This window comes from Camellia sinensis, chromosome 13, assembly GCF_055761805.1.
Source record: "Camellia sinensis isolate YWXY chromosome 13, ASM5576180v1, whole genome shotgun sequence".
NCBI lineage: Eukaryota > Viridiplantae > Streptophyta > Magnoliopsida > Ericales > Theaceae > Camellia > Camellia sinensis.
The window spans coordinates 20,787,770-20,859,858 of record NC_138973.1 but is presented as its reverse complement, the minus strand read 5'-3'; the positions used below and the strand labels follow the sequence as shown (position 1 = coordinate 20,859,858).

Sequence of the window (72,089 nt, the reverse complement as noted above, 5' to 3'; positions counted from 1 at the left end):
AAAAAAAGGAGAAGAAGAAGCCTGTTTATATTTTTTATGGCTTTCATTAGATTAGATTTAGATTTAAATTAGATTTAAAAAAAAAAAAAAAAAAAAAAAGGAGAAGAAGAAGTCTGTTTATATTTTTATGGCTTTGATTAGATTAGATTTAGATTTAAATTAGATTTAAAAAAAATAAAAAATAAAAAAAAACAAAACAAAAAAAGAAAAAAAGAAGAAGAAGTCTGTGGCTTTGATTAGATTAGATTTAGATTTAAATTAGATTTAAAAAAAAAAAAACAAAAAAAGAGAAAAAAAAAAAAAACAAAGTGCCAGATTAGATTTAGATTAGATTAAAAATAAAAAATAAAAAATAAATAAAAAAATCTGTTTATATTTTTCTGGCTTTAATTAGATTAGATTTAGATTAGATTTAAAAAAAAAAAAAAAAAAAAAAAAAAAAAAAAAAAAGAAGGTCTGTTAATATATATATATTTTTTTTTAACAAAATCTGCTGCTATAAAAAGGGTAACAGGAAAAGTCTTTGGGCTCATGGCTAAAAAATAAAATAAAATAAAATAAAAAAATAAAAAAATCCAAGGACACAATCTTGACTCCAGCGGCTGATTAAAAGTTTGGTAACTCCAATGAGGCTTGCCCTATTTAGATAAAGAAAAGTCATCCAAATAGTCTACGAAAAGATGGTGAAGGAAGTTCAAAACTTTTGGGATAAAAAAATATTCTGAACTTATCATCATTGACCAGAATCTGCTCTCTCAATTTATGTCTGCTCTACAAATGGTAATGCCAATTAGGTAGCAATACGCAGTTTCAATCTTCGCCAGTCTTTGTATAAAAAAATATAAAACTTTCAATTTCAAAAAAAAAAAAAAAAAAAAAAAAAAAAAATTGCTAAATAAACAAATATATGCTGTTAAAAAAGAGAAGCAACAAATAGGGAATTATACCGGATTAAAAGGAATTTGAAGGATTTCTTTTGGTGCCTTCTTTAAAGTGCAAGAAGAACAGCTTTTGTTGAAAAAAAAAAAAAAAAAAAAAAAAAAGTTGCTGGAAATTTTCTGGATGCAAAAAAAAAAATCTGCTGAAAAAAAAAAAGGGCTGCAGGGAAAAAATATCTGAAAAGGTGAAATATAAAGGAAAAGTCTTGCTTAAGAAAAGAGGTAGTGGTCTCCTAAAATACTTCAAAGAAGCAAGAGTTTATGTAGGATTTGAAATACTAAGTAAGAGTTTGTATAGGATTAGAAATCTTACCAATGCCAATCCCAAACTCCTAAAATATATATATATATATATATATATATATATATATATATATATATATATATATGTTGTAAAAAAAATCCTAAAAAAAATAATAAGTGGCAAGTTGAAGGCCCACAAAAAAAAAAGAGAAAAAAAAAAGAAAAAGAAAAGGCCCAATTAAAAATAGTGGCCTAGAAAAGAAAAGGCCCAATTAAAATGAAAAGTCCATGATGGTCTAGAAAAATCCATGATGACCTAGGAAAAATCTGCTGTAAAAAATGGTGGCAAGTTGGAGGTCCACAAAAGAAAAGGCCCAATTTTTTAAAAAAATGGTGACCTAGAAAAAAAGTGTCCATGATGATTTAGAAAAATCCATGATGGCCTAGAAAACAATCTACTGCAAAAAAAAAAAAAAAAAAAAAAAAAAAAAAAAAAAAAAAAAAGTCCACAAAAAGGACCCATGCAACAAAAGTAAAAAGGGCTCATGAAAAAGCCGTAAAAAAAAAAAAAAAAAAAAAAAAAAAAAAAGGGGCTAGGGACGAAAGCAAAGAAATAATCCCACCCAAGACCTAAAGATCATCCACATAAAAGTGCCAAATTGTCGTGACTCGCACAGTTAAGAAAATTCACTTGTGCAAGTCACGAGGGGCATTTGTTGGCACATAAATTTTAAACCAAATTTATGTTTAAATTTCAAATACAGTCAATCACACACATAGAGCCTACGATAAGATTGTTGTAGGCAATCACTTCCCAAAATGATTAATTTGCTCCGTTGAGGTATATAAATAAAACAACGTCGTATCTTAACGACGTTATTCAAAATGCTCAAATGACACGTGGAGCCTACGAAAAAATGACACCTGTAGAGCCTACAGCAAAGACATCACACAGGATGAAACCCCAAAGATCAATTCGGTTAATCAGATATACGATTAATCAGATAGCGCTATTATTCAAAATTTAAATAGCGTTATCATTCAATTTGAAATTCAAATATCATTCAATTTGAAATTCAAAATGAAGATGAAGCGTTCCTATCACCTGATGGCCCTCCATAAATACGAGGACCATCACACAAGACGAGAGGATCAGAAAAATCATAAGTGGAAAAGAAGAGAGAGAGAAAGAATTTGAGAGCTAAACAAATCGTTATAAGAAAGAAGAAGAGAAGCTTAGAGAACTCAAGAGCCTACGCTAATGGCGATGAATAGGTAAAGGGTTCCAAACCCAAACTGTATTTTGTATTCGAGGGTTCAAAACCCATAACAATCTTAATAAAATATTTCTTTTTTTAAAATTGTCTTTTGTTGTTTATTTTGTTCTTCATTAATCGGAGGTTTCATTTGTATAAAATGTGTAATTAACGATCTGAAATACAGATCGGAAATAAGAACCTGCTATTCAAATAATCAACACTGTTTAGTCCAAAAACTAAACAGTGGACATTTGTAACAAAAATTTTGAAATGTGTTGAAACACTTCATGTTTTAAAATTTGTGTCTACAATGACAACCGCAATAAACAAGTATTGCACCTGTCATTCGGGTGATCATCCGAGAGGTCAACTGACAAGCACAAATTCGAGTATTCGAGCAAACTCAAATTTGAATTACCAATCATTTTTCTTTTCAATTATACTAACCTCTTTTGAGATTACAAAATCCTCCCATGAAATTTTTTAAAATGACAAAAATTAAGGGAAATAGTTTTTTATTACAAATTGCCTTTTCTATTATTTTATCGTAAAAAATACCGACATCACTAGATAATTATATTTTAAATTTTATCCTTTAAAATTATGTTCAATTACAAAGAAATAAATAAAATATAATTTTCTTTTCTTCTTTTTGCTATGCCTACAATTATTGATTGTATATATGCACCATCTTTATTCAAAACCCCTAGCATCGTAAAAGAAAAATAAATATATATATATATATATTAACATCATTAAATATTTTAATCATATTTCTAATTTTATCCTTTAAAATTGTGTCCAATTACAAAGAAATAAAAAAAAATACCATAAGAGCAGGATTCACAACCCAATCTCGTGGTATTCAGGTAAAAATATAATTTTATCTTCATTTTGTAAAAATAGCAAAATCACATTTTACATAATGAGAATTTTTACATAATTTCATGAATTTAATCCTAACTAACTAATACCACAACATTAGTAAAGAAACAAACACAATTTATCTTACATTTATAACCGCAAATAATAATTTTCTTCTTTCAAAATCCTATGTACAATGACACTTCTAAGCACTACCAGAAACCCACTCAAGAAGGGGGGAAAGAATTGCATTATGTCAATGAACTTCTGCCTCTTTATAAGATTTCCTTCTCAGATTTGAAATCTTTTCATGATCAAAACACAGTTGTCATCTGGGTCGTATTCGAAAAACTCGATTGTGCCATATTGAGTGAAGAATCATATGAAAGATATCATACTTCACAGGCCTGGTATGCCAAAGAAAATGTTGTTGTACCTTCTTAACACTCTGATGCATCTCAAGATACCTCTTCTCAGGGATTGAGAGGAGTATATTCTTCAAATTTGGGATATCCTTCTCTGGGACAAAAACAGCGAAGGATTCCCAGTTCAAAATCTCAAACAAAGGGGGTACAAAATTATCAGATATAATCACTGGAACACACTCATAGAAGATGGATTCCACCACTCGGGGACTGCTGACTTCATAACCTTTAGGACATATGCAGTACTTGCTACTCTTCATGTATTGGACATAGTTCATTTGACCCTTCACTCTGCGCATTCGACCAACAATTTTCATGTCAGGATCTTTGTTCCAATACTGCAACAAAATAGGACGGAGATAACCATGCATCCTTCCAGCAAAGAAAGCAAGGATTTGTCGTTGGGGAGGAGGATGGCCTCCAAGTTCTTTCAGGGGATTTTGAGATGAGCGCACGTTAGATGCTGGAAGAGACACATCCTTGCCAAATTTGAAGCCTTCTTTGACATTAGAATTGCAAAGAGCTCTTATGCAATGAGCCATATGTTGCTTGGTTTCATATGGAGCCTGGTGGGGAAACAATGTTTAATATTGGTAAATCTTCAAATCAACATCTAAACCAAGTATATTCCTACATTTTGAAATGAAGCTCTACCTGTAACGACAGACTTGCTCTAGTGGTATGAAGAACAAACTATTTCGAACAGTGCATAAATTAGAAGGGAATACTAAATAGTATGTTTGGAGATAGCTCCATAGCTACAATTAGAATCTTGGAAAGCACTAGGCAAAAGGAAAGGAAAGGAAAAAAATGCTTTAAAACAGCCTTTATTTTTAGTATTTTCAATAATTTTCCTTTATTTTTTCCAGGTGGAACGTATCATAAGTACCGTTATAGGATGTAAATCAAAAGGAAATGTACAGAGTAGTACCCAGTCATGGCAAGCAACAAGAAAATGATCAGCTCCATCAGTTCTGTTCCAGAAATTGTATCTTGCCACAATCACGTCGAGGTAGTTCTTCAGATACTGAACCAGGTTCTCGTAACTGTCAGAATTAGGTTCGTATAATGTCACCTCAAGCATTCGAGAACTGAAAGGTAGATAAAATAGGTGGGCTTTTGTTGGGTTTGTAGTAACAAATTGTTTGCTTGCTTGCAACTGCTTCATGAACCAACCCTCAGCACCGTATATTCCCTTGAGCACTGGCTCATGGAAAATGGGTCTCTCTCCCTCCTTGTAGACGTAAACCTTGAGCATCTGTTCCATTAACTCATAACTCCTGCAAATTTAATGATTTTGAAAAAACTTGAGTGCCTATTAAACATGAAAGATCCTCTTTTTATAATGAAAATGGACACAAGCAATTAAAACCTCAAAAATAGAAGTTCAATAATACAACCTCCGTAAGGAGCTGAACCTCAGCTCATCTATAAAGTTCCAAGTGCAGAAACCTTCTTAATAGAAGATTAAAGAACTTCCCCCCACCCTATGTTACCCTAGAGTTTATATTGACAATACTAAAATTAATTCTTATAAAGAAAATTCCCAAACTTGACAAAGCATCTCCAAAACCTAAACAAAGCCTTGTTGAAATTCTCACAACCATATATCGTTTTATTCCAAAAATAATTCAATTAAATCCTAAGCAGTATATGAATAGAGGATTGCAATATCAATGGCCAACATGACTAAATGCACTGTCCTCTTCTGACATATATGAGTCCAAATATGCAAAAGAGAGGGGATTATTGTTCCCGCCATTTTGACTGTGAAAATAGTTCATCCTTATATATTAAGATAGTAGTATCATAACCCTTGAGCTGTTTGCTTTTGTTATTTCTGTCCACCAATCAAAAAAGAGAAATTTTTTGCATTTCAAAGACACATGTTTATCATTTTTTCACAAATAAGCTTTCACCATCTTAAACTGGTCACACAAATTAAAAACTTGGATGTGGTGGTATTGGGTAAATGGGCATGTTTGCGTGAATGTAATGCATGTTAGAGGTCGTGAGCTTCTAAGATAGCCATCAATAACGCTTGGATCATACATGTCACAAAAGGAATAATCTTGCTCAACGTGCTTACTTTTTAAACATGGTAACATTCCGATAGAGGGGAGCATAAAGTGCAGTATCATTTTCGATGACATGTTCATTTTCAATCTGTAGTTTTGCATTCAGTAAATCCTGGTCAACTGCAGAAGACCATCGCGGTTTCTGCAAATGAATCAGGAAAAAAAATTAAGTTAAAAAAGCCTCCAATATAGTGAGCTCAATCTTCTCTAACCAATTTGAAATAGAAGAGATGCACATACCATTGACAAAGATGAAGCCCGACTCTGAAGCAACAAATCATTCATCTCAGATATTGATACCACTGTTGTTGTTGGTCTCTCGGACGTTTCATTCACAGCTGGAACAATAGTCTTGGAAGAACTATTATCAATTTGCAATTCCCCATATTTTTCATCCCTGGGAAGTGTATTGCCTATGTCTTTTTCCACTGAAGATGTGTTGGGATAAACAGACATCATGGGACTTTGTGAATTCGTATCCACATTTGTTTGAGTGTCTAAGTTGGGTAATGAAATTATTGGTGGTAAAGCAATTGAAGGGGTTGCTGGAGTGGCAATGCCTAACGAAGAATTATCTGTAATTGCTATGTCCACTGTTGAATTGTGGCTAAGCTCTATAGAATCATTCTTGGTCGTGTTAACAACACTAAGACAAGTATCTGTTTCAGTAGAGTTTGACCCATTAAAAGATTTCATATTACCAAATATTTTGGGGTTAGCAGATGAATTTCCGGTTGAGAAGGTTCCATTTCCCAATACTTGGGGCTTTCTGAAAGAATATATAGACACTAACACACTGTTATATGGAAATTCAAAGTGCTGCACTATTAGAACGACGGCGAACATCATCCCAATTAGCCACACAAGTCTCCTGGCTTCCACCGGGCATAAATGTCGTAATTCATGACCCATATCTAGATTAATTAGTGGGCAAAACTCTGTTGACCTCTACTACCCCTGCAGAGTTTCCAAATCCAAAAACCCAATCTCTAGTTTTCAGAATGTGTAAGGTTATTTCATCTGGTTCTCAAATACAGTGGAAAGAAACTAATAAATGGAAATTCATAAGACATGGATTATTAGTTCAGCTATCAGTGTCATGTGCAAATTCAAACTTCTAGGAACACTCTGTTCTCTCAACAGCCATAAAAATTAAATCATAAATTGATTGTCAATGGAAAACTCAAAATCAGGAATGGGTAAGAACAACTTACTTAGTCATGAATACTATTACTAAATACATATTTTCTAACAAAGCAAAAACAAAAAGACAGTTAGTTCTCAGACTACACAACAGGAATATGAATATTCAAATGCTACCGATTGATAACGAATTGAAATCAACTGAAAAACACAAATAAACTGCTAGTGACGACGATGATTCTTCAACTATGAGAGAGAGAGAGAGAGAGAGAGAGAGAGAGAGTGAAGGGGAAGCGTAAGGAAAACACAGAGATCTCAACTTCTTTGCTGTGAGGAGCTTCTTGAGATTTCCAAGCATTCTTTGCTGCCTTTCTTACAAGTCGAGGAACTCAGAACAACTTTACCAAATTACCAAAAATTGACGCAAACACCCTTCAGTTAATATATATATATATATATATATATATATATATATATATATATATGGGGGCAAATTACATATACCTCCCTCGAGATTTAGCTAAATTACAGATATTCCTGAGGTTTCAGAAATTATAGATACCCCTTGAGGTTTATATTTTCATAACAAATTGCCCCCTAAAGTTTATATTTTTATAACAATTTATCCTCTAATTTGTTATGCAAATAGTACCTTCAGGGATACCTATAATTTTTCAAATCTCAGAAAAGTATCCGTAATTTTACTAAATCTCGAAAGATATATGTAATTTTCCCTATATATAATAAATAAATAAACAAGTCGTATCAAAATCAATTTTAAATTTTTATGAATCTTAAGTTTTTTATTTATTTCAATTCAAACGATTTAACTATTTTACTCATTAAATTAATTAAATGGATACTTTAGACATCTTTGTTTAATAAATAAAATATTTATTTTTTGTCAATTTTACCCAACAAAATAGGTAAATAGTATAGACCGAAAACATATAAAAGATTAAGATCTAAATTGATAAAATTAAAAATTCATTTATTTTGTTACCAGGCTAAAACATTAGATTTTTTTTTTTTTATATATAGTTCTCTTGTTTTATGTATTTATTTTTATTTGTTTCTGATTTAGCAAATCTAAAGGTTTTTTCTTTTTTTTTCTTTTATCCCATCAGATAAAAAGGAAAGAAATCAGGGCATTTAATGGTTAAATACATATCTATATGTTTGTTTAGATAAATTATATTCACCTGTATTTGAAAAAATTACAGTTAATTTTATATTTTTGAAATAATTATAGTAGCCTCTCATTTAGAATGATTAAAACGATCAGAACTAATGTTAACAGTAGTTAGACACTAAAATAAATATATATTTTAATTAAAAAATATAATATTAATTTTTTTATTCATACAATTAATAAATTACTGATAAAAAAATACTTCAACGTTATATGAATTAAAATCTTAAAAAAAATAAGTATAATTATGTCAAAATTGTAAGACTAACTTTATATTCTTCAAAATTCAGAAAAAATAAGTGTAATATAGATCAGATATATGACAAACAATATATGAAATGATATTATATACAAATAGCAAGAAAAATAAAGAAAAGTTGACCTTTGATTAGAGGCACAATTTCGTTGTCATAAAACTTATAGTCTCTTCATACGAAGGCAGCTCCAACATTCAACCCAAATCACTGTCATGTTTTCCACCATTCGCGCATATGAAGAGGCGTCTATGATGAAAATTACCCAAAACAATACATCCAAGTAAGAAAATCAAAGATGGAAGAGAGAGATAAAATCTGTGCTATTTTCTGGTGTAGAAAAAGTGAGATCTCATGGCCTCTGTTCGTGAAAAGCCACATCTCTTGGTTGAGGGCTGATTCTCATCAAATAAAACTCTTGGCCAAAACAGATGCATTTGACTTATAACCATTAAGAATAAAATATTAGAAATAAATAAACAAAGAAAACATTTTTGAAAATAACACCGCTACGTCTATTAAATTTATTTAACTTGAATTCGCTTAAAGGTGTCTCTTTCCGGGACGTGTCTCTCGTGCATGAAGTAACAGAGTCGAGAAATTAAGTTAGAGGGACGTTTATTAATTATAATTTTTTATTTAAAAAAAAAAACTCATAATCAATATTAAGATAATAATAATTTATGAGTTAAATTTAAGTATAAAAAATTAAATATTCATTATTAATACTAGTAAATTAAAATTTTATAATAGTGTGAAATGACTCAATACAGAATACTGATGTAAGTTTGTAATTTTAATTCAAAAAATTATGGATCAAAATTCTTAATTTTAAAAAATAAAACACATCATTTTATGGCACAAATTACTATAAAATTTGTTTAATTTTTATTTGATAGAAAAATATTAGAGAGGTGATATTGCTTATAAATAATGTGTTTTTAATAAAAATTATTAAACAGTCTTAAAGCACTATACGACGTTGCTTACGGAATACTCATAACATGAGAAACCACAACTATCACTAAGTGATTTGTCATTGTCTCATAACTACCTGAAATAATGAGTTTATTATATCTGATTCATAAGATTTTTTGCTACAGTATTAGTTTAAATTATTATATAAATAATATCACGTAATATTTTCAAAGTATCAAATAATTACGTATTGTGAGCAATATAAAAAAATTCTTAGCCAAAAAGCATGTTAAGCCTCCGTTTGGGAAGTGGGTTGGCTTTTTGACTTTTTGACTTTTTTAGCCTGGGCTATTTTAGCCTGTTTTGGGAAGGACTTTTTGACTTTTTTAGCTTTTTTTGTGAGAGAGAATTCTAATGATTATGAGTTAGATTTGATGTTTTATTTTTTGTGGCTAAAATAGCCTATTTTATTTTTTGTGACTATTTTAACCAAAAAAGCCTGATTTTTTTCTCCCAAACGGAGCCTAAAAAAGAAAACACATTTTACAAATGACCAAAAACAAATCCAAAAAAACATAAAATCAAAATTGAGGGGACACGTGACCCGGCCTTCTTTGGCTCCGTCTCTGGCCAGCAAAGCATTATTTATGTTTTTTCTTTTTTTGTTTATTCTTTGCCTTTTTTATTTTTTAATTCAATAAATGTTGGTAAAAATATTAGAAAAAATTATATTTTATTGATAAATAATGTAAAAAAAAGATATACAAATAGATCAGGCTAAGACACAAATATCTCATTTTCTTTAAAGAGATCAAGTCCACTGCGGTAAGAAGAATCCAAATACCGATGCAGCAGTCACAAAATTATGACTTGTCTCCTCCAGGATACAATAGTCCGACCACTTGTCGTATGGTTCAGGCTAACTCTACACAAGATGGTGAACCCAAAACTCCACCAAGAAAAACACCATTCTTTGCTAGTAATCTCTCAAGGATAGAAAAATAATTGGTGTGTTGGTATGTAAAAAAATAGATGAGAGGAACTATTTTTAGGCCACTAAAACTTTACAAAATACACCAAAAATTAATAATGACCATGAACCTAGAGAAAATTGAGAGTCTTCAAAAAATTAACTCACCACTAAGTCCATGAACCTAATTAATCTCTATTCATGAACAAGACAAAAGGTCACCAAAACAATGAATCTCCATTCATGAACAAGATGAGATTCATGAGCAAGACAAAAGAAGATTCATGAACAAAATATATATATAAATAAATAAAAGATATTAAAATGGTCTAACAATCCCCCACTCATTTTAATATCAACAAGGACAAGAGAGATTACCAAACAAAGATAAACTAGTATGCATCATGAAGGTGTACTCTTCATTGAACCTTCATTAGTGAAACAGTAACCTCTACTCCAGAGTTAGTAGTGGTCTCAGACTTGAATTATGACTTCTTAGGGGAAATAAAATATTATTGCTTACACATAATAATTCAGGTGTTAACATGAACTTTTAATAGTCAGCACATTACGGCCTTGTGCTTATCCCAGTTTTTATGAGCATATTTGAGAATAAGCCTTGTCCTTATAGAAAGCGGCCCCACTTTCATGGTCACATAAGTGGAATCTGTCAAGGATGTTCCTGTAATTTACACACCCCACTCAACAAGAACTACAGAATTTCATTAAGAGTATAAAAACTCAACCGTCCAACATTACATGACAAATGCACTTACATCATAGGGATGGTCAACAAAATATTAAGGAGTACATTTTTTACAACCACCATATGATTCGTTCTTCGCATTGAACCTAGTTACAGGATCTCTGGTCCCCAAGTTGGGTATCCTCATACATGGTTTATGATTTTATAGACTTCAAACTCATCCCCCTCGATATATTCCAGACCCTATCTCTTGCCAAGGTCTTAGTTAATAGATCCGCAAGATTATCACAAGATCTTACATAATTCACAATTATAATGCCATTACTCAAATAGAATCTCACATTACTGTGTTTCCTTCGAATAAGTCTGGATTTACCATTATAAAAATGGTTGTTCACTTTACCAATAGCAGCAGTGCTATCATAACGAATTAACATGGGAGGAATTGGTTTTTCCCAAAAAGAGATTTCATGTAACAAATCTCTCAACCAATTCGCTTCCTCACATGCTGAAGCTAATACTATAAGCTCAGCTTCCATAGTAGAATTAGCAATTATAGTCTATTTTTTAGACTTCTAACATATAGCACCACCACCCAAGATAAAAATAAAAACTCCGAGGTAGAGAGAGAATCACCTAACAAAGTGTTCAAATCGGCATCACTATATCCCTCAAGTACCACAGGATACTTGTTATAAAACAAATCATAATTTTTGGTACCAGATAAATATCTCATAATTCTTCCCATGGCTAGCCAATGATCTCGACTTGGCTTGCTAGTAAACCTGCTAAGTACTCCAACAACATATGTAATGTCAGGTCTAGTACAGTCAGTAGTATATCTCAAACTACCAATCATGCTAGCATATTCCTTTTGATTAATCACTTTTTTTTCATTTGTTACAACAAATAAATATGTGCATGCATCAAAAGGAGTAGTAACATGTTTACAGTCTAGAAAGTTATATTTCTTTAAAATTTTCTCAACATAATGTGATTGATCAAGAAAAATGCCATCATTAGTCTTGGTAATTTTAATTCCCAAAATAAAATTGGCTTCACCAAGATCTTTTATATCAAAGTGGCTATTAAGCATATTTTTAATCTTATTTATAATATGCAAATTAGAGTCAAAGATAAGTAGATCATCCACATATAGGCTAATTATCACATGTGCATTCTCACAAGTTTTATAATATATGCACTTATCACATTCATTAGTCTTATAGCCATCCTCAAGCATGCAAGAATCAAATTTCTCATGCCACTATTTAGGAGCTTGTTTTAAACCATAAAGGGATTTAGTTAACTTACACACCTTGTTTTCTTGGCCAGGCTCCACAAAACCTTCGAATTGGTCCATGTAAATCTCCTCATCTAGATCTCTATTTAAAAATACTGTTTTTACATCCATTTGATGAATTTTTAAATCATAAATTGCAATCACTACTATCAATAGTCTAATGGATGTAACTCTAGTAACCAGAGAAAATGTATCAAAGAAATCAAGATTAACATGTTGTTTAAAACCTTTAGCGACAAGCCTTACTTTATATTTATCTATAATTCCATCCTGTTTAAGCTTTTTATGAAGGACCCATTTACACCCAATAGGTTTACAACCTGGAGGTAAATCCACTAGCTTCCATGTTTTATTTGAAAGTAGTGAATCTATCTCATCATTTACAGTCTCTCTCTAGAAAATAGCATCAGATGATGATAAAGCTTCTTACATCGTAAGAGAAATTTCTTCCACATTGTAAAAATAATAGTCGGGGCCAAAATCTTTTTCAACTCTAGCTCGTTTACTCCTCCTTGGTTGGATTTGAGAATTTTCTTATTCTTGAAAAACTTGAGATGGAATAGAACAGCTAAGCATGGATAAAATATTTTCATAAATTATTTGACCCCTACTATTTCTAGATTTGAAAGGAAATTTATTTTCATGAAAAATAGCATCACCTGATTCAAAAATAATATTATTTTCTATATCAAAAAATATATAAGTTGTACTATGCAACGCATACCCAAGAAAAGCACAAGTGGTAGCTCGTTCACCCAATTTAGGTCGTTTAGGATTTGTAAGCCTCACAAAAGCTAAACAACCCCAAACCTTCAAATAACTTAGATTTGGTTTATGCCCCCGCTACAACTTAAAAGGTACAATTTTAGTCTTTTTGTGTGGCACTTTATTTATCACATGGCAAGCTGACAAAATAGCCTCACCCCAAAGATTTAAGCGAGCACCTGAATCAATAAGCATAACATTCGTCAAATGAATTAACATTATATTTTTTCTTTCAGCTATGCCATTAGATGGGAAATTATTGAGTAATCTGGGAACTCCAGGTCATCATCTTATGTGGTGCTCCACACCACATACTCCATTTTGCCATGGTGTCAGTAGGTCCCATCACATTAACAACTTAGTAACTCTTAAAAATAGACGTAAAGTTTGTTAACCTCTAAACAAAAAAAAAAAAAAAAAAAAAAACAGAAGTGGAAATCGTGGGAATGAAGTTAGGTAGAGAATCTCAACAAATATTTTAACCCCCACAAATTAATAAAAATATAAAACAAAAGTCAAACCCTAAAAACCTAGTTCCATACTCTTTGCAAATTCATCATTGCCGAAAAATCAAAAAAGAGGAGAAAGGCAATGGTCCTATCCTATTTTGTAACATTATGCTGAATGACAAAGTGATGAATGATGAAGATTTTCGAATCAAAGAAGGTATATTTTATTAATTTTTAAAAAAATAATCATGATTTATGGCATATTTTGTGATATGAGATTCGATAATTATTTAGATAGTTGTAAGATGGCTTATATTGATATGATGATATTTATGCTTCCTTTGTTTGATTTCAAATATTATTTTTAAGATGATTTTTTTGTTTGTTTTTAATGAAATTTTTTACACGATAATCATTTTTTTTTGTATTTTTTAAATACATTCTAAATGTAAAAAATAAAATAAATTGATTAAAATATAAAAAAAAATTATTAAAAATAAATAAAAATCCAAACAAAATTATGCGTGTATTTTTGTTTGTGTTTTGTTTGTTTTTAGTAAAGCTTTATATATATATATATATATATATATTAGTTAATTTTTTTTTTACTTTTTAGATGTATATAATCTTGATGTATCTAAAAGTAAACAAAAAATTGACTAAAATATAAAAATAAAAAAAAAGTATAGAAGAACTTTAGATAGTTTGGAAGAACTTATATTATATTAATATGATTTTAGTTTTCAATAATATTATTTGTGTCTAGCTTATAAGAATTTTGCATTTGAGTGTAATTTTTAAAAATAATATTAAGTGTTAAGACAGTATCACGTAACAATATTACTTCCCATCAATCATAACTATTAATTTTTTATGTTGTCTTGTCAAATATTAATATAAATTAATGAAACCTTATGAATCAAAATGGTAAAAGGCACCATCTTGGCCATACCGTCCCAACATGAAAAAATTGCTCATGATTTAGGCCTTAAATCAGGCATATCTTTTATAGTTGTAATAAAAATACAATTGTAGTTTCTAACATTTAATATAGAAATTATTGCAGAAATTAACACTTCTAATGATGCTGAAAGAGGTGAACGTGACTGCATGTTTGTTGCAAGGTAAGAAAATAGTGATGACAATTTGTTAGGTAAGGTGGTATGTAGCGAAGACAAAGCATATGCTGTATATAATAATTATGCATTACAAATGGGTTTTAGTATTCGGAAAGGAAAGCCAAGATATTATAGTGGATCGAAGAACATTAGGCAACGTGAATTTTTATGTTGTAAAGAGGGTTTTAAAGTAGACGAAGACCCTTTTGAAGAGAAAAAATTGAATAAGCTGGAGACTAGAACTGGTTGCAAAGCATTTGTTCGTTTAACTGTTGAAGATGGAATTTGGAAGGTTACTACCTTCAATCCTGAACATAATCATGAACTTGCATTACAATCAGAGCGACATTTGCAAAGATTTGCTCGTCACATTTCAAAACCGAAGGCAGATGTGATTGATTCTATGGTAAATGCAGGTATAAGCACAAAGAATGCTTATTCATATCTAAGAGAAGAAGTTGGAGGCAATGAGAATGTGGGTTTTACCAAAAGGGATTGCTATAATTATGTGAACAAGCAAAAGATGACGATGATTAGTGTTGGAGATGCTCAAAGCCTATTGAATCATTTTAAGAAGAAACATACAGAAGATCCGATGTTCTTTTTCATAGTTCAAGTAGATCAAAAAAATCGCATGACTAATTTTTTCTGGAGAGATAGGAGATCAAGGGTTAATTATGATTGCTTTGGAGATGTGGTTGTTTTTTATACCACCTATCACACCAATAAGTATAATTTGATTTGTGCTCCATTTGTTGGTGTTAACCACCATTGGCAAAATGTGATGTTTGGTTGTGCTTTCCTTTTGGATGAAACCACTGATTCATTTATATGGTTGTTTAAATCATTTTTAGAATCAATGGGGAATCGATCTCCAATTACAATTTTTACTGACCAAGATAAAGCCATGTCTAATGCTATTCAAGTAGTGTTTCCAAATACACATCATCGACTATGTTTGTGGCATATTTTGAAAAATGCTCCTTCTCATTTGGGGGAATTAAATACTAGCACAGAGTTCAAGTACCTTTTCAACAAGTGCAAAAAATATTGTGATTCTACACTAGAATTTCAACAAACTTGGGATAACGTGATACAAAAGTTTAGTTTGGAGAGTCATCGATGGCTTAATATGATGTACAAGATTCGACACAAGTGGAGCACTGCATGCACTAAGGATAGCTTCACTGCTGAATTTAAAGCTTCCTCAAGGAGTGAAAGTACAAATAATGTTTTGAATAACATAGCAGGTAAAACAACTAGCCTAACTAACTTTGTTATTGAATATGACAATTTAGTGGCAGGTATGCGTTCTTCAGAGTTGGATGAAGATTTTGGATGCAAGCAAGGTGCCCCTCAAAAAGTAGTAAAAAAAATGGTATTTTGGGTCATGCAGCTTAAGTTTACACCTGTAAGATATTTAAATTATTTGAAAATGAATTTCTCAATAGTCTTGCAATGGTGTGAAAGCAAGTTGATTGTCAAGATACAGTTGATGTCTTTGAGTTGAAAGAAGAAAATAGTGAAAGGGTACATATTGTTCACTTTGATCATCTCACTAACAACATTTCTTGTTCTTGTAAGAAGTTTGAATCATTAGGAGTTCTTTGTTGTCATGCATTGAGGGTTTTTAGTGTAAAAAATTTGACTGCAATTCCAAGTCAATATATTTTGAAACGTTGGGCAAAAGATGCCAAGAAAGGGATTATGGCTTATGAACAACGTACCAATTCCATTGCGAATGCAAAAGAGGCTGAGATCATATGGCGTAATAGTATGATACGTATAGTTAATACAACTATATACAAGAGTCAAGGGAATGATAGCCTTAAGAACATTTGCCAGAAGATACTTATAGAACTTGATGAAAAAATTGAAAGGGAGTTTGAAAGGTTAAGATTGGGTACAGATGTGCATGTTGAAAAAGATCAAGTCATACAGTGTGATACCACTAACATGTCAGTGTTGGATCCCCTACAAGCGAGATCAAAAGGTGTACGAAACACTAGACTTAAAGGGCATTTTGAAAAGCGCAAAACAAAACCGTCCAAGGATGCATCAACTTCGCATGAGAATCTTTTTATTTTTTTATTTTTTTTATTCAAGCGTGAGAAACCATTTACTTGCTCAACATGTCACGACCCAACCCCAAGGGCTTAGGGTTGGAATCGCAACTTACTAACTTATTCTTATTCGTAGCAAATTAAGCTGCGCAAGCAGAAATAAAAATAAGTAAACAGAAATTTTACGTCATGTTACTATTTAAGAAAGAGGAAATACATTTTTAGGGCTTTCATTATTTTATTATTCAGTGACCAGCCCCGAATAGAAACAAAATGGAGCAAAAATATATAAAAAAAAAAAGAAAGATAAAATAGTGATTCAACATCAGTCCATGTGCAGGTTCCATTTTGTGGGGTTATGAGTTTCCCTTACATCTCGTCACCTGAAAGGGTAACAGCTATAAGCACACAGCAGAGTGAGAAATATTATGCCAAGAGTGTAGAGAATACAAATAACCATGGATAACTGGTTAGGCTAAAATATTTGCATAATTTAATTTAAATGACAATTTATTTAACGCAGCAGAATACAGAAATCATGTAAATAAATAATTACAACCACGGTATGAAACAGAACAGAGCAGAGGTCACAGAAGTGACAGTCGGAACAGAGGTCAATGGATCCATGACAAACAAAGGACCACAAAGTGGTCAAACAGAGGCCAGTGGTTATTTAAGTCCCCCAAGGAGTGGGACTCTCGTGCTGATACTTACAAAACATAATTGTTTATAAGGTTATAGTCAAATATATACTAAACTTTAAACAAACATATCCATGGGTTTCCTTTTAAGTAAATAGAGTTTAGAAAGTAACCCACGTAACTGAAATATTTATAAACATAACTTTTATTTATATAACTTAATAAATATAACCTGTATAAAATAAGCTATGGTAACTCAAAATATTCGTAAAACATATAATGGTAAAGCAAAGGTATAATATAACTCACCTTAATTATAACCCTTAGCCTTACTTTACTATCAGAACTTCCCTACTATAAGTTTCTTCCTCTCGATTTTTCACTCTTCCTTTCCTTTATTTTCTGTCGTTTGTTTTTTTTTTATTCCTTCTCTTATTTACAACACATTTGCCCCTATTTATACAGCAACTCGAGCCTTGATGTGAGTGCCACGTATCCTCTCTATATGGGGCCATCATTAAGCTAGTAGATTTGAGCTTTAATTGTAGATCAAATTCATAGATTTGGATAAGTTTAAATCTCCTCAATGTATATCTATATATACTTGGGCCTTTGTTTTGCATGGGCCAATATTTGCAAGGGTTTTGCTGGGCCAACACTAGCTTAGACTTTTATTATTTATTTTTGTTTTTCTTTTCTTTTGCGTCGAAGTTCACAACCTTGTTGGGCAACTAGTTTATAACATTTTTTTTTTCATTTTCTTTTCTTTTTTTTTATTCATTTATTTATTTGTTTTGGTGTTAAGTTATTATTTATTTACTATCTTTTGTTTGACCCAATTAATATTACAATTCCACAAGTGTGTTAATTGCTCCCAAATACTAATTCCCAAATAATTTTTTTTTTTTACTTAATTCTATATTTGATAACCTAATGTCAAATTAGATTTATATTTTTATTTATTTAATAGTCTATCATCACATGCAACCATAATTATATATAACTCTAAATATTTATGTGGTACCTAATTAAACATTCGGGGTGTCACACAATAAATGTTACATTCTCATCTGCAATAATATTTTTTTAATAAAATTCTTATGTTGTAAGTTATTTGTGATTTATGCACATACTCAGGAAAATCAAAACAAGTAAAGCAAGGACCATCACATGCCTCACTTGGTGTCACATATGATATAACAATCTTCCAACCACCAAATGGGTCCCCTTATGTAAGACCAGCAGATGCCAACATACATGGTCAATCTCACCCACCATGGACCATGCATACTCAGGTATTGAATATTTATATTGATCCACAAAATTAAAATATCTAGTATTTATACTTAAAATTATGGTCGTAATTAATATAAAGTATGAACTATTTCTATACGTAGGATATGGACTTTGCAAATATTCCTTTTACAACTATGTTACAAAGTGTCGATGTTGTAAACCAATTTAGTCAGGTAAATATTGACACAATTCATTTATTTATTTGGATGCCTTTATTTGTTAATATTATGATATGCATTTGTTGTTCTCTTAACAAAGGCTTAATTTGTATAATGTTTTTAATATGTTGTTTAGAAAAATGATAGTCACGTAGAGAAGCTACGAAAGTAAGATAGGAGCTGTACATAAGGGTAGAAAGACTTACACAAAGCAATATTTGAAAGCGGCTAGTGCTCAAAGAATGATATTTTGGAGGTTTGGTCAAGTGCAAAGAAAGAATTTCAAACAATACTTCTAGGGAAAGACAAAATTTTAATTGAAGTTTTTTTTTTCTGCATTTATGTAATGGAGCTTTATATATGTACAATGGTTTTTTTATTTCTTTATAAAATTATAGATGAAAAGACTGGTTAAATTTTGGTGAAAAATTTTAGATATATATAGTTAACAAATTGAGATGACATTCATTAATAAAAAAAAAATTAAAAAGTGAAATGTAACTCAATAAACTAACATGATAGGCTTTACATCAGTTGGTAAAGAAAAGTTCTAATTTTTATATGTTGAGTTTCATTCTACAGAGTCTGAGACAGTGTGATATATGATCATTGGTTTGGCTTCACAATGATAGGTTTTGCTTGAATTTGATATAAATTCCATATCTCATTAGCATAATGCATGATGTCTATTCCTTTAATTTTGACAGGCAACTTTGTTGCCATTGCTGCATAAGAGATTACAAGGAAAGGGATGCCATTGCTGCCAAAAATGTGAATGAAAGGGATGTTTAAATGTAATTGAATCTTTGGTGGGAAGTTTACTTGTTAAAAGGGATAGATGTGTTTGGTGTTGTATGTTTTTGTTAGATTAACAGATTTTTAGTAGACTGACTACTGAGTTATTTTCACAAACTTATGTTATTGTAATTGGGAAGGAGTCTCTCTATTCTGTAATTGAGAAAATCTCTTCCAGTTTCCATCATTGTTGTAAATAAGAAAATTTGTCCTATAATTTTTTTTAACAAATAATGTAAATACATAATAAAAAATTTAGCCTTTGTTTTGCAAGTGTTCAAGTAAGTTTATTTGTTAAAAAAATTTAACATGTTTGGAACTTTGGAATTTGACAGAATTAAATAAATTTTACATTTAAAAATATAATTTAATATGTTTGAAGTGAATTGAATTTAAAATACCAGATCTGGAGGAATTTTAAAAGAAAAAATAGAATCTCTGTAATTCCTTTTGAATACCTTATCTTTATTCATTTGAAATCTCACATCTAAAATGATTTGGTTCCAAACAGTGTTGATGAAAAAAAAAGTGGCTATGAAATAAAACTTCTGGTATTATCTAAACGCAGTACAGAGTTGAGAAACACAATCTTTTTTCTTCATTGCATCTCTATGTCTACAAACCCACCAGAGGTCCCTGGCCATCAGTATAAAATGTAATCCACAAAATACAACCAGAACAGTCCTCATAAATGACAGTGTATCGAACCTTTTCCTAGCGGCAAACACCGATGACATTGTGGCGGCGGTGATAATAGGTTGTGTTGTCGGAGAAGTTAAGGATCTTGGGGCATGGTTATGGTAGTGGTTTCTGCAATCATGCTCTATGTGTGAAGCAAGGGAATTAGGGTTGCAATGTTGCTGACAATGGAGGTCTGTGGTGCAGCTAGCCATGAACAATTGTAGAGAGAGAAAGTGATACAGAAAAAGTGAGCATGAACAGTTGTAGAGAGAGAGAGAGGGGTGAGAGATGATCATAGTTTCATTGGTTGCCTTTTGATGGCAAAATTTCAAATTTTGATTTTTGAAATCTGGCGCAGCAATTTGAAACATTAGAAAATGGTTTCTAGTGTTAAAAGTTAACGTCCGTTAACGAAGTTTGAGACCTTAAGATGGAATGCTGACAGGGCCAAAATGCTTGAATGGCACATTAAGATTGGCTAGGAGCACCACCTCATGATGATGACCTGGAGTTCCCGGATTACTCAATAATTTCCCCCATTAGATGGAGGTGAATATTGTGAAGTAGTCTCATGAATAAATGACTAAACAAAAGAGTTGAATCCAAAAGATTCAAACTCCCGACCTCTATCACTTCTAATTCTCTCAATCTTTTTACCGAATTGATTTTCCACTTCAAGAAGGAATTATTTAAATTTCTCAAAAGCATCACTTTTATTTTTTAATAAATATACATTTATGTATTTTGAAAAATCATCAATAAATGTGATAAAACATCAGTTACCATCCCGAGTTAAAATTCCTTCAAACTCACACAAATCAGTATGAGATAATTCTAGCAATTTGGTATTTTTTTCAACACTTTTATGAGGTCTCTTGGTAATTTTTGCTTTACTGCAAACTTCACATTTCTCAAAAAAAATTATCACTTTAGAAATTAATCCTAAACTACTCATGATTCTCCCATATTTATTGTTAATATAACATAAGCGAGCATGCCAAAAATTAATAGAAGACAAAGTGTAAGTGGTGCCATAGTAATAATCATAAAATTAATCAGCAAGGCAATTTAAGAGATAAAAGCGACATTTATACTCATCTATATTGTAGGAAGCCACTTTTGCTTCATGTGCCTCATAGTCTTCATCATTCATCTCCTCGGTTAGGATTTTGTTTGGGTTCTTCTCGGTAAGAACATATGCAACTTTCAAAAGGCTGAGGTAAAAAAGAAATTTTCCTTTCCACCTCTTAAAATGAACTCCCTTGAACTTGAAAGGCTTGTTGAGATCTCCAATTCCATTATTGGTTTTTTCTAGTACTTGTTCCATGGTTGATCTCCTTAAAATTGTTGGTGAAAATACCAGAAAAATTATATTTTATTGATAAATAATGCAAAGAAAAAGAGATACAAATAGATTAGGCTGAGGCACGGTGTAGACTCGACTTTCTCCGCGCGTTCCCCTTTTGGAGAGGACGCGAATAGGTCTTACTACAGTTCGGACTCCTGTCACGGTTCTGAATCTAATCTCACAAAGTGCAATGTGAGATTGATAAACATCAAAGAGTCTAATCCTGCAATTCATTTTGGAAAATCGATTTTAAATCAAATATTACCAAAACTGGATTGCTTTGCCAAATTACAGAGTCACCACCTAAATATTTTATTTTTGAAAAATTTAGGAAACCTTGACTCGTGCCAAAGGCCACGTGTCCATCATCACCAAAGTTGCCTCGGCTCGGAAACTTAGGTACGAGAGGGAAGGTCATGAACTGAGCACCCCGGCTTGCCCGATCAAAGGATCGGCCTCTACTAAACATGATATGTTGTTTGATAAACACATGTGCTCTTATTCCAGTTATTAGCTAACTTACTATGTGATGTGCACAGCATACAAGTATAGACTCAATCACGAGAATTAGAACAAAACAACTCATGTTTCTTTTTTAAAATGGTTTGAAAGTGCTACTCATAAGTAGGCTAAAGCTCGGATTTGCCACACTCAAGTGGGCTTTAAAACATGATTTTGCCACTTCTCGAAGTGGGCTTAAAACTCACAATCATCAAGTATTTCCAATTTAGGCAATCAAGTCTTCACCCACAGGCATTCATGCAGTTAATCACTTAAGCAAATAGCCTCATGGCAAGCATGCTATCATGGCAACACTAACACTCATGCAAGGATGCTAAAGCATAAAACTTACAGTGTACTCCAAGCCAAAACAAAAGCTAGTTAGAAATCATACATGATCCTAACTATGTTCAAGATGCCTAATGCAACACATGCAAAAATGCAAATAATAGGCTCGGCCATCTAAGATGGCATATGAACGCAACACTTGATAACATGTTTTGAAACACGTATTCAAAGAAGTGTGTAGAAATATAATGTAGTTTGAATGATGCGCCGAGCCTGGTGCATGTAAGACAAATGAATGATGCAAACATGCAAGCATAAAGTATGCTAATTGAAAAATGCCCTAAAACTAACCATCGAAAGCGGTTAAATAAAATGGAGAAAGACGTGGGGTTGGAAGACATGCACACACACATGCACACTTATTACAACATCGTACTCTCTCGAAGGAGGGTCCGAATAAATAAGCTAAGCTAATCTAAGCTAAGCTACTTATTACAAACCAACTAATTAACTATTCTAGCTAATTAATTATTACAAACCAAATGAAATAACTAATTACACAAACTAAAAATATTACAACACTCGAATAATTAGCTATGCTAACTAATTAAAGCGATAAAATGGCCTCGCGGGCGAAGGAGACATGAATGCTCGGTTGGCCTCTGCTCAGAAATCCATTGCTTTGCTATCAATTGCCTCTGTTTGCACGTGCCTTGGTTTCTGAACATTGAACCAACCTTCACACTGTTTCTGCTCTAAAACAGGATGATTTATGCACAAAATTGGACTGGTGGCTGGTTGGCCACAAAAAGTGGCTGCCGGCCACCTCAACTTGCCGATCAGTTAGTGAAAGTGGCCGGTTGGCCACCTGCTTTTCCAGGCTTCTGGTTTTGCTGCAACAGAGAACAACAGAGGCACAGCAATGTATTTGCAAGGAAATGTGTGTACTGCCACACTCCTCATCATTTCTCAAGCTCAAAGGAGTGTGGTGCTCGGCTTTCAAGCCACCAACCAAGCATCTCAATGCATGATGGTCCAAAAACCAAGCTTGTACAAGCTTAGTGAATGTGCACATATGACTCAAAGTGCCTCCACCTTATCATGCATGATCAAGGGTGATAGTGACCAAGAAATGCAAGACGTTTCATCACTGTAAGTATGAAACGTCATCACTGTGAGTATGAAACGTCTCACATTTCTTGTGTTTGGATTAACGTCCGATCCAAATACATGCAATGCAACACAAATGCTTATCTTATTCATGTTTTACTTGTCCACTTTCTTGTTTACTCATTTTACATTACCAAACCATTCTTTACTTGATTTGTCCAATTTGAAAGTCCTCTAATGAGAGAGGGGTTAACCAAAAGAATGGTTTAGGACGTGAGAGAGATCATGCCTTTGGCTAGGAGGAATCCTCATAAGAGGGTTAAAGCCATTTGAGCACAAACTCTATCAAGCTTAAACACAAGCACAAGGTAAACCAACCCTCAAAACAAATCAAAAGTGAAGAAATGTGGGAGATGACAGATATTTCAGTGCTAAAGTGGCATGAAAAACAATACAACAACATGCAAACAACACATGCACAACATGTTAAAGGCCAAAAGCATTGAAACTAGTGAAGGACACAACACTAGAGGCATGCAATACCAATCTCAAATGGCTAAACCAGCTATGGACAGACCTAAAACATGCCAAAATAGTGACCAAAACAATCTGAAACGGTGGCATGAAAAGCAAGAAAGACATGCTCATGTATTGGCTCATAAACAAGGCACAAAGCTCACCTCTCAAAAGCAATTAAAGAGCGATATTTATGAGAGTATGACAAGGCTACATCCACTAAAATCATGTCTGAAATGATGCTATGACATGCAAACAACTCAAGCAAAGCATGTAAGGGGCCTTAACTCACAAAGCTAGTAAAGTCATTTACACTATAGCTATACAAGGTAAGCTTCAAAGGACCAAGACCACTCAAAACAGAGTTAGAGCATGGCAAAACATGAGCAAAAGTATGCTGAGATGGAGCTAACACAAGTTAAAATGATAGGCTAATTCATTAAGCATGTTAAGCTAGTAAGCATGATTACACTACAAGTGTAAGAGTAGAGGTGTCCGCGGTTCAGTTTGGGACGGTTTGCGGTTCGGTTTGGACCCGCCCGCATCTATACGGTTTGGAAAAAAGTCAACCCGCAACCATCCGTAATGCAGTTTGCGGTTTGTGCGAATAGGGTTTGCGGATGTGTGGGCGGTTTGCGGATTGAACTTTTTTTCAGAAATTTATTTTTAAACCTTTTTTTTCTCTCATTTTGTCAATCTTTATTTTAGACCTTTTTCCTCATATTTTCTAAAATGCTCCAACATTAACAAGTAATGAATTAAAACTTATAAAATAAAAAATATAACAAATTCAATTCGTAACCTAAACAAATCATTCAAAATCTACATTCATCATTAACTTACATTCATCCTACATTCATCATTCATAACCCAAATAAAAAAAATCCTACATTGAAAATTCTACATTAATCATTCCTAACCGAAATACAAAAAAAAAAAAAAAAAAAAAAAAAAAGGAATTCTTCATCAACTTACATTCATCCAAAATGCAAAAAAAATAAAAATTCATTAACTTACATTCATCCAAAACCAACACGATTACATTCATCCAAAACCAACACGATTATAAAAATTCATTAACTTACATTCATTCAATTTCAATAACATAACATATTATAGATTCAACTTCAATAACAAAATTACAGATTCAATTTTAATTACAGATTCAACATGATTAATAACAGATTCAATTTCAAATTTAATTTTAATAACAGATTCAGTTTAATAACAGATTCAGAGAGAAATCTGTTTGCATATATTAAATACAGATTCAATTTCCACTTCTCAGATCTGTTGGTACAAAAACAAATAAGATTTAATTCCAAAACAAACACACAGATTCAATTTTCTTCTATTTCTCACAGATTCAATAACAGATTTAATTCCAATACCACAGATGCAATTCCAAAAACACAGATTCAATTCCAAAATAAAAAATAAAAAATAAACAAAGCGAGAGATCTGTTTGCATATATTAAAGACAGATTCAATTTCTACTTCTTAGATCTGTTGGTGCAAAAAAAAATCAGATTTATTTCCAAAGAAACACACAGATTCAATTTCCTTCCACTTCTCACAGATTCAACAACAGATTTAATTCCAATACCACAGATTTAATTCCAAAAATACAGATTCAATTCAAAAAAAAAAAAAACAGAGCAAGAGATCTGTTTGCATAAACACAAATTAGATTCTAGAGAGACAGATCATATTGCATAAAATAAACAGAGACTAAGACCAGAGACTGAGACTAATGAGATGAGAGATCAGGGAGAGAGAGAGAGAGAGGCTTACCTGTGAGTCGATCGGTGCAGATGCAAAACCAGAGAGTGAGACTGATGAGATGAGAGAGTGAGGGAGACAGATCAGAGAGATATTTGATACATATATATATATGTTGTAAAAAAAATCAAAGATCAGGACGAGAGAGAGAGAGACAGAGACTGAGACTGAGACTGAAAGAGAGAGGCTTACCTGTGAGTCGATCGATGCGATGAGATAGTGACACGATCGGTGCAGAAGATGAACAACGAGAGAGTGAGAGAGATAGTGATGAGATGAGAGAGTGAGGGAGACAGATTCATGTTTGAGTTTGAGAGTTAGATAGATTAGGATTTTTTTTGTTTTGTTTGTGTATAGATGAGGTGAGATGGTGAGATAAACGATCAGATTTGAAAGAGAGAGAGAAAAAAAAAAAGTATTAATGCGAGCGGGTTGGGCAGGTGCGGTTCAAATCCGCAACCCGCCCGCAACCCCAAATTTATATAAAATCCAAACCGTACCCTACCCTAATGTGTTTGCGAAACTGTCCACACGTGTGCGGTTCGGATCGGGTAGGGCAGTTTGGGCGATTCGGATAGCCCTACACCCAGCCCTATGTAAGAGGCAAACAAGAGGTGCTCTAACCAACCAAAAACAGAGTTATAACATGTTAAAATAAGGCCAAAAACATGCTTGAATTAGGCTTCAAAAAGGTAGAAATAGAAGCTCACTTATTAAGCCATCAACACATGCAAACAAAACACAAGGAGGGGAGGCTACCCCCTCCTATTTGAGATTTCAAAACCAACTTTTTACCACTGAAATTCCCCTGGAATTCAGTGGTTAAAAGGCCAAAACAAGATTGTTTGAAAGGCTTTAAAAGATGGCACAAAGCTTAGCCAACAAGCTACAAAAGAGGGTAGACCACCCCTAACTCCAAGAGGGCCTCAAACTATCATTTTTAACACTTAAAAATAGAGGTTTTTGTAGTTGACAACTAGGTCAAAACAACATGCAAAGGTGGCCCAAACTAGTGTACAAAAACAAGCTTAAAAGGGGTAAATGCCTTACCCTTGAAACACAGCAGCAAAGAAGCAACTTCTAAGCCAAAACCAGCCCTCAACAACCCAAACAAGACCTTCAAGCACCTCAGCAACAAGGTAGTCTAAGTTAGATAAGAGGTTGTGTGTAAAAATGCAAAAAAAGCTCACTTTCAAGCACAATATAGAGAGAAAGAGAGAGAGAGAGTTCTAGAGAGAGAGTAAAATTTTGCTTCCAAAATTTCAGAACCCTTCAAAAGGGGAAGGCACCTCCCCTTATATAGGAATACAAGCATAAAGCTTGTATTTGTCCCTCCATACACATGTATGGAGGATGAGCCGCAGTGCTCAGCAGCTGGCTCAAAAGATCAAAAAATATCTGAAAAATGAGAAAATTGGCTGTCGACCACTTCAGGTGGCGGATCGGCCACCTCCCCTAGCCGATCGACCACTTCAAGTAGCCTACAAGGGAGAAAAGTGGCCGACAAGTGCCAAAAATGACCGGCAAGGCCTTCCCCCCCCCTCCCCAGGCAAGAGGCATCAAGGTTTGGCCCAAAAACAAGGCCAAAACACAGAGTGTAAAAAGGCTCAAAGATAAGGCACTCGGCCGAGAATTTCGGACACTCAAAATGAGCGCAAACATGCACAATCATAGCGCGCACAAACAATGACGTCTGAGTCTTAAGGTCGGTCAAAAATGAGGTGTCTACACACGGATATCTTATTTTCTTTAAGGAGATCAAGCCCATTGCAATAGGAAGAATCTAAATACTGATACAACAGTCACAAAACTATGACTTGTCCCCTCCAAGATACAACAACCCAACCACTTGTCGTATGGTTTAGACCAACTTTGCACAAGATGGTGAACCCAAAGTTCCACCAAGAAAAACACCTTTCTTTGCTAGTAATCTCTCAAGTATAGAAAAATAGTTGGTGTGTTGGTGTATAAAGAGTAAATTTGAGGGACTATTTATAAGCCACTAGGACTTTACAAAATACACCAAAAATAAATAATGACCATGAACCTAGAGAAAATGGAGAGTCTCCAAAAAATTAACTCATCACCAAGTCCATGAACCTAATTAATCTCCATCCATTCATGAATAAGATGAGATTCATGCAAAAGACAAAAGAAGATTCATGAACAATATATATATATATATATATATAAATAAATAAAAGATATTCAAATGGTCCAACAATAAACATAAATAAATTTGAAACTATTTTTTAAAAAAGTATTATTTTTATTTATTTTTTTTTTATTAAGAATTCAAAAAATAAGAGAAAGATAAAGGGGTGTTTTAGAAAATGCATTTCTTGCCCTTTTTCATCTTACTTTTGTTTTTAGTGAATTTTTTTTTAAAAAAAAAATTCAAAAAACTTTAATTTTCTAGATTCAAGTCAACAAGACGAACTAAGAATTTCTATTTTTAAAAATAATCTTTTTTGAATTTTATTTTTTTTGGCTTATTTTAGTCTTTCGTGATTTTTTTTTTTATTTTTGGAAAAATATATTTTTTTAGATTCATCTTGATACAAAAAAAGACAATAAAAAATTACTAAAGACAATAAAAATTCAAAAAAAGAAGTAAATTTTTGTTTTGGGGAACTGACCCAAAGGTCCAAACCCAACATATTATGCCCTATTTAGCCCCAAAACAAATTCAATACTCCATTAAGTCCTCAAATTATCATTCAGATGAAAATACCTACACATATTAGCCAATTTACACGCGCGCAACCTTCACATACGATCATCTCACACCAGTCTTATCAGTACACTGTCACATCTCTGCCGCTCGACTCTGCATTCTCAGTCCTCCATCTCTCCACCGTTCGACTCCACTACCTCTGAAACCCTACCCTAACCACAAAACGAACCTGTTCATCTTCTCCAATCGTCGACTCTCACCAACACAACACGAAGCCGTTCATCTTCTCCAATCGGCAACTGTCAACAACACGAAGAACCATCACGGCTCTGAAGAAGTTTCATAGTTCCTGACTCCCGATTCACAGAAATGGGGAAAAAAAGTAACATCTCTCTTCACCTATTATTTTTCATTCAAATTTTTACATTATTCTTTGATATTTTGTATATATCATACCGTTTCAATAACACTTTCATAAAAAAAAAAAAAAAAAAAAAAAAACCTTGTAAAACACATTTTACATACTTCAAAATGTATAAACCCTATTTTATATATAATCCCCTATTTTAAAACATTCTAGTCCTCTATTTTTAAACATTCTCATTCCCTATTTTTACACATAAATCCCTATTTTTACACATTCAACTCCTTGATCTTATTCTTGTTGTTGTTGCTTCTTCTTGTTGTTAAATATTGGTTTTTGTTCTTCGTATTGTTGCTATATTTCGTTAAATACTTAATCTTCTTGTTGTTATTGTTGTTGTTCACAAAATACAATGGGTTATTCTTATTGTTGATAGTGTTGATAAAACTGAAACATCAGACAGTTTCATCACTCTACAAGTAACATATCTAAATTTATTCAAACTGTAAAATTACACAGTTTTATCACTATTCGAAACAAATAGGTAACTTATTATAAAGTGCAAATCAAACTGCCAAATTATATAGTTTTGTAACTATTAACAACAAATAGCTATAACTTCATATTAAATTGCATATAAAACTGCAAAATTATACAGTTTTGTCACTATATTACTCATGCCTTGCTGTTGCTTTCATTTTTTTAGAAATATATGTTGGAAGATATTGGAAGAAACAAACCAATATGCCCAAAAATCCGATCAGGGATTTAAGTATCTCCCCTTTTGACAGACATTCACTTGTATCCACTGAAATGCCATCATCTCCTCCTCCACAAAAAACCCAACCACCACAATAAAAAACAACCAAAAAAACCCACAAAACAACCACATTATCTACAAGAAAAGGCCTAAGAACTACACCACATACTACACTCACACAACAAACACCAACCACACCTCCAACCATAACAAAAACGAACAAAAGAAAGCCAACAAAAAAACAAGAAGCTTCTCCAACCAAAAAAAGAAAACTCCAAGAAAGTCAATCAACTCCTGAAACAAAAAACAAGACATCAAAAAGGAAAAAAGGAGCAGTCCCTGCAAAGAGAATCCAATAGTTTAATTACTGTTCCAACATCGGAACGATAGTCAAACTGTTGAAGGGGGTCAAATTCACAACAGCCCAACAGATAAAGCTGCAAAAAAAATCCCTTTTTGGCCCATTATAAATGCTCTCTCCTCAACACAACTGAAGGCCTCTTGGTGCAGATGCTACAATTCCATTGCAGCAGAAATGACAACACTCTACAACAAAAAAAGAGAGCATTTATGCTTGGCAAAAAGGAAATCAAACTCAGAAACAATGATGTGAGGCTCATTTTTTGTATCGATTGTGAAGAAGATAGTATCACCACCAAATCTGATGCAAGACCAAAGGATTTTGAGCTCGCATTTTACAAATGAAGATGCAAATTAGTAAAGAGATTGGATGCCAAGTCATTAACCAAAATGTTTCAACAAACAAAAAAAGGAAAATCAACCAATGATTGTCAAGATCTTACAAGGGTCATCACCCTTTACTTGTGCCTGAAACTTCTCATGCCTATAACAAGCCATACACTCAGTTGGAGTTTCCTTAACTATGTTGACAATCTCAACAACATCAAGAAGAACAATTGGGTTGAGGCAATAAAAGACACACTGATGAATTCAATGGCAAATGCAAACAACAATCCAAAGCATGTCAATGGACGCGTTATGTTACTCTTGGTAAATACACTACTCAACTACTTCACACAAAAATATCAAACATCCAACTATTTCAAACTATCTAACATATTTTAATTTTTTTTTACAGTACTAGTACTGTGAGCACAGTAAACTCATCCAACTATCCAACAAAGAAGGCTTCCCAAGGTTTATGAAGTGGAACCTTGGCAAAATGTACTTCAAGTGGAAACACATCAGCTTTGCTGACTTTGAAAAGATATTTAAACTCTTCTATACTCTCATAGCACAAATCTATCCAATACTCCTTTCACAGTTATTATAGTAACAATCATGTTATGAAACTGTAAAAGTTTGCAACTTCAAACAACATATTTTCAACACTTAACTCACATTACTCACAGTACAAATCATGTTATGAAACTGTAAAAGTTTGCAGTTTCAAAGCACATACCTATTTAACACTCCTATCACTCATGTTATGAAAATGCAAAAGTTTACAGTTTCAACACACAAATCTATTCAACAATCATTTCACATTTATTACACTAACAATCATGTTATGAAACTGTAAAAGTTTGCAGTTTCAAATAACATATTTTCAACACTTAACTCACATTACTCATAGTACAAATCATGTTATGAAACTGACCAATTTTACAGTATTACTGATATATGCCATATTGTTTCAATGCAGGTTGACCAAAGTGCTTTAACCCCAACTGAACAAGAAATACAGTTATTACATATCAATCAAAGCACATTAACAGACTCTTCAGCAAAGAAACATGACCACAAAAAGGACAATAAGCGGAAAAAAAAAAAAAAAAAGCCTTCTAGACAGTGATGAGGATGACTTTCTCGAAGAAAAACATCAATCAGAATTAGAACAAGAACAACAACAAAAAAGAAAGAAAAGAAAGTAAGAACCACAAGAAGAAGTAGAAAGTTATGAACAAGAAGAAGAAAGTGATGAGGAAAAAAAACAAGAGACTGAAGAAGAAGAAGCTGATGAACAATAAGTCACTAATGAAAAAGAAAGCTAACAACAAGAACAAGAACAAACAAACCAACAACAAGAAGTCAATGATCAAAAATTGACAGACCAACAACAACAACATGATGAAAAAAAAGAACAAGCAAAACAACAAGAAGAACTCCAAGAGGAATCTAACACATTTCATGCACGAGGTAAACTCTTGTCTAATACTAAACCAAATTGTAAAATTTAATTAAACTAACCAAAACAAAATCCAACATTTTTATAGGTGATGACCAAGCACAAACATCAACCAAAAAGCACGACAAAGACAAACTCATAGCAGCCATAAGAGTGCAAATACAAGAAATGGAACAAAAATTCATGACTAAATTGCGTAAAAAGGAAGATCAGTTGAAGGAAATGTCCGCCAAAAAAACTGGAAGTCCCCAACAAAGATCAATGGTCAAGAGAATCAAACAAAAGTCAAAAAAACAAGCGCATAAGCCAGATTTTGAATACCAACCAATGACAAAAGCCAAAGAAGATACAAGGAACAAGACAAAAGTTTATGCTAATGTACCCAAACCAACAGAGTGTACCGATGAAGAAAAAGAAAAGAAGAGTGAAAATAAAATTAAAAAAAATCGAAACAGAGAAAGAACTTGCTACTGAACCTGAGCCACAAAAGGGTTCTCATGAAGTAAAAGAGCAGGGGAAAGAAAAGATAAAAGAAGATATCGGCCAAAAGAAAGAAAGTGCTGCTGAAACCAAGCCAAAAGAGGATGCCAATCAAGGGAAGACACAAGTTCAAGTATTGGAAAGTGATGATGATTTCAAGGAAGAATCAATTCACAACAAGCCACTCGCCATTTCATGTCGCAAAACAAACAAGGTTTGACATAGCCTATCCAAAAAAAACCAAAACCAAATTCAACTTATCAACAACACACAATCAAGTGCTTGTGTCTGGTCTGGTAGCGAAGATGAAAATTGCATATACTTTTCAAATATATGCAGATTAACCAACAGGGAATCCTTATATGGGAATATAGGTCTCCAACTGCACAATTTTACAGTTTCTGTTCATATTCAATAATCTATTTCACAAACCTAACACATTCTCATATATAACATGTTTCAGGTCATTGATGCCTTCGCAGAAATGAAATTGGCACTCCAACAATCAATTGAAGAATTTGAGAAACATGATCTAACGTTTGCAAGAAATCCATACGCATGAAGATCTTACGTTTTCTCAACGCTCATCAATGTAAGAAAAACTATTAATATACCTTTCAATATTATTCAAGCTGCAAAATTTTCTACTTTCTTAACATGTCTTACTACATACTTTTATAACATATTTCAAACATATATAAATTACAGACTCCACTACAAAACCAAAATCAGGCACTGAGAGAAAAAAATAATGGACAACCATTTTCCAAAAGCAATGAAAAACAGATATATCCATTTCCCAATCAACCACGACAACCATTAGACAATTGTGGTCTTTGACAATGCTGATGGAATTTGAAGGTACTATGACTCTTTGAGGCCAACAAAAGATTGCCACAACAAACACTTTGAAATTGCAAAGAAATTGTAAGTTGAATAAAATTTTCTACTTAGTTTCATTCCTTTCAAAACATCTCAGCACATCACTATAACTAACAAAAACACCCACTAACTATTTTGTAGCAACAACATCAACTGAAATGGAATAAAGCATTATTCAGCAATCAAAGAAACATGTTATCATCTCAAGAGTTCAAGACAGTAATTACAGTAATTGCATCAATTGAGGAATGCCCACAAAAAACCCTACACTCGTAAGATACAAATTCAATAACAAATGTTTTAATATGCTAAATTTTGCAGTTTTACCTAACTAATTAACTTCATCTAAAACTTTGCATGAATGATTGTGCAATCACCGTCTGCAATGTTATCAACCAATAAATCAACTGGCAACTTGTGCAGAAATCACTTCGACCAACTGAGTGGGTTAAATTTCGAGCAGAAATCATCAGTCAATTCCTCAATGATAAGAACCGATCTTGGAAACTTGAGCACTATCAAATGTTGACAAAACATACCAAACCATAAAAACAATGAAGAAACTTCTTTACAATACAAATACTCATGTGAATATATTTTTGTACTTTTTTTTTTATTTACATGCGACAAGTACTGTTTATGCTTTTAGTAATTGATCTTCTTGTGATTATCATGGTGAAAATGATCATACAGAAAATGTTGTTTTTAATAATTCTTCAAACTGTAAAATTATTCAGTTTCATCAAATTGTTTCTAATAATTCTTAAAACTGCAAAATTATACAGTTTCATCAGGTTGTTTCTAATAATTTTTAAAACTACAAAATTATGCAGTTTCATCAGGTTGTTTCTTATAATTCTTAAAATTGTAAAATTGTGCAGTTTCATCACTTAAACAAAAATTATACTACACAATTATGCAGTTTCATTATCGTGAGTGCCTTCCACGCATTATAATATGTATTTCTTACATAATTTTTTGAACTACAAAATTATCCAATTTCATCACTCAAACAAATAGATGAACTGCATTTCAAAATTGAAAATAAAACTACAAAATCATACAATTTTGTTACTACGAAATATTAAATAAATATATCATGTAGTAAAACTGCAAGATTATACAATTCCAATAAGAAATTTTCAACAACCTTCTCAGCATTCTACAAGAATAAAACCAACCAAATCCACACAAAATAAATAAATAAATAAATAAAACTGTTACAAAACAACATCAATAACTAAAGAACACATCAAAAAAGAAAAAAAATGCAACCAACTTTATTCATTACTTCCATAATACCAAGTATCATATTTTATTATCACAATTCCTCAACTTCAAATACAAATCCAAAAGAATAGACTATGGGCTCAAATAGCAAGCTTATATGTCTTCTTATTGTGATTCTCATATTTCAAGCACCTTCCACACTTGATTTGCTTCATATTCTCACTCCTAAAAGGTATTCTTTTCTTCTTGTTTCGCCGAGACTGCTTCTTCGTTATAAGAGGTTTGGTAATCGAACTACCGGCACCATCAAAGTTAAATATCTCACTTGAAGGCACTGGATAAACAAATTCCTTGTACGACTCTCTAAAACAATCCACATGAAAAAAAGATCAATGAAATCATACACATATCTACCACAACTACGCAAAGCATGACAAGGAAAACCATTCAATTGCCATTCACAGCAAGAACAAGTCCGTCTACCAATATCAACATAAAAAGAAATAGAAGAATGAACCTCAAGTACAGTATCACTAGCAATAATCACATCCCAAGACTTAGCTAGCTTCAAAGAATCCACCAACTTCTTTTCCATAACTGGACACAATTTGGTAGTCCATCTTTTAGATTTAACTCTTCTATTAGACAATTGAGTCATGATTTGAACCATAATCATCTCTATCATACAAGTAATAGGAAACTCACGGGCCTCACCAATCCAATTATTATAAGACTCGACAGCATTAGATGACATCTCACCATATTGTTTCCCTCTAAAAAATGCATTGGCCCACTTATCATTTTGCAAACCTTCCAACATATTATCAACTCTACCATTCCCAGTAATACGCCTCAATTTCTCCATATAATATTGGAAAAAAGCAACAGTTGGCCCTTAAGCACATTTAACTAATATTTTCATCAAAGTCAGCTTATAGTTAGTACGAAGTCCCACCAATTTGTCAATCAAATTTCTCTTCAAATGGTATATGCATGATGTGCATTGAGAAAAACCACTGAAATAGCGGCTAACAATCCATGTTGACGGTCCGACACAAAGGTCAATCTTCTACCTGAACCAACAACTTTTAACGACTGACTTAAAAACTACATTCAATTATCTTGATTTTCAACGTCAACAATCGCAAAAGCCAAAGGAAACAAGCCTGAAAACAAAATAACATGAAATTGCAAAAATTAGCGGACTCACAATACAATAACAAAAACTAAAATCCACCAATTACCAAAACACACTGACAAACCAAAACTATACTAACTGCAAATAAATACATACCTTGATTACCATATTTTGATGTTGCTACAAGCAAATACCTTTTGTAACGCCTCTTCAAGAATGTACCATCAACAAACAACAACGGATGACAAAATTGAAAGCCATACAAACGTCCATGAAATGCCACAAGCAACCTCTGAAAACAATCATTACTTTCATCCATATCTAATTCAAACACACTTCCAGGATTCGTTCTCATACCCGTCTCAAGGTACCATCGAAGTTGGTCAAAAGAAGTTGCAAAATCACCAAACAATCCACCTCTTACCTTATCAACTCCTAACCATGCAACCCGATAAGAAACATCTATACTATGTTGCTTCTTCAACTTTTTTTTAACTTCAATAGGATGAGTCAACGGATTATCACTAATATCATTATGTTCAATATCAGACACAAGTCTAGAACCAACCATTTTACTACAAGATCTACGAGCAACAACCCCACAAGTATGCACATTATCTAACTTCATAATAGAAAAAATACCAAAATTCATCAATATCCTTCCATGCACAAACCATTTACAACTCGTAGACGACTTTATCATACATTCAGCAGTTACTCTTGTTACATCGTTCTTCAAATAATTCACTGCAAAACCACACTCAACTGCATACTTAGCCAATGCAATACGGAACGCCGGCACTCCACCTTGAAATTCTTGACCAACACTGTGTATAATCCCCTTCCAACTAGCAGACAACAAAACTCTCTATAGTTCTAGATAAAAACTAGGCAACAAACCACCAAAATCATCACAATCGTTAACCAAAGAACTCTCACAAATTACAGAATCAATCCTAGAAGAATTATCATCAATCTCCATAATTCTCCTATCACCTACAACAACATCAACAACATGAGAACCACTACAACCTACCATTGACATCATATTCCCCAAATCATCATCGCATTCAACAACACAATTAGAATATCCAGGAATAGAGAAAAACAAACAAAAGTTACCAACACTCAACTCCTTGAACTTCACAGATATTTTCTCAACAACTTCATGATAACTACATCCCTTACTAATCTTAATAGCAGCACAAGACTTATTGTATTTGCACATTAACATGAAACACCCCTCCATACTACAAAATCACAAACCAGGAAACAATTGTTCACAGATTTCAAACTGCAAAATTATACAGTTACAACATATCAGTATCAAAACTTCAGAATTCATAATTCCAAACTACAACTTCAAAACACATTACACTATACAACAAACGAAATCAACAAAATCAAAATCATTGCACTATATCACATACAAAAATCACAAAATAAGTATCAAACAAACAAAGTTTATTAGAAAACAAAGAACTATAACAACATTGCCAAACATAAACCAGAGATCACGCAAATTTGCTTATCTATATATATACATACATATATGTATCGACAGATAGAGACAGAGTGAGACACACACACACACACACACACACACACACACAGAGCGTACACAGAGATTCAGATCGCACAACCAGATCTTCCTCACAACACAACGAGATCGACCTCACAGCACAAAGAGATCGGCATCACGAAGAGAAATTGAGATCGCAAACAACCTCGCATAGGCAAATATTTGATTTTTTACGTATATATATATATATATATATATCGAATCAAAGAGTAATACAGTCATTTAAAAAATAAAAAATAAAAAACGGGACCTCCGGGGACAAAACTTAAAAAACTGTAGACCTATTAGTCTATTAAAAATAAAATGAGATTAGAAGAAAAATACATCCCCTACATAGGACTACATAATAATTTTCTTTTTTTTTTACTGTCAAAATGGGCCAAAGTAAAAGATAGTAAGCCCTGTTTAGTTAGTCCAACGGACTTCACGCGTCTCTCTCAGCCCAATGAACACGTTCATTTCCCCTAGACTTACCTGGATCCAACCCGAAATGCATCTAAAACTCAAACAAACCACGTCGTCTTGTGCGTCAATTGAGATTGCTATTTGATTCCCTTATTTTCAAATTTTAAACCCAAGTTGCTGACCACCAATCTCAGTACAACAGTCATTGTTACAGATTGGTTACACCTGGGATTTTCCTTTGCTATTAAAGAAACAAAAAAAAAAATTTATATACTATATTTAAAAGTCATTTATAACCTTTAGATTCAGATGAAGAAAAATTTCAACTATATTGATTTGTAATAATTAAAATGGATTAAAAAACCAAAGTAATTTTTATTGTCATTGATCTTATTTATCCTGCAATTATTACTCATTTGATGCCAATTTTTGCCACATGGTGGTGGTGCTAAATACTTGTGCGTAGGGGTGAGCATGGACCGGATTGGTCCGGATTTGGAGAAAATCAAGACCAATCCGTTATCTACGGTTCCTGAAAAATTAAAACCAATCCAATCCGTTTACATTGTGAAACCAATCCGAACCAATCCGTTGAAACACGGATTGGATCGGTTTAGGACCACGGATTTAAATAATTAAATAACCAAAAAAATATAGACATTACATTTTCATTTGAGTGATAAACCTGTAAACAATATAATCTGAGTAATAAACCTATAAACAATATTATATAAGTAAACATCCTATTTGAAAACCTGCAAACAATATTATATAAGTAAACATCCATTCCACTAGCATTTCCATTCCAATAGCAACTCCATTCTTGTAAACCTGTAAACAATACAAGTAAAAACATCCATTCCAAGTAAACAACACCCATTCCATTATAAACTGGAGCAAACATCCTCCATTCTAAGCAAACATCATCCATTCCAAGCAAACACACATCAACAATAGTAGTAGACATTACATCAACAATAGTAATAAGCATTTAGGTATTGTTTGCAGGTATATCATGTCTATCATTGTCTAAAAACTAACAGCAGATCCTAAAAATAAGCATTTAGGTGCAGCATGAAATTAAAAAGGAAACTCCAAGTATACAGCATATGTTTGAAATTTTATTGATTAGGTATTTAGGGAAACAACAAAAGAAAGACAGTGAACCTTTTTGTCACTATTGTCACTACTCTTTCAGTTAAAGTGTTCCATAAACACTGATTTGTGCATCAATGGTTACAAACAACAGAAAATAGAAATACAAAACAGAGATGAAATCAGAAAAGGAAAAAAAAAAACAGAAAATAGAAATACAAACAGAAAAAAAAAACAATCGATCTAAAAACATAATAAAAATAAAAACATAATGAAAACATAAAACATAATAAAAAATAAAAATAAAAACAGAAAAAAAAAATCTCCTACTTACATTTACCGAATCCATTGTAGATGACATGAACAATTGATCTAATCTGCGATGGATGATCTGGGAACCCATTTCAGAGTGTTAGAGATTAAACCTATTTCAGATTGTTAGAGAGAGAGAGAGAGAGAAAGAGAGGAGCTCACCGAAAGAGGAAGACAACAGCTATAGCTATCGATCTAATCTGAGATGGATGATCTGGGAACAAATAAACAAAAATAGTCACCGATCCCAGAGAGAGAGAGATGAGAGATGAGAACACCGAGAGAGAAAGAGAGAGCTCACCGACAGAGAAAGACGAGCAGCAGCACACCAATCTGATCTGAGATGGATGAGAGTGTGAGAGAGAACTCAGTCTAAGATGGGAAAGAGAAGAGAGAGAGACACCATCGATATACTGACCTGAGATGAGAGTGAGAGGCGTGAATGAGTGAGGTGAGGCTGCTAGATTAGGTTTACACTTTAGTTTTTATATCATATAAGAAATTATATGGTGTGGGAAGGTATATAGTATAAAAATATAAATTATTTCTAGATGGTCCGGATCGATTCCAATCCGGAACCGTAGGGTTCAAGCCGGAACCGATCCGTGGCCTACGGATTTTGAAATTTTCAATTCGGAACCGAACCACGGATTGAAAAAATCAATCCAAACCTATTGGATTGGACTGGACCGGATCGGATTACGGATTTTACGAATTCCTTGCTCAGCCCTACTTGTGCGTATGATTCCAATTACCACTAGAGCTCATTAAGATTTGGTAGTATGATTCCTACTAAGTTATTATTTGCCTCATATTTTATTTTTTTTTCAATTATGTCTTATTAATTATGGTCAAATTCGATTATGGTCTGTCGATTGAAATCATAAACTATTTTCAAAAAATAATCTTGATCACATTTGTTTTTATTATTATTATTTCTATCGACAGACATGTTAACGTAGCATGACAAATGTGTTAAGGATGTGGTTTGATGACATGTTAAATAGATGGCTAGAAAGTTAGCAATTACAGTAATTTTAAAGTTAGTTCTTGAGATCAAGGAGTTAAGATCAAATTAAGTACCAAATCTGCAAAATAGTCCTTATCAAACATGGAATATAGATAATATTAAGGAAATCATGGACATGTTAAGGAAATTGTGGGTTTAGATTATCTCTTTTTCTCATGTATCTGAGTCTATAAATAGGCCAAGAGAAATACAAAGAGAAAAAAATCATCATCAACCACTCACAAATTACATAATCATTTTATCATCTAAATTTATTTAATGTGCAATGATGGTTAAGGATATCTGTATAGAGATAATGGAACATAAAATATATAAATGTGAGATAAAATAATATTCATATATGTAATTGCGAACATATTTGCATTTATAGTTACGAATATTTTGTCTCACATTTATATATTCTATACTCTGTTTCTATGCACATAACTCAAATTAATATTTTTCTCTGTTTGAATTTAGACAACCTTAGTCAAGTTCAAATTCTTTGAATTAAACTTGAGTCCGGGCTTGGATAATATCCAAGTGTAGAAAAATCTCTCTATATTTTGAGTTTAGTACAAACAGTTCTTTTAACCTGTCCCGAGTTGTAGCCCTAGGGATGTTATGAAATTGGTTTGTAATGGGTACTGTTATTACATGACCATTTGCGTCTCAATTCTTGGATTATTAACTTTTTTAGGTGGAAAACCTGTTTGATGACAATGAGAACTAATCAGAAAATGATAAAGAGTGGTCAGCAGACTCGAAAATGACAATTAAGTTTAAAATACTGACTATAAAAATTATTGAAATTATGGGGATGACATTTGGCCTGTGCCGTTTGTATCGTATCATTAGGTCACCTTTGTTGCTAATTCTATTTCTTTTCATTTTATGTGTAAGTTTGTAATGTTATTGAAGCTCTTCAAAGTAGTCATTTGGTTGACATTTGACCATAAGATAAGGTACTGCGGACAATTCTCAGCTTCCAAACAAGGAAAAGAAAATATGCTTGTGCTTTGCGTTCATCGATGATCTCTCTAATGTTTGTCTAAGCTGTTCTTCAAGATTGCTTCATGTTGGTCACCTGCTCATCGGTTTTTGATTAATTGCTAAAATTACTCTTGTTTGATAATATTTACAATTTATTATTATTATTATTTTCTTGATAAAAGAAATAACAAAAAAATAAAACATGATTGATATGTACGTATGTTAAAAACTTGTTTTGAAAAATAAGTGAAAAAGAATTACTAAAAATTAATAATTCCGACTGAAGGTGGTATTGAAAGATATTTTCAAATGACTATATGCAGTTAGTGGTTGCCAGAGATGGCTCCCAATTAGAAATGGGGACCGAAGGTCTTCAGTGATAGTGGTCGAAAGAACTAGTTGGTGGCAGCTGAGGTGGAGAAAAGCCAAATGTAGTGGTGGTGATGGACGGTGTGAAATAAAATTTAACATTTTCTATGTTCTAAGGTCTGTGAGACATATACATGTGAGATACTCTCACTTTAATAACTAATTTTTGGGGTTGAGTTTTACTTAAAACTGTACAACATGTCGTGGGACTTCCCTTCCCATGCTGCTAGTCGAAGAGAGAAAAGAATGCAAATTTGTATTCAAAACTAGTTTAAATAAATTTTTTGTTACAAAAATTTATTAAATTTTGAAAATAATTTATTATTTTGGAAATGAAAATAGACACCAAATGAGTTTTTGTTTATAATTTTTTAAATTTTATAAACATAAATAAAAAATTGGGAAATTCTATAATATACACTTTGAAAATGAATGTATCATATGTCTAGTTACAACTTTTTGTGATTTTTAATTATGATTTATTGTGATATTATTAACTTAAATATGACTTATTGTGGTTGTTATTTAATTAAGAATAAATGAATATTTGGTTATGACACAAGTGACATTTGGTTATGACTCATTATAGTTTTGGTCATAACTCATTGTAAAGTTAGTTATAACTTAATTATGATATATTGTGATTGTTATTTTAATTATAACCAAAAAAGTCATTGGTTATTTCTTATTAAAATCTTTTCAGTTATAATCGAAAACAAAATAAGGGAGCTGCTAATTCACTTTACTCTAAATACACTCATTTCTTTGTCTTTAATATACATAGAAAAAGTGTATTCGGAGTAAAATAGAGTGAGAATAGTAATTGTGTATGATAAAGACAAAGAATGGAGTGTATTTGGAGTAAAGTGGAATAGGCATAATGGCTCTCCAAAATAATATCAAAATTACGTATTATCATAACTGAGACCGTTTTCAATCTAGACTCGTATCTTTTATCAAATTTAAATTTAATAAAAATGTGGTGAAAACAGTATTCGAATCGCTTCACCAAATTGATATCAAATGAAGGGAGCTATATTTTGTTTATCAAATAAAGGACACGTTTAACTTTTCATTAAATCTCGCAGGTGACCAGCCAGAAGATCGAGTGGACGACCAAATTGGGGGAAGATTTGATGAAAATTTACACAAGTCTGGACGACTGGTTAGATGACTGACCAGATTTGATGAAATGATTAGAGCACATCATATCAGATCAAAATTTTATTCAAATTTAATGTAAAATTTGAGTAAACACCCAAAATAAATAAAAATATATTATTTTCAAAAATTATCTAATTTATTAAAACCCAAATAGACTCAGGTGTCGTTTGGGAAGTGGGTTGACTTTTTGACTTTTTTAACTATTTTAGTCTGAGCTAAAAAGTTTGGTTTGTGAAAGATTTTTAATTTTTTGATTTTTTTAACTTTTTTGTGAAAGAATAGTATAATAATTATGGGTTAAATGTAATATTTAATTTGTTATGACTAAAATAATCTATTTTATCTTTTGTGTCTAAAATAGTTAAAAAAAACTTTCAACCCACATTCCCAAACGGTGCCTCACATTTATCCGACAATTTTTTTTTTTTTCTTTTTTTTTTTTTTGTTCCATTCCATCCTCATGGCACCCTCATCGAGGAGCTTTGATTCTGCCGTTGATAAGATAAGCCCTCATCTAACACACCAACCAACACATGATAAATGTAGGCTGGTATTACCAAAAAAATAATAATAATATAATGTAGGACAGTGAAATTAATTGCATTGGGAATATCCCATATTGCCCAGTCTATTCATTTGTCCCCGATACTGCCAAAGTGGCTCTGCCAATATATCATCACTTGCTTTGTTTATTTGTCAAATTTATGCAATTTTTTGTTTTTTATATACAAAATGATGATGCTCTTCCACAACTCTTCATCTTTGCTTCCCCGTAAATGCTTAGTCTTAGCACCATTGCTTACCTATACGTCATTTTTACAAGACTCTGGTTTTGTGTTCATAGTTGTACAGTTTATAACAGTTACAAATTTCTAATATTATGAGGGAGATAGACAGATAGAGCGAGAGAGAGAGAGAGAGAGAGATGGCCATTTCTAGTTATGCATTCCAAGTGAACTGTTGTGTGCAAAAGCCTTCCATCTCACACAGATTTGATCACTTCAAGACTTCATTGTCCTCTTCTTTCAAGGTATACTCATCTCTCTCTCTCTCTCTCTCTCTAATGATCTGTGATGGGTCTGAGTCCAAACTTAACCATGCAAAACAAAAGCAATTTCCACAAATTACTTTCACCATTACTTATCTAGTCTGTTTTCATTATTTGCAGCCATTCTTCAGAGATTTTCCTGAATTTCCCACGAAAATCGACATTGCTGAAACTGCCAAGAACACTTCTGTCAGATTAATTGATGCCTTTGTTGATTTGGTGTTCGAATTCAACGACCAGCCATTGCTCCCATCTCAGGTACCTACAGAAATAATTTTATTTTACACATTTATTTTGGTAATCTTTATTGGTTTATATGTTAATTTATGTACATAAATTTAGCAGAGTAACTTTGCTCCAGTGGAAGAGATAGGAGAAGCAGTTCATGTTACCGCCATTGAAGGGAGAATTCCACATGATTTTCCTAAGGGTGTTTACATAAGAAATGGTAAACAATTTCAAATTTTCAATATGATCATATTCACGTCGCAATTAAACCACTTGTCAAGAAAATTTATCAAGAAATCTGTTCAGAATTGGATTATGCATCGTCCTAATTGAGTTGGATTAGCATATTTGAGTGTCCTTAATATCTAATATAGAGTAATTCTCTTAGTTGTCATCAACTGTTTGAAGTTTATGTGAGAGAACTCATTGATGGGGACAAGAATTAATTCAAAAGGACTATGTTAACAATGAGACAGCATGCAAGACAGCAAGAATGCACTGAAAAAAACCAAAGGATGAAACGTCAACAATAAATATAAGACAAAGAAGGTAAATAGGAAATTTGGTGAGTAGAATGAACAATCGATACGGCTAATTTAGATACTGATGTTTAGAAATCCAAACCAGCCTGCAACAAACCCCACCAATGGCATTAGATAGAAGACTTCATTTAACATTACCACTGTATTTGGTTGGAAGATTTAGGAAATAATTTAGAAATAAAAAGAGAAAAAAGAGGTAAAATATAAATAAAATAAATATATATTTCATTTAGTTTTACACACCTTTTCTTTTTCACTTTTCAAATTCCTTTCTAAATCCTTTAATCAAGGATTTACACTTATAAAAACAGTCTGCTGTGTAGTGGCAAAGTCAAGATTTTAGTTGACAGGTAAATACTGTATGGATGATTTTCCGACCACACTGCTAACTTAGTACTTAACTGGAGAACACTGGCAGAATAGATTAAGCCTGAACGACCTGCAACAGAAAGAAAAGTTTCCGGCGGTGGCTCGTCCACCCGGGGGCACTCCGACGATCAAGTCAGTACTCAATATCTCTCAAAGATAACCAATAGTGTTTAATTCACTAGACAGAATATCAAAAGCATACCTTAGACCCATGGGGGTGCCTTTCTTTTATAGCAAACTCAATTCTAATCCCAATAGGAGCCTAGCTCTAATGGACTTAGGATTACTGCTAATCTTGGGCTCCCAGTTGAATTAGGATAAACTCTCTAAGAGTCCTATCTTTACCCAAACTGAAATCTTCTCTCATTCTATGACTCTTATCCCTTATCCGTTTATCTCGGATTCCGACATCTTCGCAGATAACCTCGGTTTAGCCGAGATCATCTCGGTATCATGACCATGGCACGTGGCACCTCGGCTGGCACTCCGGTGACACCTCGGCCACATGTTGTCATTCAAAAATTATGTCCCCGCAACTGCCCCCTAGGTTCTATTACCTCGGCATCCTGAGGTGATGGAACCTATATCATTCCTTCCTTTAATCATGACCCCGGTTTAACTTCAACTTGTAAACTTTTCTCAAGTTTCAACAAGTGTTAAACATAATCTCGGTTTAACTTCAACTTGTAAATTTTTCTCAAGTTTCTACAAGTGTTAAACATAATCTCAGTTTAACTTCAACTTGTAAACTTTTTTCAAGTTTCAGCAAGTGTTAAACAATGATCTCGGTTTAATTTCAACTTGTAAATTCTCTCAGAATTTCAACAAGTGTTAAACAATGATTTCGGTTTAACTTCAACTAGTAAATTGTCCACAAATTTCAACAAGTGTTAAACAATAATTTCGGTTTAACGTCAACTTGTAAATTTTTCTCAAGTTTCAACAAGTGTTAAACAATGATTTCGGTTTAACTTCAACTTGTAAATTGTTCACAAATTTCAACAAGTGTTAAACAATGATTTCAGTTTCAACTTGTAAATTGTCCACAAATTTCAACAAGTGTTAAACAACGATTTCGGTTTAACTTCAACTTGTAAATTGTCCACAAATTTTAACAAGTGTTAAACATAATCTCGGTTAACTCTTCTCTTCTCGGACTTAATCATCTTAGGCCGAGATCTTGTCTTCTGGGATCTGAGATCTGGAATCCGGGATCGACTTACTTGGGCTGAGCTCTTGTCTTCTCATATCCAGTGTTATCTCGGCTTGATAGGTGAGGTCACCTCGGCATCTTGTCGCTTTCTCTGGAGATAATCCCTCAGATCCTCCTTGGTTCGTCCAGAAGCTCGGCTATCTTCGGATTTCAGCCTCTTTGGTGTACTACTTCCTATGTCATTGCGAGACCTTTTGGACCTCCCTCCATTGGTCGCGTCGAAACAGAGGTCCTTCCCCTGAACATGCCGATGTTCTTTGGAGTCAGCTTCCTTGGTGCGATGTGTCCTCTGTGAATCTCCCCTTCTTGATTCTCCTCGTCCGACCTCCCTTGAAGACCGGTGAGAATGTTCTTTGGTCCTATCGTGCTGAAGAGTCGTAGGAGTTGTCTTCTACCCCCTTGCCTGGGCATCTTTCTTGGCTGCTGGAATCGGCGTATCTTGTGACGGGAACGGTGGCTGGAGGTCGTCCTCGTTATAATACTTGCTTCGGTCTGATTTCTTCAGCACGTCGCCCTCCTGGCCGACGTCCTCTTCTCCGTGATTCTTATCACGAGTTTCTTCGTTGTAGTTGTCTTCTTTGATGCTAAGGTCGACAGGTTTCCCACTCCCAGTAGGAATGTCATCCCCAACCTTCTCTTTCTGTCCGTCGTTGGCTATCTATTCTCTTGTCATTTCCACAGATGGTGCCAAATTGTGTGGGTAATTTTCTGACCACACTGCCAACTTAGTACTTAACTGGAGAACACCGGCAGAATAGATTAAGCCCGAACGACCTGCAACAGAAAGAAGAGTTTTCGGCGGTGGCTCGTTCACCCGAGAGCACTCCGACGATCAAGTCAGTACTCAATATCTCTAAAAAATAACCAATAGTGCTTAATTCATTAGACAGAATATCAAAAGCATACCTTAGACCCATGGGGGTGCCTTTCTTTTATAGCAAACTCAATCCTAGTCCCAATAGGAGCCTAGCTCTAATGGACTTAGGATTACTGCTAATCTTGGACTCTCAGTTGAATTAGGATAAACTCTCTAAAAGTCCTATCTTTACCTAAACTGAAGTCTTCTCCCATTCTAGGATTCTTGTCCCTTATCCGTTTATCTCGGATTCCGACATCTTCGCAGATAATCTCGGTTTAGCCGAGATCATCTTGGTATCATGACCATGACACGTGGCACCTCAGCTAGCACTCTGGTGACACCTCGGCCACGTGTTGTCATTCAAAAATTATGTCCCCACAACTGCCCCCTACGCCAAGGTAACCTCCCCAGATAAGCCGATGACATCATTCTCAGTGGAATTAGACAGATTTGAGGCACCAAAGCGGTTCAATATGCCGAGGTTTCAAATATACGATGGAAAGTTAGACCCCAACTTCCACGTTGGACTATATTTGAACTCAATGGCATTGTATAGTGGGAACGAGCCGTTGCTCTGCAAAGTGTTCCCCTTATCCTTTGGGGAGATTGCATCAGATTGGTTCCGCAAACTACCGAAGGGAAGTGTGAAGACTTGGGAAGGCCTGGCCAAGATGTTTGTGGTCAGGTTTGTGACAAACAAGCTGCAGCCATTAAGGGTGGACGCATTAATGGCTCTAAAGATCAGCAAGGATGAAGGCCTTAGGGCCTATGCAAAAAGACACTATGAGGTGTTCAATCGAATACCCGAATGTAATCAAAAGGTGGCAGTCGTATCTTTTAAGAATGGCTTGAAAGACAATTGTCAACTACGAAAGTCTTTAGCAAAGACATTGCCAAAAAATATGGAGGAGCTCATGGCGAGAATCGAGAAGTACGCCAGAGCCGAAGAAGACACGTCGGGAACTAGGGAAATAAAACAAGAGAAAGGAAACGGCTCGCCGAAGCGAGGCTGAGGTAACAATGGAACGAGCAGACAAGAAGCAGAACTGAGGGCCACACAAGCAGTAACAACTGTGTTCCGAATCCCAATTCCCAAAGGCCTGGATCAAATTCGGAACCAGCCCTATTTCAGAACGCCAGAAAGGACTCCAGGAGAGTTCATGGGAAGAAACATTGGCAGGCATTGTGCCTACCATAATGAAGATGAGCATACAACTCAGGGTTGTAGAGCCCTGAAAACAGATTTGGAAGATCTGGTGAGACAAGGACATCTGAGAGACCTTGTCGATGAAACCAGAACAAGGGAAGAACGGGCAAGATTGCCTTAGGCACCAGTAGCCCTGCCTCCCCTAGCACAACAGCCGCAGGCAGGAGGACCTCGGATAATCAACGTAATCCACTCGAAGGTCAACGAAAACGAAATCCAAGAAGAGACCCAGAAAGTGAAGCACCTGCAACATGTTTACCAAGTCGAGGAGAAAAGACATCGGGCAGAATAATGCTAAGGACCAATGATAACCTTTACTGAAGCCGACCTAGAGATGGTCCAACATCCGCATAATGATGCCTTGGTAGTATCCCTCCAGGTTGGGGAGTGCCAAGTGAAACGCATCCTGATTGATCAAGGCAGCTCTTGCAACATCATGTACGTCCGATGTTACAAGGAGCTTGGCCTTCACCCGGATGATATGGAACAATCCAACGGCCCAATGGTTGGGTTCAATGGAACGCCGACATGGCCTTTGGGAGCAGTAAGCTTAGAGGTGCAGGCTGGCACCAGGAAGATCAAGATAGAATTCACCATCATCGACACACCCTCCCCTTACAACATCATCTTGGGAAGGCCATGGTTGCATGCAATGGGGGCAGTTCCCTCAACATTGCATCAACTATTGCGATTCCCAACAGAGCATGGGATAAAGGAAATCAGAGGCGATCAGCTGCAGGCGAAGAATTGCTCCATGGCAGCAATGAAATATACCTACAGCGTACGAGAGCCAGAGAAGGCAGAAATTGAAGATGAGGACGTGGAAGTCCTAGAAGACGTCGGCAAAGAGGCAGCTGAGAAGAGCGAAAAGGCACTAAAGAAAATCCTCGTCCAGGATGGGGATGAAGAACATTCTTTCTTCTCGGCTCGGGCTTAGCCGAAGAAGAGGAAAAAGAGTTGGAAACTTTCTTGAGAACAAATATTGAAGTGTTCGCTTGGACACCTTACGAAATGCCTGACATTGACCCCGAGGTCACGTGCCACAAACTGAATGTTGACAGGTCGGCCAAACCTGTAATTCAACGAGCCAGAAAATCGACGTTGATGCACGTCGAAGCAGTAGAAGAAGAAGTAGATAGACTTCTGGAGGCCAGGGCCATTAGAGAAGTACACTACCCAACATGGCTATCCAATACAGTGGTGGTAAAGAAGAAGAACGGTAAATAGAGGGTCTGCGTAGACTTCACCAGCCTCAACAAAGCCTGTCCCAAAGACAACTTTCCTCTGCCAAAGATTGACCAGCTAATAGATGCCACTTCAGGGCATGAAAGAATGAGCTTCCTAGATACCTACAGGGGGTACCACCAGATAGCCATGTACCCCCTAGATAAAGAAAAGACAGCGTTCATCACCTCAAAAGGCTTGTACTGTTACAGAGTAATGCCCTTCGGGTTGAAAAACGCAAGAGCGACTTACCAAAGGCTAGTAACCAATATGTTCAAATACCTGATTTGCCGAACAGTAGAAGTCTACATCGACGACATGGTCGTTAAGACCAAGGAGCCTGAGGGTCATCTTGCCGATCTAAAAACAGTCTTTGAAATCCTTAAAACATATCGACTCCGACTCAACGCATCGAAGTGTGCATTTGGAGTTAGATCTGGTAAGTTTTTAGGATACTTGGTGACCAGAAGGGGCATCGAGGCCAGCCCAGATCAGATCAAGGCCATCCTAGAGTTGAAGAGCCCAACGTCGGCAAAGCAAGTGCAGATGCTAATTGGAAAGGCCGCAGCCCTGAACAGATTCATTAGCAGAAGCTCAGATAAGTGTAGACCTTTCTTCAACTTGATAAAAAAATCCACTGACTTCCTGTGGACAGAAGAATGCGAAGCCACTTTGGCCGACCTGAAAAAATATTTGACCACAGCTCCAATTTTTTCAAATCCAGAATCTGGGGAGGAGCTGTTCCTGTACTTAGCTATTTCGGAACATGCGATAAGTGCAGTACTAATCCGAGAAGAGAAAGGGGAACAAAGGGCTGTTTACTATGTAAGCAAAACCCTAGCCAATGCAGAAACGAGGTATCTGCCCTTAGAGAAGTTGGTACTAGCTTTAGTAATGGCTTCAAAAAAGTTGAACCATTACTTCCAGGCCCATAAAATTGTGGTGCTAACAGAGCACCCCTTGAAGTCCTTACTGCAACAAGGAGACCTGACAGGAAGAATAGCCAGATGGGCAGTCACCCTAGGCCAGTATGACCTAGAGTACAGACCAAGGACAGCAATCAAAGTCCAGGTTCTGGCCGACTTCGTAGCCGAGTTCACACTAGAGTCCATCGAACATCAGGCTCCGTTGAGCCAAGATGAACGATGTCCAACCAAGCGAGGAGAAGCACAGCCAAAGGCAAAAGAACAAAGGAAAGAGGACAAACTCAGATCCTGCAGCATTACATCGGCGACTCCTTTCGACTGTTTGTTGATGGGAGTTCAAACCGACAAGGAGCGGGGGCAAGAGTAGTATTGATATCCCCAAATGGGCAGGTACTAGAACAGTCAATTCGTTTGGGGTTCAAGGCCTCAAACAATGAAGCAGAGTATGAGACACTCATTGCAGGACTGAAGTTGGCAGCAACAGTGCAAGCAGATGAGGTAATAATTTTTTGTGATTCACAACTAATAGTTAACCAGACAACAGGTGAGTTTGCAACCCGAGATGAACGAATGTCGGCCTACGCAAAGGAAATCATCAGACTGTTAGCCTTATTTCAGAACTGTCGACTACTTCAGGTAAGCCGAGATGACAACAGCTATGCCGATGCGTTGGCTAACCTAGCTAGTGCAGTACAACCTGGAAAAGCAAGGACAATAATGATTGACCACCTGTCGGGCCCAAGCATTGAACCAATAACCACAGAGCATGAAGCAATGTACATAGACATGGAACCAAGCTGGATGGACGCAATTGTTGCGTTCCTAAAAGAAGGAATGCTGCCAGACGACCGCAAGGAGGCACACAAGATCAGATTGAAGTCGGCAAGATTCAGTCTAACAGCAGAGGGACACTTCTACAGAAGATCCTTCGCTGGACCCCTTTTAAGGTGCGTACACCCTTCGCAGGTTGAAGATTTTTTATACGAAATTCATGAAGGAATTTGTGGAAGCCACGCTGGGGGCAGATCACTAACTCACAGGGCCATTACCCAGGGGTATTGGTGGCCTTATATGCAGAAAGACGCAGAAGCCTACGTGAAGAAGTGTGAACAATACCAAAGGTTTGCACCTTTGATACACCAGCCAGCTGCTGACCTGAACCCTGTATCCAGTTCTTGGCCATTTGCCCAATGGGGCATGGATCTCGTTGGACAATTACCCCAAGCAACTGGACAAAGAAAGTACTTGCTGGTAGCAACAGATTACTTCACAAAATGGATAGAAGCAGAACCTCTTGCCAAGATCCGAGATGTGGATGTCAAGAACTTCATATGGAGAAACATCATCACCAAATTTGGAATTTCGAGAGCAATTGTTGCAGACAATGGAACACAATTTGACAGCAAGCTAATCAAGAACTTCTGTGCAAAGTTCAAGATCAAGAACTACTTTTCAACCCCAAGCTTTCCACAAAGTAATGGACAAGCAGAAGCATCCAACAAAGTAATTTTGGATGGAATAAAGAAGAGGCTGTAGGCAGCAAAAGGCAAGTGGGTAGACGAATTGCCCAATGTACTCTGGGCATATCGGACTACGCCGAGAAGATCAACAGGAGAATCCCCCTTCGCCATGGCTTATGCCACAAAAGCAGTCATTCCGCTGGAGATCGGCATCCTAGGAATCAGAACCCAGGGAGTTGAAAATGGGACTAATGATGTACTCTTAGCCCGAGATCTGGATCTTTTAGAAGAAAGAAGAGAGAAAGCTGCAATCAAGCTTGCAACATACCAGCAGCAACTTGCAAAAACTTATAACAAAAAAGTCAATCCAAGAGAGTTTCAAGTCGGCGACCTAGTCCTGAGGAAAATCGTCGGCAATAAGAAGGATCCTAGAGAGGGCAAGCTTGGCCCAAACTGGGAAGGACCTTACAGAATCATCTCGGTACTGGGTAATGTGGCATATCGATTTGAAGATAATGAGGGCAAAGAGTTGCCAAGACCTTGGAACACTTGTAATTTGAAATTTTTCTATCATTAAAAACTCTTTGTTCCTTTGCCATTCATCGAAGTAAATAAATAAAGATTCTGTTCTCTTTTCAAGAATACTTGACATTGTCTCTAGAATACATGCATAATGAGAACCCAAGTGGAACTCAGGTTCACATTAGGAGGCAGAGAGAAGAAGAATATGCTTAACACTTGTTGAAATTTGTGGACAATTTACAAGTTGAAGTTAAGCCGAAATCATTGTTTAACACTTGTTGAAATTTGTGGACAATTTATAAGTTAAGTTAAATCGAAATTATTGTTTAACACTTATTGAAATTTGTGGACAATTTACAAGTTGAAGTTAAGCCAAAATCATTGCTTAACACTTGTTGAAATTTGTGGACGATTTATAAGTTGAAGTTAAGCTGAGATCATTGTTTAACACTTGTTGAAATTTGTGGACGATTTACAAGTTAAGTTAAACTGAAATTATTGCTTAACGCTTGTTGAAATTTCTAGACAATTTACAAGTTGAAGTTAACCCGAAATCATTGTTTAACACTTGTTGAAATTTGTGGACAATTTACAAGTTAAGTTAAACCGAAGTCATTGTTTAACACTTGTTAAAATTTGTAGACAATTTACAAGTTGAGTTAAACCAGTATGATGTTCAACACTTGTTAAAAGTTTACAAGTTAAGATTAAAACCAAGACGTTTGTCTATCCGAGGTGCGTCACCCCGAGAAGATTGTACAAAGAAGGAAAAGTATGTGAAAGACATGAAGAATATTCTAAGTATAGAATCATGCAGAGGCAATAAAGAGAAGACAAGAGTGCAAGCACTTAGAAAAGAAAAGTTGTATTAGCATTTACCAAGAAAATGGCACATCGGCCATACAAAAAGCTTACATTGTTCCAAAAGATAAAGAAACAACAAAATACAAGTAAGCAAAATAAAAATATAAAGCTAAGACTCCTCTCCACCAATTGGTTGAATTTGAAAATCAGATGATTGTTGAGAAGACATCTTAGCAGCCTTATCCGCCGCCACCTCGGCATCAATTTCTGCAAGAGTGTCATCAAGGTTCTTATCAGCAAGGGTGGTATCGCCTGATTCCTTCTCATAAGCAACATTTTTGTTAACCTCATCGCCTTCTTCATCTTGAGTCAAGTCTAGGACTTGCTCATTTTGAAGAGGGGACTTAGCCCCATCAGCATCTTTGGATTTTCTTACCAAAGCCTCATCCTCTTCCTCATCACCGTCCTCAAACTCAGATTCGCCGACATCTTGACTTGGGGGTTGAGTTGGAGGGAATGGAAGAGGAATGACATCAGCTTTCCTCAGTGGTTAGTCCTCTAGGACATTGAGTTTCTTTAGAAGGGACATCCAACCAAGGGTGAAACCCTTGTTGCATGCCTCTTTCACCTGTTGTTCGTAGGCATCTGTAACGTCGGCCATGCCTTGGGCATACGTCTTCTCGTCGGCATCTTTTATTTCGGCTTCTTTTGTGGCCAGTATCTCTTGAAGCTCCTTTTCGGCTTGGACCATTTTTTCCTCGGCTTCTCTCTTCTGAGACTCAGCCACTTTCCTGATAGCCTCAGCAGCCCCAGCCTTCTCTTCGGCATTGGTCTGAGCTTTGATTGCAGCCTCGGCTTGGTCCTCCAATTTTTTCATCTTTGATTGAAGACCTTTGTTGGTCTTTTGGAGGGAAGAGAACTCCCTCTTCATCTCGACAAGCCTCTCCCGATTCTCAAAAGATTGCATTGAGAAAGAGTGGGCATGCTGGATGGCCTGAAAGAAAACAGAGGTATTAGGAAATATTCAAAGTATGAAATAAAGGGAAGGAAAGAAGAAAATTACCAAATAGAAGACATTTACCTGAACGGAGTGCTGAAGCATTAGAGCATAGTTCTCATACTCACTGTACTGGGCGTTTCGCTCCAGATCGCCTGGAAGAAGCAGAGCGGTACTGAGTGCAACGCCGACGTTGATATCATCGGCACTATCACTTGCCATGACAGGCTTGTCTTCCAGAGTAATTGTGGGGCCCAGGGGGCATCAGGCTTTTTTGATCCCGAAGTTGTTGCAGAAGAAGACCTCGACTTTTTTGGTTTTGGGGATTCTAGTGGTTGAGACTCAGAGCGCCTTTTCCCAGCGGAAGGCTGAGATTTATCACTCTCAGCCAACTTTGAGATAGGCAAGGTGTCTTCAGATTCAACCTGAGCTACCTTAGCCTTTGGTTGAGCCTTTTTTATTCTTTTCGGCTTCGGTGGAGGTTGGGTTTGTGCTGGTTGATCGTCAACAGATGATGGAATGCTGGCCAGAAGATCTTTTGCAACTGGTTTTGGGCGACCCATCTCGGCAGTAGAGACTGTTCGGCGTCAACGGCGGCGTTGTGATATTAGAACCAAGTATGGAGCTGAAGTTGACGGTTGCTCGGCTGGATCAGAGGTTGACCCCTGGTCTGTCCGAGATGTGGATATGGTCTGTAGCGTTGTGGCAGATGGTGGAGAAAGACTTTTTTTCTTCCTCCAAGGGACGTCGGCAAAGCGGACCTGTATGTTGGAATAAAGTTGAGGAGCAGAGGCGCCTTTCGTTTGTGAATTAGCAAGTTCAGAAGTTTTTTCAAATCCTTGCTGGGATAGAAGGATTGGCGAAAATTCTTTGGAAGTTGAGGAAGAGCTGCAAAAGATAAAAACAGCACAGACATTAAAACAAGAATATTGAAAACTTTATGCAAGAAGATAAAAAGAAACTTATGAAAGGTGGCCCTTACCAGCTTCTTCCCCCAAAATAGTGCGGCTTAAGGGATAAAGATGGAGGTTGTCGTTTGGCTGAAACTCCCAATTGCCCGAGACAATGAAGTAATCGTCTCCAGTTCCCTTGTTGGAGTCTAGGAGGTCGGCTACGATTTTATATTCGGTGGATCTCGGCTTAAGGTAATAAACATAGTCCGTGTCTTTTCTAAGACGACACATGGTATAACAGTATGGTATAACAGTATTGGGTTAATAAATCAAACAGATAAAAACGGGAAGAGCTCTGTTTGGATGAGCAATAAATCCAAACCAGTTTAATTCTGTTTGAAAACTGGAAGGGCCCTGTTTGGACGTACAGAAAATCCAAATCAGTTTAATTTGAATTCTGGATTTTATTTTACCAAAAAATAAAATTAAATTCAAATGTTTTTGGCTCAAAAAGATTAGAAGCCCAACCCAATCACACACCACGCACCCGCGCCCAAGCCCAAGCCCAGCCCAGCCCGCCCGACCAGACGGACAGACGGCGGCGGCGCGCGCGCGCGTGTGGTGATTTTTGGGTCCAATGGGTCTAGCCCATTTTGCCCATAACCTCTCCCTCTAAAACACTTGGGTACCCCTTGGGACACACTCCAAGTATCTAACCCAAGCCTTATAAACCCTTTCAAAACTTCCCACCAAATCAATGTGGGACAAGCCAATTTACAACCTTAAGGAATTTCCACCAAAACTCCATTTTCATGGAGTATACTTTGGCTTCAATTTCCCATTCACTCGGTAATGGTTTTGAGCAACCAAATATACCACGTGAATCACAACGCGACATAGAACGCGTTACCATTTTGACCCGAGTAAATCGACACTCGGGGCCCACCTAAAAAATAGACCAAATTTGAGAAAAAATTCTGGTTTTACCCATAATTTTTCTACCATTTCCAACAATCCCCCACATGAATGGAATTTGATGACAACGGAAATGCAACAATATGCAGACTTTAATGAAAAAGTATAAGTCGAAAATATCTTGCATCAGGATAGGTTGTTTTCGGCCTTGAACCTTCCCTAGTGATAACCTATTGGACTTACTGGCTAACCAATGGACGCGATGCCTTGAATTGGTCAGCCGTTTGTGTAAGCCAAGACAACAGATTTCACACAAAATATCTTCTAACACATCGTGGTTCTCACTATTGTGTTCATTTTGGCCTTGAACGCGCCTGGTTTTCATAAGTGTTTCTAGAGAATTTAGCCTTTTCATTCTCATAGAACCGGCCCCAGTTCAACACTCATATAGGTGATTCTTATTGTGAGTATCTCCTTATACTCATCTTGATTTTATGCTTTAACCAAGATATAAGTAATCATTAAAAGCAAAGCTTATCCTTATACCCCTGCAGACAACATATGTTGCAGATATCACTCTCACCATAGGAATGGGTAGGAATTTTAATCCCTTGGTGATTTCTGGCGAGTCATACATAACTTAGTTGTCCCTTTGAACTTAGTTCTTGGGATCTCCAGTCATATAAGTAGGGTTACCATTATGACGACTCTTATGTAATAGGCTTTAATCCCATCCCCTTTGATGAACTATACACTAGCTCTTTTGTCAAACCTTTTGTTAACGGATCCGCAATATTCTTTTTAGATTTTATATAATCTATTGAGATTATTCCGTTTGACAACAATTGCCTTACGGTATTATGTCGACGACGAATATGTCGTGACTTACCATTATACATATGATTCTATGCCCTGCCTATTGCAGATTGACTATCACAATGAATGCAAATAGCTGGCACAGGTTTTGGCCACATTGGAATGTCTTCTAAGAAGTGACGAACTCAGATTCCATTGTGGATCGTGCGATGCAAGTTTGTTTCGTGGATTTCTAAGAAACAGCAGCGCCTCTTAGAGTAAAGACATATCCACTAGTGGATTTTGAATCTTTAGTATCCGATATCCAATTGGCATCACAATAACCTTCGAGTACTGCTGGGTATCGAGTAAAGTTCAAACCATGATCACGAGTAAATCTTAGATATCTAAGAACCCAAATGATCGCTTTCCAATGGTCTTCTCCAAGGTTACTAGTGTACCTACTCAATTTACTGATAGCATAAGCTATATCAGGACGAGTACAATTCATTAGGTACATTAGGCTTCCAATGATTTGGGAGTATTTTAACTGAGACACTGCATCACCTTTATTTTTCGATAAATAAAGACTGATGTCTACAGGTGTTCTAGCTAAATTCAAATCATCCTTGATAAATTTATCAAGAATTTTCTCAATATAATGAGATTGAGATAATGCATATCCGTCAGATATTTTAGTAATTTTCATTCCTAATATAACATCTGCGACCCCCATATCTTTCATATCAAATCTTTCGTTAAGCATCTGCTTAGTTGATTTGATCATGTTTTGACTGCTTCCAATGATAAGTATGTCATCCACATAAAGACAAACTATGACATATCCTTGGTCAGTATTTTTAACATAGACGCATTTGTCACATTCGTTTATCTTAAACCCATTAGTAAGCATTGCATGATCAAATTTTTCATGCCATTGCTTAGGTGCTTGTTTTAATTCATAAAGGGATTTTACAAGTCGACAAACTTTCTTTTCTTGCCCTGATACTACAAACCCTTCGAGTTGTTCCATATAGATCTCTTCATTTAGATCACCGTTTAAGAAAGCTGTCTTAACATCCATTTGATGTATTTCTAAATTAAACAACGCTGCTATAGAAATAAGCATGCGAATGGATGTTATTCTTGTCACATGGGAATATGTGTCAAAATAGTCCAGACCTTCCTTTTGTTTGTCAATTGAACCATCTGCTTTCATTTTTCTCTTGAATATCCATTTATATCCAAGAGGTTTAGAACCTGGTGGAAGATCCACCAATTCCCAAGTATGATTTTGCATAATGGATTCAATTTCATTATTAACAGCCTCTTTCCACAAAGGTGCTTCAGGACCTGTCATTGCTGCCTTAAAGCTTTGAGGTTCATTTTCTAACAAATATGTCAGAAAATCTGGACCAAAGGATTTTGATGTTCTCGCTCTCTTACTTCGTCTTGGTTCATCATTAGTTAAATCCTGTTGGTCGAGACTATTACTAGTCTCTTGTGTTTGATTGTCATTAGTCTCTTGACTTTGTGTATAATCATAAGTTCTTTTCTGTGAACTTAATTTCTGTCCTTTCTTGTAAGGAAAGACATGTTCAAAAAACACAGCATTCCTTGACTCTATAATAGTGTTCACATTTATATCAGGTATTTCTGATTTATAAGTCAGAAACCGATGTGCACTACTATTCTGAGCATAACCAATAAACACACAATCTACTGTTTTTGGTCCAATCTTAGTCTTTTTAGGAACAAGAACTTCAACTTTTGCCAAACACCCTCACACTTTTAAGTATTTGTATGAAGGTGGTCGACCTTTCCACAATTCATAAGGAGTGCTGTTGGTTTTCTTGTGGGGTATTCTATTAAGAACATAATTAGCAGACAATATTGTTTCCCCCCACAAGTTCTGTGGTAAACCTGAACTTAGTAACATGGCATTCATCATTTCTTTTAGGGTTCTATTCTTCCTTTCAGCAATTCCATTTTGCTGTGGAGAATAAGGGGCTGTAGTTTGGTGAATAATGCCATGTTATACACAAAATTCATTTAATGGTGCATCATATTCACCACCCCTATCACTTCTAACCATTTTAATGGTTTTACCAAGTTAATTTTCAACTTCTGTTTTGTAGAGTTTAAACATTTCTAAGCCTTCATCTTTACTTCTAAGTAAATAAACATAACAATATCTTGTGCAATCATCGATAAATGTTATGAAATACTTTTTGCCTCCTCTAATTTGAATAAATTTTAAATCACATACATCAGTATGAATTAATTCTAGAGGTTCGGTTTTTCTTTCAATCGATTTAAATGGAGCCTTAATTAGTTTCGCTTCTACACAAATTTCACATTTATGATTAGGATTAATTTCAAACTTTGGTATATGATCTAAACCAATTAATCTACGCAAAGCATCAAAATTCACATGTCCTAATCTACCATGCCATAAATTTGACTCAAGAATATAAACAAAAGATGTGTTATTCTTATTCATAGCAACTTTCGGTACAACTGTCATTACATTCAACTTAAAGAGACCATCACTCATGTATCCCTTACCAACATACATACCACTCTTTGTTCATACAAATTTATCAGACTCAAATACAAGCCTAAAACCATTTTTACTTAACAAAGACCCAGAAATTAAATTCTTCCGGATGTCAGGTACATGCAGTACGTTGTTGAGGGTTAGTTCTTTCCCTGATGTCATCTTCAAGATCACTTTCCCTTGTCCAGCCACAGTAGAAGTAGAAGAATTTCCTATAAAAAGTTGTTCACCATTTGCAGCCTCATTGTAGGTAGTGAACATCTTCTTGTCCGCACAAATGTGACGAGTTGCTCCAGTGTCAACCCACCACTCTTTGGGATTTTCAACCAAGTTAGCCTCAGACACCACAGCAGAGAGGTTGATGTCATTCACTCCGTCAGAGATGTAATCCAATTCTGTTACATTGGCCTGATTGGTGGTATTCTTACTTGTACTTCCATGATCCTTCTTAGGGCGGCGGCAGTCAGAAGCTCGATGTCCAGTTTTGCCACAGTTATAGCATTTTCCTTTGAACTTCTTGCTACTATCGCCTTGTTTAGGACCATCTCCAGTAAACTTCCTCTTTTTGTTATGTGGTTTATGAACTTGTTCAACCACATTAGCCTTGGACTCAATGGGATTTTTCCCATTTCTCTTTTCAGCCTTTCGGTTATCTTCCTCAATTCTTAATCTTACAATCAATTCATCCATAGTCATCTCTTTGCGTTTGTGTTTTAAATAATTTTTGAAATCTTTCAAAGCCGGTGGTAACTTTTCCACTAAAGCAGCGACTTGGAATGACTCGCTAAGAGACATACCTTCTGAATGAATATCATGCAAAATTATTTGAAAACTTTGAACTTGAAATATTACTGTTTGGGAGTCTACCATAACAAAGTCTAGAAATTTACCGACGACAAATTTCTTCGTGCCGGCATCTTCTGTCTTGTATTTCTTCTCCAAAGAATCCCACAATTCTTTTGCTGTTTTCAGAGGACTGTATACATTATACAGCATATTGTCAAGGCCATTTAGGATGTAGTTTCTGCACAGGAAATCTGAATGTTTCCAAGCATCTACAGCGGCAACAACTTGCCGATCACTTTCACCCTCTTTAAGTGTTGGAGCCTCTTCATGGAGAAACCGGGCCAAATTAAGAGTCGTAAGATAGAACAGCATCTTCTACTGCCATCTCTTAAACTCGGTACCGTTAAATTTTTTCGGTTTTTCTCCATGATTGATTGGTACATGAACATGGTTCTGAATAGGGACCGATGTAGGTGTAACAATAGGAGTACCACTGCCAGATGCAGTTTCAGTTGTAGTAGCCATAATCTCTGATTACAAAAATCAGAAAAAATTAAAATACAAATTAATTTTCTAGTTACTAAAACCAGAAAATAAATTATAACAACAAAATAATTTTATTTTCCTTGTTACTAAAACTAGAAAATAAAATATCACAATAATTTTCTGTAATACCAAATAATATTCTGCAATTGTTAATGACACCAGTATATTACTACTAGTTGTCAAAGAAAAGAGATAGTATATTATTACTATCTGTCAAATAGCATAAATCACTATTTATTTTTCCAACCAGAATATTACTTTGAAAACACAGAAAATTAAATACCATGAAGATACCAAAAAAGGAATCTGTCTTAAGATTGTAGGACAATCTTCACTGTATTTAAAAGGTTTAATTCTATTGTGTACACAACAACAATTAGAATTTAAAGAAATAAAGAAAATGAGAGAATTTGTTTGATTACAAAAATCAAACTCGAAATAATAAATAAATAAATAAATAAAACCACAGATTTTATTTTGTTACAAAAACAAAAATAAAATCTGATTAAATAAACAAATAAAAACAGAATAAAATTAAACAACTTACTTGGTTAATTTATTTGAATAACTTTTCTGATCAAGTCCAGTGTTTAACACTGTATTCTTAAGACAGATTCGTCCTCTCCACGGTGCTATCAGAATTTGGACGTCTATCTCCCAGGATAAAATGATCTTATCAACGAATAAAAGCAGCACTACAATTTAATCGTTCGTCGAACACACAAAGTGTTTACACTCTTTCTTTCAGAAATAAGATGCAGCAAAATGCAGAGATTTAAAGTAGAGAATAGAGTACGAAAATTGGAGTGAAATCCAAATGGGAAGCTAGTCTATTTATAGATGTAAAGGTGGCTCTTGGTTTTGAATTGAACAGGTATGAAACCTGTTAGTTTCAAATTTAAACAGATTTGAATCTGTTGGGTTAATAAATCAAACAGATAAAAACGGGAAGGGCTCTGTTTGGATGAGCAATAAATCCAAACCAGTTTAATTCTGTTTGAAAACGGGAAGGGCCCTGTTTGGACGTACAGAAAATCCAAATCAGTTTAATTTGAATTCTGGATTTTATTTTACCAAAAAATAAAATTAAATTCAAATGTTTTTGGCCCAACCCAACCACACACCAGCGCCCAAGCCCAGCCGGACGGCGGCGGCGGCGCGCGCGCGTGTGGTGATTTTTGGGTCCAATGGGTCTAGCCCATTTTGCCCATAACCTCTCCCTCTAAAACACTTGGGTACCCCTTGGGGCACACCCCAAGTATCTAACCCAAGCCTTATAAACCCTTTCAAAACTTCTCACCAAATCAATGTGGGACAAGCCAATTTACAACCTTAAGGAATTTCCACCAAAACTCCATTTTCATGGAGCACACTTTGACTTCAATTTCCCATTCACTCGGTAATGGTTTTGAGCAACCAAATATACCACGTGAATCACAACACGGCATAGAACGCGTTACCATTTTGACCCGAGTAAATCAACACTCGGGGCCCACCTAAAAAATAGACCAAACTTGAGAAAAAATTCTGGTTTTACCCAGAATTTTTCTACCATTTCCAACACAAAACACGCTGGAAGGGGTGAACGGAATAAGTTTCAGAGCAAGGAAGCTTGAACAATGGCGGACTCGAGTAGAGAAAGTTAGAGAGAGAAGGAGTTTTCTAGAAACGAAAATAAGGTGAAAGAAAAAAAAACGAAGCGATGTTTTGTTAAAAATGAAAACGGCGGCAAAAAGTAATCAATACGCCTGGAAGAACGTATGCGTCAGACGGCGCACGTGAGAGAGAGACGGCTTACAGACGCGTCACAGGTACGAACTAGTAAGAAAGAAACGCGTGGCTAAAAATGGTTAAATTATGGTGTATGACAGCTCATACGCGTGAAAGGGTTCTTGAAATTCTTGTTCTTCAGCAATGACATGTCGGCCAAAATAATGATCTCGGCTGAGATACTGAAAACCGACGTACTGGAAAAATGGAATGATATAGGTTTCATCACCTCAGAATGCTGAGGTAATAGAACCTAGGGGGCAGTTGTGGGGATATATTTTTGAGTACCAACATGTGGCAAGGTGACGCCGACGTATCAGCCGAGGTGCCACGTGTCAGGGTCATAACGCCGAGGTGATATCGATCAAGCCGAGGTTATCTCCGAAGATATCGAAAGCCGATATAATCGGATAAGAGATAAGGGACAAGACTCCTAGAATGAAGAGGAGGCTTAGCTAAGATCAGGATAAAGCTCTTAGGGAGTTTATCTCTGAAGGAGTCCAAAGTAAGTACTAAACAGGAATTTATAGAAGTCAGGCTTCTATTGGGATTAGGATTGAGGTAACTATAAAAGAGAGGCACCCCCGTGGGTCTAAGGTACGCAATCTTATGCTTTGAGCATTGAGTTTAGCATTATTGATTATTTTTTAGAGATATACTGACTTGATCGTCGGAGTGCCCCGGGTGGTCGAAACCACCGCCGGAATCTTCTATTTCTGTTGCAGGTTAGTCAGGTGTCATCTATTCTGCCAGTGTTCTCCAGCTGAATACTGAGTCGGGCAGTGTGATCAGAAAATCACCCACACAAATACTAATACAAATTATTAGGTTATATCAATTTTTAAAATAAAATAAAACAATTATCAATATTTCAGAGCTACTCCAATATCATATATATCATTATAATAAAAAAATTATCTTGATAGTTTTTTTAGATTTAATTGTGAATTAAATAAAGATTCAATCACTAATTAATAGTTGGTTGAGTTTGTTGGAAAAAAAAAAAAATTGGAAAATTTTAGAAGATATATATAATTTTAGAAAGAAAAAATAAAAAAACGTTTCCAAAAGATTTCTTAAAAATTGAGGAGGTGCCCCTGCTGGTCCCTTCCTGGCTCTATGCCCGTTGCTATGTAATATATCTTTCCTTCTTCGTATCCCGCTTTAAATGAGAGTTTATTCTGTTTGGTTTCAGTTTTTAAAATTTATTTTCTAAAAGATTTTATTTTTTCATTTTTCGTATTTTTTTTTCTTGTTTTCATTGATTTTTTTAATATTTTAAGTAATTTTTTTAATTTTTAGACACACCTAATATAAATACACTTAAAAAGTATAATATTTGTGAAAAAATCCTTTAAAAAATTCACTAAATATCAAAAATATAAAAAAATACTAAAATTCAGTACATTTTTCATACTTTTATATATTTATTAATTTTTAAAAATATTTTTTCACAAATATTTTACTATTTAAATATATCTAAGTAAGATGTATCTAGAAAAGTAAAAAAATTACCGTACTTAAAATTTTAAAACTATTTACTAAAACAAAAAAATATGAGAAAAAAAACACTTGATTTTTAAAAAATTGAAACCATTGATCCGTAGTGTATCTTGTTCTCTCCATATCCTGCTTTGATGAGAGGGGGTCACTTATTTTATTTTATTTTATTTAAATATTTAACAATCACAGCATCCTATTGTTATCAGATAAGAATTAATAATATATATTGAAAATTTGGCAATACATACAGTGGCGACTCTAGAGAAAAAAAGTTTAGTGGGTTCAAATAAATAATTAAGCTTGGTAAGAATTGTGCTCATAAGTGAGAGGTGCATGTGGTTTGAATAAAAAATATCAAATAAAAAAAAAGTGTTGTCAACTAAGCTACTCTAATTAATTGATCATTGGTATATATATAATATATATTAAAAAGTATGAATATATACATATATATATATATATATATGTATAATTGTGAGAAAAGATTATTAAAATTATATATATTATTTTGCATTATTTGAACCTTTATCAACACCCATTGGATGATTGTTGTAAAAATCCTTCTCCTCATAATAATATTATGATTATCCAATTTTATATTTTATTTTATTTATCATCACTGTAATGGTAATATATACAAATAGTGAAGTTTATTAAATTAATACAATATTAACACATGAAATATAATTTTAAACATCTACTCACATACATCTACTCAATTATAATAAAATATCAAATCATCTCAAACTCCCATACTCCAAAATTATTTCCAAAATACATATACTTCCAAACAAACTAAAAAAATTTCTAAACTCTCTCTCCTAAAATCTTTTTTTGAAAATTTATCTTCCAAAATCAAACCAAACACACCCAATATATATACAAACGTTATTTATTTTTTGAGGTTTGTTTACTTTCTCTTAAGTTGTGTTTAATTTATGGATTTAGGAAAAAATTTAGAAAAGGAAAGGAAAAACGTGTATGAAATTTAGTAAAATATAAGTATATTTATTCACATTTCACTTATATTTTTTCTTTCTCCCTCCAAATTCTTCTTTAAATCTTTGAACCAAACACACAACCTTATAAACTAAAGGACATAAAGAAGAGTTTTCTCTTCCCCTTTTCAAACTCCTCTCAAAATCCTTGAACCAAACACACAACCTTATAAATTAAAGGACATCAAGAAAAGTTTGAAATAGGGGTTCAAATAAAAAAAATTGAGAGGGCTCAAAAGGGAATAAACGTGCATGTCTCCTAACTGTATCATATATATATGAAGTTATTGTGAGTGTTTGAAAAGTTGTTATTTTAGTAGGTTATTTTAGTTTTTGATTATTTTAGTAGGTTAAAAATTTTGTGTTTGAAAAGATAGTAGGATTTTTTTGTTATTGGATGTGATGTTTGTGAGAAAAAAAAATGATTATGGATTTAATCTGATATTTTGTCTTATTGACTATTTTAACTTATTTTATTTTTTTATAAATTTTAGTCTAAAAGTCAAAAAAAATAACCTTTGCCAAAAAATTCAGTGGGTTCGGCTGAAGCCTCTGGAATACACCTGCCGTCACCCGCGAACACACGTTAAAATGTCATTAACTTGTGCATGTTGTTTTATTGGAAGTGCAGGCCCAAACCCCCTATTTGGAGGATTTAAATCAACGAAGTCCATGTTTGGTAGATCAAGTCACATATGGGTTGAAGGAGAAGGAATGCTTCATGCTCTATATTTTAATAATGAAGACAGAGATGGCAAATGGACAGTCCTCTACAACAACAGCCATGTTCAAACAGAGACTTTCAAGTTAGAGAAACAAAGAAACAAACCCTCCTTTCTTCCTGCTATCGAAGGCGATTCGCCAGCTATTTTGTCTGCTTATCTGCTTAATTTGGTATCGTTTTCATTTGTTTTCTCTTTTCTTTTTCCTGAAAGCACAAAAAAATTGTTTGGCATACTATTTTCTAGAGATTATTAAGAAAACAACCCACTTTTTGGAAATATTAAAAAGTTGTTTTTGATTTTTCAAAATCTTATTTGAATAAAAATGGAAACGGTAAGTGTTTTCAAACTTTTTCATTTTTTCTTATTCCAACCAAAATACACAAAAACTGAAAATTCTAATTTATGCAGATGAGGTTTGGCAAAGTGAACAAAGACATTAGCAATACCAATGTGTTTGAGCATTCAGGGAAGTTCTATACAATTGCTGAGAACCACTTGCCTCAAGAAATTGACATCCTCACACTTGAAACTTTAGGCCATTGGGATGCCAATGGAGCTTGGAATCGACCATTCACAAGTCACCCGAAGGTACCTAATTCGTTAACTGCCACAAAAATGTCATACCCACGATTTAATTTAATTTTATTTATTTATTTATTTATTTTTTGGTGCCATAGAAAGTTCCGGGTACAGGGGAGCTGGTTATGATAGGGGTTGATGCAGTGAAACCTTTCCTTGAACTCGGTATAATCTCAGGTATATTTTTTTGTGTTCTAGTTTTAGATTAATTCACATCTTAAACACATTGATCTAGAGGCCCTTTGTAAATCTGAATTTTTTTTCCCTCTTTATCAGCCGATGGAACGAAATTAGTTCATAAAGTTGATCTCAAATTCAATAGGACTAGCCTTTGCCATGATATAGGCATTACACAGAGGTAAATTACTGATCTAATACATATTTTCTTTTTCTTGGTCTCCAAACAACTAATAAATTCTCTCATTTTTTTGTTGTGCAGGTACAATGTGATCATGGATTTTCCTCTAACTATAGACATAAACCGATTAATCAGTGGAGGCCCGTGAGTATTTGTTATTAAGATGCATTTCTAACGAAATTTAAAGTACAAAGTTGAAATTGTTCTCTAACCATGATCTGGAATGTCGTTATTCAGATTAATAAAATATGAAAAGGAAGGATATGCAAGAATTGGTGTCATGCCTCGTTATGGTGATGCAAATTCAATCAAGTGGTTCGAAGTGGAACCAAGTATCGTATTTCACATTATCAACTGTTTTGAGGATGGCGATGAGGTTGTGCTTTGGGCATGCAGAGCTCGTGGGTCAATTATTCCAGGGCCTGATCTAGGCTTGAACAAATTCGAGTGGTTCTCTAGGGGATTTAAACCTCTAAATTCAACTGAAGAAAATAATGATAGTTCAGCACAAGATTCATTACTTTTTTCACGTTGTTATGAATGGAGACTGAACATGAAAACGGGAGAGGTTAAGGGAATGAATCTCACTGGAACCGAGTCCTCCATGGATTTTCCTATAATAAATGAAAATTTCACAGGTTTAAAAAATAAATATGGATATACCCAAGTTGTGGATTCCACTGCAAGCTCTACTTCAGGTAAATTTTTGTGAAAGAAACAGAGAAAATTATCTTTATGACTTCAATGGCTAACTATATAGCTGTGTATCAATTTTTAATTTAGGCATGGCTAAATTTGGGGGACTAGCTAAGCTATACCTTGAAGAATCAGAACCCGGGTTTTCTTTGGTAGTTGCCTTCTTCATGTTCCTTTATCTTTTTTTTTTTTGGATCTTTTGATTCTATTATCGAGGCTTATGAATCTGATTTTCGACAACTTTGATTTGTGAATCAGACAGAGAGATGCGAAGAGTTTATAAAGGTGGAGTATCATAAGTTTGAGGAAAACACTTTCTGTTCCGGGGCTGCATTTGTCCCTAAACATGAAGGAGGCAAAGAAGATGATGGTTGGATCATCACTTTTGTTCACAATGAACATACTGATACATCATTTGTAAGTAATTGTTAGTACAACAGTAACTATAGTCTAATTGGGAACTCTAATGTCATACATTGATTTATGAAGATTTAGTATTTGCTCTATTGCAGGTCTATATAATTGATACGAAGAAGTTTTGTAGTGAGCCGGTAGCCAAAATTACACTACCAAGTAGAGTGCCTTATGGTTTTCATGGAGCTTTCATGTCGATACCTTTGCGACATTAACAAGATATGAAAGATTTATGCAAACCATATATATATATTGATAGCGGTGTAAATCTTGCATATATGTGTATATTGATTTGGGAAGATGTGGGTTGTTTTTCTTGTCTATTTTGGGAAGATGGTCATAACAAAAGTTGTTTATAAGCAACTTTTTTATGAGAGAGGAAGTGGGTTATAATCTGGGAAGTGGATTAAATAGGCTGTTGAATGTGAAAGAAATCATGTAAAGGAGTTCAGATTTTCTAATGGCAATAGTTCAATTTTTTGTATTTCGCTTGAAAGTATAGAGAAATTCACAAGGAACAAATGTTTACTTCAGGTTAATTTAAGTTGTTTCCAATTTATGGCAATTTAATGACCAAAAAACTCCATAAAATCATCTCCAAAGTGATATTTGTTTGTCATTTCACTATTTACTTTGGAAAACAAAGTAAACCAGTCCATCCAATTCAAAGAGTGCCCTTTTCTTATCCAATTTGTTGAAAATTTTAGGGTGTGTTTGGTTTGTGTTTTGAAACATGTTAGAAGAAAATTTTCAAAAACATGTTTGGTTATAAATTTTTTCAAAAAAAAAATTAAAATTATTTCTTTCTCTATTACACATCAATCAATCACTTTTTCTCTCTCTTTCCTCGCTCATCTTCAATCACTTTTTTTTTCACACATATCTACTTAACTATAACAAAATAGTATCAAATTATCTCTAAATTTCAAAACTATTTTCAAAATACACAACCAAACAGACCAAAAAATTTCAAAACTCTCTCCCTAAATGTTTTTTAAAAAATTTATCTCAAAACAAAAACCAAACACACCTTTAAAATTTATTAATTAATGTGCATTAGTAGGGTCGTGCAGGTAATGTGGTAATTTCGAAAAACGTTTTTTATTTTTGAAGTAAAAATTAAAAATTTTGTCCAAATAAATTTATTTCCATTGATAATATAAAACTTTTTTCTCTGATTTTTGCTTTTCATAGTACCAAACATTAAAAAATATTAAAAAAAATAATTTTCACAAAATTCAAAAAAGCAAACCTTGCATCATAATCATATAATTTTGTCAAATTTTATTTATAAAAAAAAAATAGACAGACAATTATTGTTTTATTTTATTAAATTTGTCTTAAAAAAACATAGACAAGTATTGTTTTAAAAATAGTATTCTGTTTTGTTGAAAATGAATTTATTTGGCTACATTAGAGCGTCTCCAACACTTACTAAAATTTGGAATTAAATTTAAATTTGATGAAAAAAGCTTACTTTTTCTCCTCCAACCCTGACATCAAACTTATATCAAATTGGGAAAAAAGCAACAGTTTTATCAAATTGAAAGAGGTTTCAACATTCATCAAATTTTTAGAAAGAGTCGTTGCACTTTACCATATTCTGAACGACTAGCGACAACCAGTCACTTGCAAAATGGCCCATTGCTCTGCCCATTGTCGATCGATCGCCGGAACATTTTCCTGATCGTCTTCCCGATTTACCGATTGTTTGATGAAAATTAAAAATTTAGCGTTAAAACACTTAGTATTATATGAATTTTTTAATCCAAAATTTTACTCAATTTTGATGGATAAAAAAAAAAAAAAAAAAGCATTGGATATGTTGTTATGGACACTATATGATTAGTCATAAACATTATCAAGAATTCTATTCCAAATAAAATTCACTCTGTTTGTTTTCATAATTCACTTTTCAAAAAATTTTACTTTTTTATTTTTTGTGTTTTTTTGTTTTCACTAATTTTTAAAAATATTTTATGTAATTTTTTTAATTTTTAGACACACCTAACATAAATACACTTAGAAAGTACAATATTTGTAAAAAAATCTTTAAAAAATTCACTAAATACGAAAAATGTAAAATAAAATAAAAATAAAAATTTAATACATTTTTCGTATTTTTGCGTATATTATTAATTTTAAAAAATATTTTTTCACAAATAATTTACTATTTAGATACATCTAAATAAGGTATATCTAAAAAAATTTTAAAAAAATTTGTTTAAAATTAAAAAAATATTCATTAAAAACAAAAATAAATAAATAAACACACTGATAATTGAGATTTAATTAGTATTTAAGGTGTTGTTTGGGAAGGAAAAGCCGGGCTAAATTAGCCACGTCGCGACAAAGTTGGCTATTTCAGCCACGTCCCGACAAAAATGCATTTCACGGGTATAGGAGAGGCTTGGTCGTGTAAATTTACCCAAATGCCCCGATAGGTTAAACTCTCTTCCATCTGCAGGACAAGCCTCAGATTGAACCCAACACACCCTTCGCAAAGCAGAAGAGAAGAAGAACGGAGCTATCTGACGGCATCTGAGCGACCTTGGCAGAGGAAATCGCCACCGGAGTACGCATCCGCGGCGGCAAACAACAACGAAGCCTCTCAAACTCAAACCGATCTGCAGGTAATGCTCTATGGCCTATCTGATTTCTCTTCTTCTTCTTCCCATCTGCATAGTTTAGGTTCATAACAGCATCGGTTCATGGCCGATCTGTTGCTTTACGGTCGTGATTGGGTTGATTACGCTTACATTACACACAGACGGGGCACCGATCTGTCTCTGTGACAAATCTGGGATTCTGGATCTGTTGTTATGTTCAAAATCTGTTCGGTAATCACAAATTTGGGACAGATTTGTATATATACATACATATATATATATAATATATCTGTTCTTCTTAAAATATTTGTTCTTATTTATGAAAATCAGATCTGTTGATCTTATATATCTGTTCTGAATCACAAATTTGGGGCAGATTTATGAAGGCACCGTTGTTTAAACTAAAGGAAATGCCAATCTTATATATCTGTTCTGATGTACAAATCTGTTCTATATTTTTTGTATCTGTTCGGTTATATTTTGAAATGCAGATATATCTGTTCGGTTATCACACATTTGGGGCAGATTTGTTATATTTTTTGTTTATAATCAATGTTGAACCCTGAATTTTTGCTAACAGAAATGGTCAATTCCCATTTGTGAAAAATATATAAAAAATATAATTCCAACTCAATTACATAAAAAAATATATATTAACAACAAATTACAAAATATATATGAAATGTATATAACAAATTAGATATAATTCCAACTCAATTTGGGAAGGAAGTTAGATATATTAACAACAAATTACAAAATATATAAAACTTATAGTACAAAAAAAAAATAACAAAAATTGTCAACAATTAAGCAATATATTAAAAATATATTACCAAGATATGAAAAAAAATATATGTGAAATGTATATTACAAATTTAGATTTAAAAAGTAAATACTGTTAAAATTTTATTAGACATATATGACAAAATTTAATTATGGAAAACTATATCATAAATATATTGAAAAATGTTTTGAAAATATCAAAAAAAATATATTGAAAATATATTACAAATTAGATGTATTAATTTGCGTATATTTTTTACTCAAGACAAAATGCTCAATTCTCATTTCTAAAAAATATATTAATTAGATAAAAAATATATTTGGAACTAAATTTGGAAAGGAAGGTACATATATTATCTACATATATTAACAACAAATTACAAAATATTACAAATTTATATTACAAATATATAAAAAAAAAACAGTTTATTAACAAATATATTACAAAAATATTAGAAAGATATTAATAATATATTAAATTATATATTACAAATTTAGAGTTAAAAAGTAAAGAGTGTAAAAATTTGATTAAACATATATGACAAAATTTAATTATTAAAAAATGTAGTACAAATATTTTCAAAAATCCATTTTCAAAATATCATAAAAAATATATTGAAAATATATTACAAAATAGATTTATTAATTTCAGTATATTGTTTACTCAATACGAAATGCTCAATTCTCATTTCTAAAAAATATATTTGGACCTAAATTTGAGAAGGAAGGTACATATATTATCTACATATATTAACAATAAATTACAAAATATTACAAATTTATATTACAAATATATAAAAAAAAAAAACAGTTTATTAACAAATATATTAAAACTATATTAGACAGATATTAATAATATTTTAATATTTATATTACAAATTCGGCAGTTAAAAAGTAAATAGTGTAAAAATTTTATTAAACATATATGACAAAATTTAATTATTAAAAAATATAATACAAATATTTTCAAAATATCATAAAAAATATATTCAAAATATATTACAAAATAAATTTATTAATTTCAATATATTTTTTACTCAATACGAAATGCTCAATTCTCATTTCTAAAAAATAAAATAATTAGATAAAAAATATATTTGGACCTAAATTTGGGAAGGAAGGTAGATATATTATCTACATATATTAACAACAAATTACAAAATACATGAAATTTATATTACAAATATATTAAAAAAAAAGTTTATTAACAAATATATTAAAACTATATTAGAAAGATATTAATAATATATTAAAATAAATATTAGAATTTTTTATTTAAATAGTAAAGAGTGTCAAAAATAGATTACAAACTAAATTTGGGAAGGAAGGTAAATATATTAAAAAGTT

The 72,089-nt window shown here is 34.0% G+C and overlaps 3 protein-coding genes across 3 annotated transcripts; 2 read left to right on the top strand and 1 right to left on the bottom strand.

The window, feature by feature from the left end:
- Positions 1 to 3,332: 3,332 nt before the first annotated feature.
- On the bottom strand, positions 3,333 to 7,399 carry LOC114261965 (putative glycosyltransferase At5g03795). The gene is made up of 4 exons (XM_028202293.2): positions 6,048 to 7,399; positions 5,819 to 5,949; positions 4,661 to 5,009; positions 3,333 to 4,295 (listed from the first exon to the last, which is right to left on the bottom strand). The coding sequence occupies exons 1-4, from the start codon at positions 6,717 to 6,719 to the stop codon at positions 3,633 to 3,635; spliced, it is 1,815 nt and encodes a 604-aa protein (XP_028058094.2). The 5' UTR covers positions 6,720 to 7,399; the 3' UTR covers positions 3,333 to 3,632.
- Positions 7,400 to 13,675: 6,276 nt separating this feature from the next.
- On the top strand, positions 13,676 to 34,010 carry LOC114261943 (protein FAR1-RELATED SEQUENCE 5-like). Its single transcript, XM_082900332.1, has 9 exons — positions 13,676 to 13,724; positions 14,574 to 14,631; positions 14,731 to 15,988; positions 16,096 to 16,618; positions 18,467 to 18,624; positions 18,727 to 18,798; positions 32,698 to 32,771; positions 33,096 to 33,161; positions 33,998 to 34,010. Exons 1-9 carry the CDS (start codon positions 13,676 to 13,678, stop codon positions 34,008 to 34,010), a joined length of 2,271 nt encoding a protein of 756 aa, XP_082756458.1.
- Positions 34,011 to 43,117: 9,107 nt separating this feature from the next.
- Positions 43,118 to 67,831, top strand: LOC114321814 (carotenoid 9,10(9',10')-cleavage dioxygenase 1). Its single transcript, XM_028269046.2, has 12 exons — positions 43,118 to 43,443; positions 43,582 to 43,719; positions 43,807 to 43,909; positions 65,210 to 65,472; positions 65,712 to 65,891; positions 65,981 to 66,059; positions 66,159 to 66,240; positions 66,322 to 66,384; positions 66,478 to 66,938; positions 67,024 to 67,088; positions 67,195 to 67,353; positions 67,449 to 67,831. Exons 1-12 carry the CDS (start codon positions 43,339 to 43,341, stop codon positions 67,563 to 67,565), a joined length of 1,815 nt encoding a protein of 604 aa, XP_028124847.2. The 5' UTR covers positions 43,118 to 43,338; the 3' UTR covers positions 67,566 to 67,831.
- The last annotated feature ends 4,258 nt before the right edge of the window (positions 67,832 to 72,089 follow it).

Excerpts from the sequence above, each read along its gene's own strand:
- LOC114261965 (XM_028202293.2), bottom strand. The coding sequence starts at position 6,719 with ATGGGTCATGAATTACGACATTTATGCCCGGTGGAAGCCAGGAGACTT. Across the intron at positions 5,950-6,047 it reads GGGCTTCATCTTTGTCAATG|AAACCGCGATGGTCTTCTGC; the intron begins GTATGTGCATCT and ends ATTCATTTGCAG. Across the intron at positions 4,296-4,660 it reads TTGTTGCTTGCCATGACTGG|GCTCCATATGAAACCAAGCA; the intron begins GTACTACTCTGT and ends TTTCCCCACCAG.
- LOC114321814 (XM_028269046.2), top strand. The coding sequence starts at position 43,339 with ATGGCCATTTCTAGTTATGCATTCCAAGTGAACTGTTGTGTGCAAAAG. Across the intron at positions 66,060-66,158 it reads TGAACTCGGTATAATCTCAG|CCGATGGAACGAAATTAGTT; the intron begins GTATATTTTTTT and ends CCTCTTTATCAG. Across the intron at positions 67,089-67,194 it reads CAGAACCCGGGTTTTCTTTG|ACAGAGAGATGCGAAGAGTT; the intron begins GTAGTTGCCTTC and ends TTTGTGAATCAG.
- LOC114261943 (XM_082900332.1), top strand. The coding sequence starts at position 13,676 with ATGCTGAATGACAAAGTGATGAATGATGAAGATTTTCGAATCAAAGAA. Across the intron at positions 13,725-14,573 it reads AGATTTTCGAATCAAAGAAG|AAATTAACACTTCTAATGAT; the intron begins GTATATTTTATT and ends AAATTATTGCAG. Across the intron at positions 32,772-33,095 it reads TTTGAGAAACATGATCTAAC|GTACTATGACTCTTTGAGGC; the intron begins GTTTGCAAGAAA and ends TGGAATTTGAAG.